This window comes from Phaseolus vulgaris, chromosome 7, assembly GCF_051622355.1.
Source record: "Phaseolus vulgaris cultivar YP4 chromosome 7, ASM5162235v1, whole genome shotgun sequence".
NCBI lineage: Eukaryota > Viridiplantae > Streptophyta > Magnoliopsida > Fabales > Fabaceae > Phaseolus > Phaseolus vulgaris.
The window spans coordinates 32,910,028-32,982,116 of record NC_143504.1 but is presented as its reverse complement, the minus strand read 5'-3'; the positions used below and the strand labels follow the sequence as shown (position 1 = coordinate 32,982,116).

At 35.9% G+C, this 72,089-nt stretch overlaps 3 protein-coding genes and 1 long non-coding RNA gene across 4 annotated transcripts; 2 read left to right on the top strand and 2 right to left on the bottom strand.

The window, feature by feature from the left end:
* The first annotated feature begins 11,481 nt into the window (after positions 1–11,481).
* On the top strand, positions 11,482–14,800 carry LOC137817282 (protein SIEVE ELEMENT OCCLUSION B). The gene is made up of 7 exons (XM_068620533.2): positions 11,482–11,829; positions 11,958–12,014; positions 12,114–12,529; positions 12,763–12,851; positions 12,946–13,094; positions 13,343–13,828; positions 14,000–14,800. Exons 1-7 carry the CDS (start codon positions 11,617–11,619, stop codon positions 14,582–14,584), a joined length of 1,995 nt encoding a protein of 664 aa, XP_068476634.2. The 5' UTR covers positions 11,482–11,616; the 3' UTR covers positions 14,585–14,800.
* Positions 14,801–27,487: 12,687 nt separating this feature from the next.
* Positions 27,488–30,985, bottom strand: LOC137817291 (uncharacterized). Its single transcript, XM_090304789.1, has 8 exons — positions 30,620–30,985; positions 29,275–29,474; positions 28,604–28,635; positions 28,429–28,502; positions 28,290–28,353; positions 28,054–28,131; positions 27,907–27,977; positions 27,488–27,825 (listed from the first exon to the last, which is right to left on the bottom strand). The coding sequence occupies exons 1-7, from the start codon at positions 30,983–30,985 to the stop codon at positions 27,940–27,942; spliced, it is 852 nt and encodes a 283-aa protein (XP_090160915.1). The 3' UTR covers positions 27,488–27,825; positions 27,907–27,939.
* A 6,768-nt stretch (positions 30,986–37,753) lies between these two features.
* LOC150025875 (uncharacterized) lies at positions 37,754–38,304 on the bottom strand. Its single transcript, XR_016522983.1, has 3 exons — positions 38,241–38,304; positions 38,069–38,164; positions 37,754–37,991 (listed from the first exon to the last, which is right to left on the bottom strand). It is a non-coding gene; the product is annotated as an uncharacterized LOC150025875 (long non-coding RNA).
* Positions 38,305–49,894: 11,590 nt separating this feature from the next.
* On the top strand, positions 49,895–53,318 carry LOC137817283 (protein SIEVE ELEMENT OCCLUSION B). The gene is made up of 7 exons (XM_068620534.2): positions 49,895–50,155; positions 50,358–50,435; positions 50,645–51,054; positions 51,411–51,499; positions 51,593–51,717; positions 51,861–52,343; positions 52,476–53,318. Exons 1-7 carry the CDS (start codon positions 49,979–49,981, stop codon positions 53,067–53,069), a joined length of 1,956 nt encoding a protein of 651 aa, XP_068476635.1. The 5' UTR covers positions 49,895–49,978; the 3' UTR covers positions 53,070–53,318.
* Positions 53,319–72,089: the final 18,771 nt, after the last annotated feature.

Below are 72,089 nucleotides of genomic sequence, written 5' to 3'. Positions count from 1 at the left end.
TAGAGAAGAAAAGAGATCAAGGCAGAAGCCTTGAAGAGAAAGGTGGAGTACAAGTACAACTCCAAGCTGAGACCTCGACAGTTCCAAGTCACTGATCTGGTGATGCGAAAAGCCCACCCATACCAGTTAGAAAACAAGTTATCTCCCAAGTGGACTGGTTCCTTCCGTGTGACAAAGGCCCTTGGGAATGGAGCATACAGGCTCAAGACTTTAGAAGGTGGAGCAATCTCTCGTACGTGTAACGCGACCAACCTTAAGTTTTATTTCAGTTAAGATTATTGCATTGTACATAGTTTTAGGGGACACTTTTTTTCCTTGTAAGGGTTTTTTTAATGAAGTCACCCAATAAAATTCCAGTTATTTAGTTAAAGAGAAATATTTTGTACAGTGCAGTAATGAACCTCTCCCTTAGTTTGTTACGCCAAGATTGGGAAGAGTATGGTTCTTCGTGACCCTCACTCTTGTGTGAGTTCACCAAGGTCGAGAAGAGTATGGTTCACTAGTTAAAATCCTCCCCTACCTTTGTACAGTTAGGGCGAGGTCAGCAAAACGAACCTCTCCTTTGGTTTGATACGCTAAGATTGGGAATAGTATGGTTCCTCATGAGCCTCCCTCTTGTGTGAGTTCACCAAGGCTGAGAATAGTATGGTTCACCAGAGAAATCCTCCTGTACCTTTGTACTGTTAGGGCGAGGTCAGGAAAATGAACCTCTCCTTTGGTTTGATACGCCAAGATTGGGAATAGCATGGTTCTTCGTGAGCCTCCCTCTTGTGTGAGTTCACCAAGGCTGAGAATAGTATGGTTCACCAGAGAAACCCTCCCTTGCCTCTATACAGCAAGGACGAGGTCAGTAAAACGAGCATCTCCCTTGGGTTAGAAACACCAAGACTAGGAATAACATGGTTCTTAGTGAGCCTCCCTCTTGTGTGGGAATGCCAAGGTCGAGAACCAAATAGTCATCAGTTACGATCCTCCCCTGCCTCTATACAGGTAGGGCGTCGATAGAAAGAAGGACCTCTTTCTTGTATTGTAAGGCAAGGCTAGTATGGGTTCTAGTTACATGTCTCTCTTATCCCTGTATGGAAACATTGAGCCCAACTAAGCGTAGACCTCCCTTGTCTTGTAATACAAGGTCGAGAACAGTATGGTTCCCAGTCAAAGGTCTCCTTTGTCTTGTAGGACAAGGTTGAGAGCGGTGCGGTACCTGGCTAAAGATCTCCCCTGACCTCATGAGTCAAGGTTGGAAGCAACATTTTCCTTACCTTCATTCGGCAAAGGTTAGGGCGAAGTGAGAACTTGGGTAAGCATTGTTTTTACGGAGATTAGAGTGAACGAGCAGTAAAGGAGTGTGCTACCTAAGTCATGAAGGCCCTAAGGCGTTGTTAGGCTAAGCAAGCTAGGCAAAGCAGTTAACAACGAAAGAGGAGCAAGTTAAGAACAAAGCATATTTCGTGAATAAAAAGGAATATATACAAGTTACTAAAATTGTTCACTAAGAACTTGAGTTACATCAAGGAGGGAGCTACTCCTAGGCGTCGACCAGCTGCCCATCAACGACTCTCTTGGTTAGGCTTGTTTGAGATAAGTCCACCCCAGGATGCACATAGGCAACTTGGGCCATGGCATTCTCAAACCCAACACATAAGCTCCAGCAGCGTCACTGGTGAGCTCCTCCTTGATCTCACTAAAGAGTTCATCCTTGCGGACTAGCTCTCCTTCTAGTTGGCCAAGACGCACCTCCTGCTGGGTCGCCCTTTCCTCCAGCCTGGCCATTTTAGCCTGCTACTCGTCCACCTTCTCCTACAAGTCGATGACCTCATTTCAAAGAGACAAAATCTTCTTATGAGCACTCAGGGTCTCCTGAGACTTCTCAAACAAGAGTCTTTATGTCTCCTTGTCAGTTTGGCAAAGGTCTGTCAGCTCCAGGTACAATGCGGTTTCACGCTGAGTGAGCTTTTTGATCTGGAGCGCGTCTTGACTTGCTACCTCCCTCAGCTTCAACATCTCATCCCTTAGTTCTTGCGCTTGGGTTGAGGCACGACCAGATGCGACGAGAAAATCCGCAAGACCCCTAGCTGCATGCCCTCGTAAGGGGTCTTCACCCTGGCTCTCCATCATTTCCCCGTCTTGAAGGTTTGAAGAATCTCCTGGAGAAAGGCGGGCAGCTCAGCAGCGGGAGGCGCGCCAGAATCGCCTCCAAGGGCATTCCCTCCCCCCCCCCCCCCCCCCCCCCGCCTTCGTGTACCACTAAGTCACGAGGAGAAGAGGCACTTGGGGGTTCTCTAAAGGAGGGGGCACAGCCATCTGAGACTGGGAGCGCTGGGACTGTGACATCAACGCCCCTATTCCTCTTGAAGATAAGGCCAAAGTTGGTGTTCTCGTTCTTAGACGCAACAACTTCAACCACACCTTTCTGCCTAAAGTTCAGAGGGGCAGGAGCAGAAGGGTTTGGGGCAGAAATAACCGCAACAGGAGCATCAACAGAGGCCACAACATTGGCATCAGATGGGCCACCACCAACTTTGAGTTTGGAGGTTGCCTCAGCTAGCATCCTTTTCTTCTCTACGTTTAGCATCATGTATGCACAAGAGAACAACAAGGCGTAAGAAAGCAAACCAACACAGTGTGCAAGTAAAAGTAGAAACAAGAAAGAATATCGATATAGCCCTTGAGATGTTTGGGGCTGTACTCAAGCTTGATCAGTTCAGCAGTGTTAAACATCACCCCAAGCTTGAAAAGAGCTGACACACCTCGCGATCGGGCTGGGTCAAGTCCTCGAGACTCCTAGACTTCTTGAGCCTCGTTTTCTCCACCCAGTAGAGTGGGAACCCATCCAGCAAGGTAGGATCATGCTTGCTGCAACATATCTTAAAGAACTTCCCTTTGAAACCCTTGTAAGACTGCTAGAAAAGGGTTATAAGGACTCTCCCTGCCACTCCATTGAAGCTTATCCACATCTTCTTTCCAGGACTCTTCGCCTCGAAGAAGTAGAGGAAAACATCCACGGATGGCGTATGGCCAAGGTGGTTGCAGAGAATGGTAAAGGTTGCACAAAGGCCCAGCTGTTAGGGTGCAGTTGGGCAGGGACCACGTTGATTTCAGTCAAAAGAGCGCGCTCAAACCCTGTGAATGAGAGGTGAAGCTTGAGCCGCTTGAAGACAGTCGCGTACATAAAGAAGAAAGGTTCATTGGGGCTTGCGCGGTCATCGACGCACACAGGCTCACCCTCCTTGCAAGGCAGAACCTTCACGTATATGTCGAGCTCCCTCCCAAATACACGAAACTTCTCATCAGCCTCGCCCTCCTTGTACGTTCTTATATCCTCAAAGGAGGTGATTTTAGAGGTCTCGGCTAAGAGGCTGTCAGGAGCCCAACGGTACAAGGATTGGTACTCAATGGAAAGAGGTGGGGTCGGGGTGGTTTTCGTTTGAGCCATCTTAAGAGAGGAAGCTAGAAAAGAAAAAGAGAAAAGGAAAAGAGAAAAAATGATGGTTTAGAGGACGAAGATGGTATGCCTCAGAAACCCAGAAAACAGAGAGTGCGCGAAAGCGAAAGAGCAGAGAACATAAAGTGCAGAAATATAAACAGTCCTAGAACAGTTATAGCATGTTATGTGCATCGAAATCATAAAACAGGGGTGATTAGGAAGTAAAAATCATACCTTTGAATAAGTTAGGGTTCGAAGGTAGAGGTGTTCGAAGAAGAAGAAAGATTGTTTCGAGAGTAAGAAATGCTCGAGAAATGTTAAGTGAAGTAATGAAACAGTGAAAGAAGCGAAGGGGTTTGAAGGGTTTAAACGTATACGAGGAAGCGCAAGCAACGACGAGCCTTAGCCGTTGATCTTGCCACGTGTACGCTGATAAAAAAGTATGGTGAGATGTCACTTTGGTGCATTGTTCACGTCCTATCACCCTCGTGCCACGTAGGTCGCCACGAGCAATCACTTAAAGCCTCTTCGCTGAAACAAGTTACAACTCAAGACTGGAGAGCTTGTGTACTGGCCAGACCTCGATCATCGACCTAAGAGAAAGACATTGGATATCAGTGGACTGATAACAATGGTGGGTCACATAAGTTGGGCCCCACAAATAGTATAAGTTAACATGAGTTAACACCCAGATACCAGGAAAAGACCTAAGTCACGAGAGGATCATGCATGGGGTGTGTATGGTACATTCGGGTACAACACAAGCAAGTGTTTCTTGGAGGCGCTAAGGCCCGTTAGGGTTAGGGTTTCCATGGAAAGACTGCATGCATGGCACGTGAATACTTATGGTACCCACAAAACAGATGATGTTGTAGCGCTGGTACGAGAGTAGGTACCTTGGTGGCTACACTGTTAGGCAGTAATGTGTGTAAAGCAATTTCAGTCTTAGAAACGGCATACCTTGCTAGGGTTCTTACCACCCTCTTTATAGGTTGTATCTAGGGTTACTTTTGTGATGCTCCCACGTCTCTTAGTGGGCTTAGGGTTCCTGGGAGAAGGTCCTTGCGCCGCTATTACACAATCTTAGCGTAATCTGGCGCATAGGACTTCCTTTTTCTGGAGTGCATACTTTTACTTTTGTTTCCAATCAAAAAAAATGTTGTTTTGGATTCAAATCATATGAAAACTTGCATTCTATGTTTGGAATTAAATCAACCACTAATCAAACAACTTCTAATTTGTTTTCAACACTTCACTGAATATGACCGAATGGAAAATGAAAGGAAGATAAGAACATAAACACAAAAAGACATGGCGTAATGGAAATGAAAGAAGAGATGAAGGATAAGAATGCTTATGGGGAATGGAATAGAGGAACACACCACTTGGAGTGTGTGGGATCTCCAAGATAAATGATGAGGGTCGCCACTTGAACAGCTCTCACTCTCACAAGATAAGACCAGAGTAAAGAGAACACAGGTCTCACTCACAATTTGTGCAGAGTTTCTTTTCTATTTCAAAATTCAATGTGTCATAGCATGAGGTAAGGCACCCTATTTATAGGAATGGGTGCCTTGGAAAACAAGATGGAGCAAGGGTAGAAAGGTCATGAATGAGGGGCGGCCTAGGGGTTTGACTTAGGTCAATGCCGCCCCTTAGTCCTAGCTAGTAGAAGCTAGGGCTACATTCCTTCCCTAAACGGCTAGGCATAAGCTAGAATGATAAGCACACCCCTATTAAAAATAATGACATTAAAGGATGATAAGCACACCTCTATTAAAAATAATGATAAGCACAATGCTAAAGGATACCTATTCTACTGAAATTAAAAATAATGACACCAATTGTTGCTCAGCACCCAAGGACTGTGCTCTACTCTTTGTGATCCTCTCGGGCAAGATAGATGCTGAGGCAGTGGCTAAAGAATCCTAACCTAGCCTTGTGTCTTGAGGCATGCTCCTAGTCATCCTCCTAGGAAGCTGGGCTTGGTCAATAGGCACACTCTCTCCTAGGTCCTCATCACTACCCTTGCTTCTTGTTTTCTAAGGCACTATCTCCTATAAATAGGGTGCCTTACTCCATGTATTTATCATGTTGAATTTGAATAGAAAAGTTACTCTACACAAATTGTGTGAGGTGATTGTGAGGCTTGTGTCCTCTTAGCATTAGGTCTCATCTTGAGTGATTTGAGAACTCTCAAGTGGCGACTCTCTACACTTATCTTGGAGGAAATCACACTCCAAGTGGCGTGTCCAACTCTCTTCATCACCATAAGCATTCTTACCTTCATCTTTTCTTTCATTTTCCATTACTCCATTTATCTTTATGTTCTTATGTTCTTATTTTCCTCCATTGTCAATTCAGTTTCCATCATGCTTGTATGTTTCATTCCATGTTCAATCAACATTTACTTGTATTTTCCTTTTGCCCTTTAGAAGTGAACCTTCACACTTACTTAACCACTTGGTTAAGTTTGTGTTCAGTGGGGATCTTCTTTGGGTTCTCACCATATAATTGCTAAAAATCTCAATTCTAAGTAAAGTGTCACCTAAAAAATGAACCAATTTAAAATCAACTCACATCACTGTTTGATGTAGATTCTTCCTTTGCCATCAAACACAGATTGGTTTTTGTAACTTCTGAAGATGAGGCAGAAGAAGACATGTCATTGTCTTGCCAAACAATTCCACTTGAGTCTTCATGAGCGCTTTCAAGAGTATCTCACATATCCTTTGCTGAAACACACTTTCAAACCCTGAAAAGCTCATTAGAATCAAGATCAGATGTAATAATACTTTTGGCAATACAATCAAGTTGGACCTTTTTACTTTCACTCCTAGTCCATTGAGACCAAGGTTTTTCAGAGAAAACTTTATGTTTTTCAAGCATAGGAATAAAAGGACCTTTTGTGATAGCATCCCAGATTTTTCTATCAATAGATTCAACAAAATAATTTCATTCTAATATTCCAGAGTTGACTGTTTACACCGTAGAACAGAGGTGCTCTATTAATAGAGACACCCTCCCCAAAGGGTAGTTTATCAGCCATGTAGAAAAAAAAAATTGAATCAAAACTTGAGTGACTTTCAAGCACCTAGCTCTTGATGCTAATTGTTAGAATTAAAGGCTTTATAAAAAATATTGGACAAGAATGAAGATTAATGCAGAATCATAGAAGAAACAATCAAATCAGCCAAGAAACAAAATTGTTTTAATTTAATTCAGTTTTGGATTAAGCTAAGAGTGGATTGACAAATTCTAATATACCCAGAACATATGCCCACAAGCAACAACCTAGTCTTCAAGCAATCTTCATGGATTTGAAGACATCAAAACTTTGAGTTCAATAACTCAGATTAGCTCCACCATCCCTTGGTGACTTTAACATCTTATCCCTGTTTTCTAACTCTTGTAAACTAACCTGAATCTTCAATATACCTTTTTATAATCCATAATTAAAGAGTTCTATTTAAATTTTAAATAAGATTAAGCTTTACTTAAACTACCTAAAATTTCAAAAATAAATTAATGAACTGAAAGTGTCAAAAGCGAAAGTCTTCTGACCTTCAAATTCACACTCCAAAGACAAAGAATAGCTTCTTCTATTAAAGAAAAGGCAACCCAAAGAATGATACAAACAAAAAGCAAAGCTTGAAGAGTAAAGATATATGCACATTTATTACTTTTAAATTTAGCATTTTCTTCTTCTCTTTCTTCTTCTTATCACTTTATTTTTCTGTAAATATCATTTGGGTGTCGTTTTATATCTTGGGTTTTTATACATATTTTTTTCCAAATAAGAATAATTCGTCTAAAAATGTAATTACACACCTCATAATTTGCCTCACATTCCTCAAGAATCCTAATCAGTGTAGGGTATTATCTAAAAGTCCCCATCATTCCAACATGTTTCTCGCTCATACTAGCCCGTTTCAGAAGCAACTAAGTGTTGTGTTTTTCGCCGCTAAACTGTGTATATAAATATGCATGCGTAAAGTGAAGATATTAATTGCTTAAAACTAAAGATATTTATTGAATTTTAAACAATGTAAAATATACTTTTATGTAACTTAAAATGATATTTTTTGTTTTTAAGTAATTGTAGGCCACTCCTAATAAAGATGTTAGATGGGTTAGTTTTATAAGCTATTACATAATTGTTTATTGTAATTTTTTAATTTTTTGCTTTTATTTTTTAATCATAATTTATGACAATGAGTATTTAAAAAAAAAACATCGTTAATATGAGAATAAAAAGAATCCATCGTCATAATAGAATACTGTGGCAGTTTCTCTTCAGTAATCCTTCTTCCAAGAACCATCAATAAATTCTAAACTATTCATACGACTGTAGCATTTATATGAATGAAACGAAGATTCTGAACTCAATTGAACTCAAACATATCTGTAATTGGAAAATAGTGGAAACAAACTTGAAGAACACAAATAATACAAAAGAGAAAACACATTTTTTATAGAATATTTCTATTGTTAAATCCCTATCTATATAGAAAAGGGTTCTTAATAAAGAAAAAAGAGCAAAGCTTCCTTAAAACGAATTCATTTCCTCTTTAACCTTTCTTATACTTTGAGACATTAGAGAATCAATGAATTTATATAATGCCAAAGCAAGCCTGACCTTAATCAAGAAAAAACAAAAAACAAAATATTCTACCAAAGTTTGAGGTTGTTGGCAATCTTATTTATTTATCCATACTTCCTACTAATAATTTGTAAATATAATTTTCCTTATTACCCTACTTATAGAGAAATTGTACTAAAATTTGATTAAGTGTATTAATTAGTGAATCAATTAGTATTTTTTTTTAAAGATATTTCCATTTACTTACTCTGAAGTCATAGATTATAGTTTCAATATAAATGGATGTGCCTCAGAATTACATTTTCAACTTATCAGTCTCATTGACTTATGTCTAAGGTTGGGGACTGTGAGGTTATGAACCGAATTCAATCATAGGATAAAAACGGTCTTGACACCAATTCCTACAAATAATGAAAAAATCTCTTTTATTTCTCGATTAGGAGCAATAATTTCGAGAATTGGCTGTATATGCGCAAGTGTAATCAATTTGAGAATATAACTAGAAATGAGACCTCATACAAGAAGAAAGAAAGAGAACATTACTCAATATAAAAAGAAAAGGGAGATCTGATAAAGAAATAAACCCAACAAGTGACTGAAAACCATTAGTTAAAGTTCTAGTTGGAAAACTTCTTATGACTATATAATTTAATTAAGTTGATTAAATAAATTTGTTAACAAACATTGTTAAAATTGAGTGAAACTAAAGTATGCTTATAAAAGAAAATTAAAAGATACAATTCAAATAAAAATACCATTATAAAAAATAATTAATCTTAAATGCAAATTTTCAAATTTCATAAATAATAACAAATTAAGTTTAAGCCTATTTGCTATACACTACTATATAATTTTTATTAATTAAATTCAAATTATTTTTTTATATATTTAATGTATATTTTTAAAGATTCATAAAAAGAAAAATATTGGGTAATACTTATAAATTTCTACGATCTCTTTTTCAAATTTCATTTAAATGTTAATTTATCATTATACTATATTCACTTAAAATATTTATATTTTTTTTCAAATTTTTCTCATGATTTTGTTTATTTTATCTTAAGTAATAAATGAAAACACAAATTTTCTTCCAATATGATTAACAAATATTTTTATTGAATATTACATGTATATATTTCATCATCACAAACATAAATTTTTTTATCGGCAAAAAAACTTGTATAAAATGAATACAAGACATGATAACGTACTCACACTTGTAACGGAATCTCTAATCTAAAACAAGTCTATTCTTCCTTACCTTACCTTTAATCTTTTAATCTTTTGTACTCACTCAACTGTTAAGAAAGTGGAAAAAATACGTGAGAGTGATTGAAAAATATTGACATACATTCATTTAAAACTATTTAAAAAAGTATTATTTAAATCAAGTTACTTTTAAAAAAATATAAGTAAAAGTTTTTAACAATTTGGGAATGTTGACTTTTCATAAAATATATTTTAGTCAGGAAAAAACGAAAATTATATATAATTAAGTTGTGAATTAAATAATTAAGTTTTTAACTCTTTCAAATAATAAAACCATTACTTTTTATTTTGTAAAATAAGTTAAATTTTGACTTTAAAAAGTTAATATTTTTTTTTTCATTTTAGAAAAATTAAAATAATATTTTTTCTTATTTTTTATTTTAAAGTTAATAAATAATGTTTATTAAAAAAATAATTACATTTTTAGTCCTAAATATTTTAAGTAGTTATTATTTTTAGTCTCTATATTAAAAAATATTTTAATCCTTTAAAATATATTTTTAGTTTCTAACTATTAAACTTAGAGAACTAAAGTAAGTTTTTCAAACGATTTTTAGTAATGTTTAAAAAATAAAATTACGTTTTACTATTTCTAAGGGACTAGTTTTTTTAATATGAGAAATTAAATAAAATGTTTATTCTAAATTATAGAAAATATAATATAATTAAATTGTAAAAAAAATTATATCCACATGATACTATTTTTTTTTTTTTATCAGCAATGAATAAATAAAATTAAAGGGATACTTCAGGGTATCCCAACCCATATACAGTAACCAGAAGTGGACTTCCTATATCATCCACAAAAGAAGCTCTCCTTTATGGTTAGAGCAGAACAACCTTAAAGTGAGAAAACCATACCCAAAACTATAACCAACAGGTTACTTCAAAGCAACACTCAACTTTACCGAAACTCCCAAGACCGAGGCCACCTACATTCACCTCGCTCCGCGACTACACACATATAGGGAACGCCGTTTCATCGATCGGCGATCATGTTGACAACGCCGCTTCATCGACCGGCGATCATGTTGACAACACCGCTTCATCGACCGGCGATCATGTTGACCTTTGCATACCTTCGACGACCACTGACTACGCACGCATGGAGATCGCCGTTTCATCGACCGGCGATCTCCAAAACCTGCGAACAGGGAATCAAGGTACCAAGAGTCACAACTTTATACCAAAGTACCAGGACTGCTCCATCAAGCTAGTCTAGGGCTTAAGCGCCGTTTGCGATCTTGACCTTCCACCACCTAGCAACAGGTCACCTTTCGTCAGATAGGGCCCTATCCACATAGTGGACATAGTTGACGTTGCCCAGACAAAGTTTTGTTATATTGCAGCTATTCAGAACTCCTTCTACTTTGGTCCCACCCCACATCATCAGCCCAAGCTCTTCGTAGGGGCATCGTCCAGCACCACCTTACACCTACCACCCCAAGAAAATCAGACTGGGCCACCCAAACCCCACTTAGCTTGGCTACTACAACCTCCTACTTATAGCTGGACAAGCAGGGGTTTGGATTTAACATCCAATCTGGAAGGGAGTACGAAAACCTATCCCCTTTGTGCTTCAACCACAGCCACGACCTTAGTTGGGCCTTATATAACACTTCTTCTACATCCACGTGATACTATTAACATGGGAGTAAACCTTTTATAATGCATAATTAAAGAGTTCTATTTAAGTTTTAAATAAGATTAAGCTTTACTTAAACTACCTAAAATTTCAAAAATAAATTATAATAAAATGAACTGAAAGTGTCAAAAGCGAAAGTCTTGTGACCTTCAAATTCACACTCCAAAGACAAAGAATAGCTTCTTCTATTAAAAATAAAAAAGGCAACCCAAAGAAAGATACAAACAAAAAGCAAAGCTTGAAGAGTAAAGATATATGCACATTTATTACTTTTAAATATAGCATTTTCTTCTTCTCTTTCTTCTTATCACATCTTAATATTTATAAAAAAGTTATATTTTATTTTTCTGTAAATATCATTTGGGTGTCGTTTTATATCTTGGGTTTTTATACATATTTTTTCCAAATAACAATAATTCATCTAAAAAAGTAATTACACACCTCATAATTTGCCTCACATTCCTCAAGAATCCTAATCAGTGTAGGGCATATCTAAAAGTCCCCATATCATTCCAACATGTTTCACGCTCATACCATATAGCCCGTTTCAGAAGCAACTAAGTGTTGTGTTTTTCCCCGCTAAACTATGTATATAAATATGGGGAGCAATAGCATCTTCATCACAAGACAAGGTACATAAACTTCCTCAGAAGATATAAATCAGTAATCACCATGGCATTGGCATTGCTCAACTCATCTGCAAGTGCCATCACTCCACAGCAGAAAGACAAGTTCCTCAACCCTTTTGAGCTACAAGACTCTCAGATCCGCTTCAACGTTTATCTCACTCACGTCAATGACGACAAAGAGTACGACGGGGATGTTCTTTTCAACCTTGTGTCAAACATTCTCAACTCCGCCTCAGCTCAAGTTTCAGCAACTGCAGTAATTAGCGTTCACAAATTTATCTATAATTCATCGTTGTTACACGCTAACCTTATCATGCATATGGCTTCATCATGTCTAAACAAATAACACATGTAATTATTTGACTGGGTGGTGTTATGCCACAGGTTTCTGCCACAAGTTTCAAACCAGACTTCCCTACACTGAAGCGGCTTTCTTGTCAGGTTATTAGCATATCATATTATGAGTTTACTTTATGGGTTTTTTTTTTTTTGTGGTGCTGATAATTGATTATGGTGGTAACTGGTATGAACAAGTAATAGATGATAAGCACACGTGGAACTCCAGAATGTGCACACCAAACAACACTCAAGATTCTTCAGCAACTGAGTGGGTTCTCGTGGGATGCGAAGGCGGTCATAGCTCTAGCTGCATTCTCTTTGGAATATGGGGAATTTTGGCGGCTTGATCGGGTTCAAATAGCAGATCAATTTGGGAACTCTTTGAAGCAGCTTAACCAAGTTCAAATTAGCCGAAAGGTCCTTTCAGACATGACTGATCTGGTGACAGTTTTAGGGGAAGTTCTTAACTACATCAATCTTTGGGCAAAATGGTCTTCTATGGATTACGACACAGAGGAAGTGCATTCATTGTTAGCTGCCATGCAAGAGATCCCTCTTGTTGTCTACTGGACAATTGCTTCCATTGTTGCTTCCGTTGGCAACCTCGTCGGTATATCGTAAGTTCTTTTCTAGTTATCTTGGGATTGCAAACTAATTTACATAATCTGGAATTAACAGAGAATGAAGTAAAAATGTGACTCTGCTAAAATATTTCTTATTTATATTTTCTGTATTACATAACTTTAAAACTCTCTTTAAAAATCTCGCCTTGTTTCACTTTAACAAGACACGGTGTCAACTGTAGCAGAATATAAAAATAATTGATTGTACTTAATTTTTTTGGTTTCAGGGAGCATAAATTATCAAACTTTAAAGAGAGGCTTAGTAAGGTTGTGATAAAGTTGAAGTCTCATATGGAAAATGGGAAATGGGAAATAGGTATACACGTGTTTAAGGGGCCTTCTGTTCTTCCAATCCTTTGGAATTTCATCTCAAATACTAATAGGATATTGTCTCCATTTATTTGTTGCAGGGAGGATTCAAGATTTCAAAATCCGTATCGATATTAGATATCCTAAAATTAAAGATGTTGTGGATCTGTTGGATATTCTGATTATTCCTGCTTCTGACGGCGGAACTTCCATACCCAAAATTTTTGAAGACGGCGTCCAAATTAAAAATGTTAGTGCTAAACCACACTTGCAGACTTAACTAGAGTAATAATTATTATTTTATCGATTTTGTTACTTGTTTTTCCTTTAATTTATTTTTGATATTTGAAATTTAGTCTTGAATTTAAAAAGTTCTAAAAAAAAGAGTTTTCATTTAAAATAAACAAATGCATCACCTTCTTGAAAATCCCCTTGAATACGTTAAATCTAAATGATTATGTCCTTTTCATTTTATTTTTTTTGTAATTTACCAAACAGGGTATTGAAGTGTTCAAGCAGAAATACGTGATGGTGTTCATTTCGGGCCTGGACAGCATTGGAGATGAGATTTTGCTTTTGAGTTCCATATATAGGAGATTGCAAGAGCACGCAGGAGAAGAAATAAAAGGTTTCAAGAAAGGTGATTTCAGGATTTTATGGATCCCCATGGTGGATGATTGGAACACCGATAAAATTAAGTGCGAGAAGTTTTATAATTTGAAGAAAAGCATGAAATGGCACGTGTTGGAGTACTTTGAAAAGTTACCAGGATACGAGATAATAGTGGAGAAACTTAAATACGATGGCAGACCCATTGTGACAGTGATCAACCCTCAAGGTCAGATAATGAATGAGAATGCATTGCAGATTATTTTCGAATGGGAGATCGAAGCGTTTCCTTTTAGGCAAATTGACGTTGATGATCTCAACAAAAAATGGAAATGGTTTTGGAATTTATTGGAGAAAACAGATGATAATGTAAAGGTAAGCGCAAATATGGAATTGCACGTAGCATTTGGAAAATTATTCTTACAAGAATCATTAATTGGAAGATACATCTAAATGTTGATAACCATGAATCAAATTGTTAAATTTGCATTTGGTTTACTTTATTATTTTCTTACTAATTTGTTACTTACTTAATATGTTTACCAGCTGTTGGGAAAGAATAATACAAGTTGCGTCTTCATATATGGAGGTAACGAAAGTTGGGTCCAAAACATGAAGAACGCAATTGGAAAAATTGAAAAGCATGAGATCAATAACGTGGACGTTAATATAGAGCGATATCAACTGGGGGAACATAACCCTGACCATGTACCCTCATTTTGGATTGGTCTTGATGGGAAGAAAAAGAATAAGGAGTGTAAGGGAAGAGTGGATTGTGAAATTCAGGAAATTGTGAGAACCTTGCTTTGCCTTAAACAAGATCCATCAGGGTGGGTTGTTCTTAGCAGAGGGCGTAACTTAAAGCTACTGGGTCATGCTGAGCCTATGTATCAAACTGTTGTTGAATTTGAGAAATGGAAAAACACAGTGCTCGAGAAAGAAACCTTTGATGTAGCCTTCAAAGAACATTATGATGTGGTGAAAGAAAGATATGCTAGTCGCCCATATGATCATACTTCAAGTGTTCTAGCAACCATAACTTGCCCAAATACCACTTGTGGACGCGTCATGGAGGTGACATCAATTAATTATAGGTGCTGCCATGGTAGTGCAAACAGTTGCAATTTCTGATTTCACCACAGGCCAACAACTATCTTCCAAAGTCTCCAATGCTTAAACATGGAGTTTCACTGTAACTTTCCTTGTTTACTTCATATGCTTGCATCAAGACAGATGCATTGTTCTCTAGCCACTTTGTTCGCCCTTCAATGGGTTAACTAAATAATGGCTTCTTTTTTGTGTGTGTGGTACTTCATTTCAAATTGAATAAAATTAGTATTTTCATTATATTTGGGAATTACAACCGACTTTCTTCTATTCTAGTTTGCATGTTATAATAAGCGTTATTACCTTAGTAAGAAAATTCAACTTATACATTCAAGTGTATAGGTGAAAGAAAGAGAGATAGAGAAAATGAAAAGAGGTAAAAAAAAAAACTAAAATGGAAAGATAAAATGAAATGAAACATGTGCATGATGTTTAAATTTCTTTTGAAGAAAGTCATTTGCCTGGTAACTATTATATTGAAGCTTAAAGTGAAAATAAAAATGTTTAGAGCTTGGTTTTCTTTCTTTTTATATCTACACATTTAGAGTCCTAGATCTATTCCATTTAATAAAAAAATTCTTACTTAGGTCATGGGATTTTTTAATGGAATATGTTCTAATTAAAGTCTTCAAGAAAATCTTTATATCTAAATGAGAAGAAGAATAACATTGTTATTATCAATAATAATAATCATAATATAACAATAAAATTTGTTTAATACAGTGGTTATATGTAATTTTTTCAGTAGTTGCAGTGACATATAGGCTACGTACGGTAGATGTTTTGTTGTATTGCTATTTGGTTGGTTATTGAGCACAATTTGTGTTGTGATTTGAGACTCTCTTGTAATCATAACTTTGATTATAGTGAAGTTTGATTGACTAGCTTGTGCCCGTGGTTTTTACTTCTAACATTGAGAAAGTTTTTCACATTAAAATTTATGTGTCTTCCTGAAGTGTCTTTTTTGTTGCTGTCAATATTTGTTATTGCTCCTCACATATTCTTGTAAGTTGGGGAAATTATTATCCGCTGCTTATTGCTCTTGTTGAGATATTATTTTTATTGTGTTGAATTTCCCATCAGAGTGGTATCAGAGCTCCTTGGTTGAAGTTATTTGACTGCTTGAATGATGGAGGAAAATACAAATAAGATGGTATGTTTTAACGACACTAACTATCACTTATGGAAGGGAAAAATGAAGGATTTGTTATTTGTGAAGAAATTGCATCTTCCTGTGTTTGCTACTGAAAAGCCAGAAGACAAGACTGGTGAGGAATGGAAGTTTGAGAATAAGTAGGTTTGTGGTTTTAATCGTCAGTATGTTGAAGACAATGTTTATAATCACATTGCTAATGAGAACATGCAAAATCATTGTGGAAGAAGCTTGAGACTTTGTATGCTTCTAGTACAGGAAATAATAAATTATATTTGTTGAATTCCTTGATGAATTTGAGGTACAAGGAGGGGATTTCTATTTCAGATCACTTAAATGACTTTCAAGGGCTCCGAGATCAATTGTCACAAATGGACATCAAATTTGATGATGAAGTGTTGGGATTATGGCTACTGAATACTCTACCAGATTCTTGGGAAACATTTCGAGTTTTAATTACAAACTCATCTCCTGATGGTGTCGTCTCCTTGAAAAATGTTAAGAGTAGTGTTCTTAATGAGGAGATGAGAAGGAAGGCTCATTGTACTTCATCTCATTCCGAGGTACTTGTCACTGAAAATAGGGAAAAAATTCAGAAAAAGGAACCGAAAGGGAGTAAACAGAACAGTAAAAGTAAATCCAAGTCTAGATACAAAAACGTGGAGTGTCTTGTCACAAAAAGAGGGCACATTCAGATAAACTGTTTTCTTTGGAAAAAGGAGAACAAGGATAAGAAAGGGAAGCAAAAGGAGAAACATCATGACAATGATGATCGTGTTACTACTGCTATTTGTGATGATGATCTTATTATTCTCCATGACCATGATTCAGTTAATCTTGTATCAGATGAGAGCATGCGGATAATTGAAAGTGGTGCTACATTGCATGTTACACTAAGGAAGAAGTTCTCCACATTTTACACTTTTGGTGATTTTGGAGTGTTGAAGATGGGTAATGATGGTGTGTCTAAGGTAATTGGTATTGGTGATGTTTGCTTACAAACCAATATGGGAATGCAGTTGTTGCTTAGAGGAGTCAAACATGCTCCAGATATCCGTTTTAATTTGATCTTTGTGCAGATGTTTGATGATAGCGGTTATGAAAATCACTTTGGTTCAGGAAAGTGGAAACTCTCCAGAGGTAATTTAATTGTGGCCAAAGGGGAGAGAATTAGTAAACTGTATTGGAAAAAAGCATTGGTTGCTAAAGAAAGTGTGAATGCCATGGATATGTATACTTCTTTGTGGCACCGAAGGCTTAGTCATATCAGTGAGAAGGGGCTAGATTGTTTAGCTAAAAAAGATGTGCTTCCGGGATTGAAGAGTGCAGAGTTGGAGAAATGTTCTCATTGCATGGCTGGTAAGCAGATCAGAGTATCCTTCAAGAAGCATCCTCCCTTAAAGAAGTCAGAGTTGCTTGAATTGGTGCATTTTGATGTTTGTGGCCCATTGAAGGTAAAGTCATTTACTGGTGCACTTTATTTTGTTACCTTTATTGATGATTGTTCCAAGAAGCTTTGGGTTTATGCTTTGAAGACAAATGACCGAGTTCTAGATAAATTCAAAGAATTTCATGTTTTGGTTGAGAGACAGTCAGGCAAGAAGTGAAATGCATTCGTACTGACAATGGTGGTATAAAATACTAAAGAGAGAAAGTTTCGCCCAACAAATTCTACCCACCACCGATGCTTTGTTCACCGTTGGATCGGGCTGAAATTTTGTCAGCAGTTTCATACTTTGTGTAAATTCAATATGACTGTTCGGATCTTGCAAAAGTTGTTTGAGCATAGAGAAATCCATCTCACACTGCAACAGCGTTCTCGGTGTTTCTATTGAGGACGAAAATTTTCGGATTACTTATGTTGTTTCGTCCACCGTTGGACCGACTGAAATTTGGTCAGTAGATTCATACCTCGTGGTGCTTCAATTGGACCGTTCCAATTGTTCAAAGGTCACCGGAACAATGACATATAGGCCACGTACGGTAGCTGCAGTTTTGTGAAGTTTTAGGTTTCTTGTTCTTTGTTTCATCTCTGTTGTATTGCTATTTGGCTGGTTATTGAACACAGTTTGTGTTGTGATTTGATAATCTCTTGTAACCATAACTTTAATCATAGTGAAATTTGATTGAATGGCTTGTGTCCGTGGTTTTTACTTCACACATTGAGAAGGTTTTCCACGTTAAAATTTATGTGTCTTTCTGAAGTGTGTTTTTTATTGTTGCCAATATTTGTTATTGTTCCTAAAAAATTCTTGCAAGTTGGGAAAATTATTATCCACTGCTTATTGTTGTTGTTGAGATATTATTTTTATTGTGTTGAATTTCCCATCATTTGATTTCCTTTAAAATAAGGGAAGAAACATTTTCGATTATATAGAAATCTCATAGATAGAGTTTACATTTGTGTAAGGTATGCATGACTAACTTTTATGAATATATGAGCAGAGAAAGACATTGTGTGTAGCATGAAATTGTCTAGTTGAATAGAATTGTTAGTATGAGTGCATAACACCTTCACATAAAAAGTGTTATAAAGGTTTTGATATATATTTTTTTTAAATGGGTTAGACACTCCAAATGATCTGTATAATTTAATTATTTTTTCTGAAAAAAAATATCTTTATCGTTATTTCTTGGCCTTAAATATTTGAAACCATGATTTGAGTGGTCCTAGTTTTTAAAAACATTTTATTAATGGCCAGAACAGTTGATTAAAAAGTAATAGATGTGTGAATTTTGATTGCTTGAGTGCTTTACATGTATCAATTGCTATGTCTCTAGTTAAAGAGATTAGTCTTATATCAATTCCTTTTAATGAAATAGTTATATATCTTCTCGATTTACCCTTTAGGGTACAACACCATCAACACCTTTTTACTCCCAAAATGTATCTTTTCAATAAATAATAAAATATGTATTAGAATAAAATATAATTAGATATTATATAATAAATGGTTTAATTTCTTGATATTGTGGATATTTTATATAAATATTTATTTTGTATGTCTAGAAATATCTATGTATACTTTATCAAATAAATTACCATTTAAGAATGTATTATTGTTTTTAACTATTGCATATGTTATTTTTTTCCCGCAATAATAGCTAATAAGACTGTTATAAAAGTAAGATTGAGCTTTTTATTTGTCAAATGAGTTGTTAGAATTGTATTTCAATTTTTTAAAAAATATTTGTAAAGGGATTAAAGACTAAGTCTTAGCGAAATTATAATTTTATGAAAAATGGATTGGGTGAATGAAAGAGTTTTTAGAATCCTTAACCTTTTCAATACTTGTGAATGAGAGTCCAACGACAGAATTCAAACTTAAGAAGCGATTAAGTCATGATGATATCCTTTCTCATTTCTTGTATCTAATAGTTGCAGAAGGTTTAGAGAGTGTGGTGAGACACAAAGAAAGAATTGGAGGACTAGAAGATGAAAATTCAATTCAAATATTTGCTTCAATTCTTAATTGCAATATCATAAATACTCTTTTTAAATATTTGTGTATAGGGGGAATTATAAAAGAGTCAATTTTTGGGATAAGATAGTGCAAAAAATTAAGAATAAGTTGGTAGGTTAGAAAGAGAAATATTTGTCCTTTACTAGAAGAATTTGCCTCTTGAAATAGGTTATCACATCACTTTCTATTTTTTTATGTCTTTGTTCAAAATCTCAACAATGATGATGAAAATAATTAAGAAAATTTAAAGAAATTTTCTTTGGGGTTGAGGAAGTGACGAATGAAAAATAACATGGATGTCTCACAGGATATGCAAACCAAGGCGCAAGATTTGACCGAGATGACCATTTCTTGTTGAAGATCCCACATCGACTAGGGATGAGGACAATTCATTGTATATAAGTGGGTGCAAACCTCACCTCATGAGCCGATTTTATGGAATTGAGTTAAGCTTAAAGTTCACTTTGTAATTTTCTTATGATCAAAATGTTGTTAAGAATGACAACACCGGAGTTGAACTGCTTAAGTTTCAATAGTACGTTCTCAGTTTGCACAGATAAGGTTTCAACCAGGCGATCCGGAAAACGACATTCTTTTATAAAATCCCCATTGATGATGATAATTTTGACATCTCTAAGGATGTCGAAGGTCAGCTTGTGTCGGTTGACGATATTCCTTTAAGTACTGGGGACAACAATGAGGTGGCTGAGCACTGAAGGGTTTCAGGGGGTGTTTATCTTTTCTTTGTAAATTTTTTTGTATTCCCTTGAAATTTTTTTGTATATCCCTAAAATTTTGTAAGTGTTGGTTTAGAAAAATTACTCAACCTTTCTTTTATATTGTTGCTTATTTAGTATGTGTTGCCCGTGGTCGTTTCTGTTGTGTGTTGAGTTCTTACCTTATCGTTGTTGTGCTCTACTAGACTTTTTTTTTTTTGCATTGGAATAGGTCGTACACATGTCGGTTTATGATTAGTTCGTGTTGATTTATGTTGGGAGCGTTTCGGTAGATGTCTGGATATATTTGTTGATGTCGAGTTTGGTGCATGTAGATTCAAGTCAGAAGCATATCGATTGATGCTTATACATCATTGTTGATGTTGAGTTTTGATGCGTGTTAGTTCACACCAAATCCATCTCGATTGATGCTTAGAAATCATGGCGGCATATCGGTTGATGCTTAAACATCATGGTTGACGTCGAGCTTTGGTGTGTGAAAGTCGATTGGATCTCAGTTGATGCTTAGAAATCATGGTTGATGTCGAGCTTTAGTATGTGTTTGTTCACGCCAAATGCATCTCGATTGTACGTAGACATCATGGTTGATGTCAATCTGTATGTGTTGGTTGATGCCTAATGCATATCGGTTGATGCTTAGGTATCATAGGGTATTCCTGAAAACCAAATTTTATTAGGTGTCTCATTAAAACCTTTTCAACTAAAAATCCTCCATAGGACAAAAAGGTTATGTGAGGAAAGTGTAGACCAACGAGTATGTGTTACTTTTATGAGAATATCAACTAAAATAAAATTTTACATGTGTGTCGTTCCAGGTTCACAGCACTGGCTTGTCGAACAAGTATTCCAATTGATATGCTCAATTTTTGGCTTCACTCTCAACCCGAAAGGGCCCCTACCAATTGAGAGTTTGCCTTCATTTTTTCTTGCATCACTTTGCATTCTCCAAACGAGGTCTCCTTAGTGAAAGACTCTCCACTTTACCTTCGAATTATATCGTTTTGGATGCTCTAACCATGCAAGATTCATCTCTAATTCGAGTGTTTTCTCTCAACTTGTGGAGTGGTCTAGGTTAGTGGCTAGGCTCTCGTTGTTTATGCCTAGGTCAAACATTTGTCTTCTTAAAGAGGGATGACCAATTTTCATTGTAACATCCCTATTTTAGTCACATTTAATAATGTAATATGCATGCAATATCTAATTATCATATAAACACACATACAAATATATATATATATGAATAATCCATACAGTATCTCAAAATATATATGTATCCCTATTCATAGGAATTTTAATATATACATGCATATAAAATAAAGAAATCAAAATAAAGTTGTAAAGATTCCATCTGTGATGACTTTATTTTGGCAAGTGTACCGACTCAAAAGTAATAAATTGTTCTTAAGAATTGATATCGAACTCACAAGGAACAGTTCTTTTAAAATCTCAAAGTATTGGATTCACTAATTATCAAAAGATGTCCAAAATTTTAATTGAAAGGTCCTTGGTATGATAAATTTATGTGAGAAATTAAATGAAAACAAAATAAGCGATTAAGATAACTCAATTGAGAAAACTAGCATTGTGATTAATCTTTCTCACTTGTCTGTATTTTCAATGAATAAAAGCATATAACATTCTAACTTGATTGACATTGATGCACATATAAAAATCATTCATATTGATTCTTCGCATATAAAATTATTAAGATTGTCTCCTAAATATTGATTCCTCACATATTTATAAAAATATTCTTATCATTACGAACAAATGTTATAAAGCCATTAATATTTAAATTATATTCCTAACATTCAAATATGTTAAGCATTATCATTTAGTTCAGATACTCAGGAGTACTTTCCAGTCAAATCTAAGAATCAAAATTATGAATAAAGATTCAAACTTTAAGAATAAAATGATAATACCAATATTAATCAAGAAAAAATGTTATAAATAAATATCACCTCAATACATAAGATTTTGAACATATTATTTTCAATCTCAAAGGGAAAACTTAGTCACTCATATTAGTCATTACAATCATTGAAAGCAGGAAAAGAATATCTAGAGTTTTGAGTTTTTTCCTTGATGACTGTCTCCTTTAGGGTTTCCTATCTTTGATCCCTGATAAGTGTCAAACTTCAATAATATTTCATATTCAAAATATAGGCACTTAGGAGTATTAATTGCTAAAATAAGTATAAAATAACTCATAATTTATGAATTTATACCATTTTACATATTTTGTGATTTATAATTGAATAGGAACGATTTATTCCCAAATTTGGTGTTAATTTCAGGATTCTAGGGGAGAATGGAGATGATTGGGCAGAAAGAAAATATACAAAGCCAAAAAGAGAAAGTTGGATTGTGTAAAAACTCAGGCCCAAAATGTGCAAAAGAACATCTCACCACCAGGGGAGCTCGCTCAAGCAAGCTATATCTCACTTGAGCGAGATATCGCTAGAGATAGTGGACCTTTTAATGTTTTATTCGCCGAAACAAGCCCATCAGCGCCACACAAGAAGTCACTTAACCCTAGAAAATTAGGTAAATATGGGGCTTGAGGCTCAACCCTAGGGTGCAAGATTGAGAGGAAAACATTATTAAGTGACTCGTAACTTAATTGGGAGAATAGAAGGTGTTAGGAGATGTATGGCTAATTCTACCTCGTGGATTTTGATAAGTGTCTAACTCTAGTAATATTTCATATTAAAATATAGGCACTTATGAGAATTTATTGCTAATTTACATATAAAATAATCCCTAATATATAAATTTATACCTTTTTACATTTTTTATGAGCTTTATTTGAATAAGAGCATTTTATTCTCAAATTTGGTGTTAATTACAGATTTTTAGGGAGGATTGAAGATTTGGACTAAAGGAGAATAATTTGAGCTAAAAAGAGAAAGCTGGAAGGTCCCATAATGGAAAAAGATACAAAGAAAGATTGAGTCTTTTTTATGTTTTCTCACTTAGCCCATTAGTGTGACACAGGAAGCGACCTAACCCTAGAAAACTAGAATAAATAGGGGGCTAGAGACTCAACCCTAGTGTGCTAGATAAGAGAAAAACATCATAGAGTGAATTGTAACCCAATTGGGAGAATAGAAGGTGCTAGAAATATGCGTGGCTAATTACCCTTTGGGATTCGGGGTAATCTGCTCAAACTCTTATGTATTGAGGTGATATCTTATATATTAATATTCAATTCTTGATTGATTATTGGTATTGTTGTGTTACTTTTAACTTTCCGTGACAAAATTGAGAATAGTAAATCTGACTGAGAGGTATTTTTAGGGTTCAGACCTAAACATCAATACTTAACATATTTGAGTGCTAGAGATAGACTTGAAATGTTAATTGCTATTAACATCTAATTGTGATTTCTAAGTTTTTTTTATAAATATGCGAGGAATCGATATTTAGGAAACACCTTAAGAATTTTATATGCGAGGAATCAATATAAATGATTTTTATACGGACATCAATATCAATTAAAAGAGCAATATATTATAATGCTAATCAAAATACAAAAGAGTGAGAAAGATGAAATTCAATCCCTAGAATCTTTGCCTTGTTTTCTTGTTAATCGTTGCCATCACAATAACTCTCAACAAACTTTTATTATTCTGTTTCATATTTAGCGAATCTTCTACTTGAATATTCAATTGTTCCTTGTGGGTTCTATATCCTTCCTTAGGGAAAAATTATTACTTCTAACAATGCGGTGTCCTTGCCATAAAAAGTCATCACCCCCTTCTCTTTTCTCTAAGGTTTCCTCGTGCCCTTATCTAACCTAATTTGATGTAGATTAAGTGATATCTTGGTTAGGCAAGATATTGCTTGCTCAAGTGAGATTCACAAGAATTAAAACCAGCTTCACTGGAGCAAACTTGCTTAAGCGAGTTTTAGTGAATTCTGAACGAGTCTTAGGTAAGCATGGGCGAGTCTTTGGCAAGTTTGCTCCAAAGAGAAAGTTTTACCTTTCAAGTGATCTTGCTAGGGTGAGTTTAGGCGAGTTCTGGGCAAGTTTACTCCCGAGAGCAAATTTGCCTCTGAAGTAATCTTGCTTAGGCGAGTATGGGCGACTTCTGGGTGAATTTTGAATTATTTCCCGAACTTTGTCTTTTCTCCCTGACTTTAACTTTTCTATTCCTCTTTTATCCCTTTATCTCAATCTTCCCCTAAATTCCTGAAATTAGCACAAACTTGAGAATAAATAGTTCTTATTCATATCATAATCCAAAAAATATGTAAATAAAATCAAATTCCTAAATTTAAAGTTGAATTATAACTTTATCAATAATTAAAATCCTTAAGTGGCTATCCTTTTGCATAAATATCACTAAATTATTGCACTTATCAATCTACTCATTGATAAGTAGATTGAGTCGGTACATCACCTGAAACATCACTTGTTCTCTATCACTTAAAACATCACCTGTTCTCATGTAAAAATAGACGATCATCATAGATAAGGAAAATATAACATAACACAAATTACAAGGTAAGTTAGATATATTTTAAAAACTTCCAATACAATTTTAAAACTTTAAATAACACATATATAACCTCACCAATTCTAATAAAGTTTTCACACAACAAACAAGTGTTTATCAAATTTCCACATTCATATTTCTCATGTTAGACTTTTACTGGCTCTCATACTCAAACACTTGACTCTACTTTCGGAAGACTCATGCATTGACTTAGACGCAAAGATCTACACTTATCATACTATCTCACTTTGAATCCACACAATTATGCACATATAAATCTCAATATCTCGAATCACTACGTATGGCAAGGTTAATTTATATGAATCTGATAGGCAGACTCACACGAACCTCCTTTGACTCTCATCACCTAAATAATTTTATCTATATGATTCCATTATATCAGTAGGGTCAGGATACCGCCTTTTAGATGTATCACTAGTCAATGCACGTCCTAAAAATATTACCATGATATTTGCTTTCCTGAAAATACTGTGTTTCGATTATAACTTCATAACTCACATATCAAATTATACAAAACTTAAACCATTTAATCATATAAAGGTTTATAAAGCAAACAACTCCACAATTATTTAAAATTCATATAACATATAACAACTAAAGGTTTTAAATTAACTATAAATTTTCATATCAAACTTGAACTTCATAAACAATTCAAACCACAAATATCTAGTTCAACATGGTAGGGGTACTCTCATCAATTTACTCTATCAATCTATATACCATCATTATATCTAACCAAATTTAAATCATTCAAAGTCAAACAATAACAAATTCAATAACTCATTCACTTCAAGATATACTTAAACTATATAATTTACATAAATCAACAAATTTTTCAAATTCAAACAAAACATCTTTCAATAAATCATCCATATCAAAATCAACAAATTCACATTTGATTTAAAACAATAAACTACATCACTAAAAAGTATTCAATCCTGCAAATAAAATTTGGAACTGGTGACCACGTCATCTCCACATCCAGATCCTCTAACCTAGGGTTCTATTGAAAACAAAAACTAGTTTCCCTTACCTGAGCTTTTGAGCAGGTACTCATAAAAATCTTCAAGTCTTACATAAGCTTAAGAATGACTTAACCTGCACCACAAAGTCCTAATAAAAAATATAACTACATCATTAGAATCTTGAGCTAATAGGGACTAATTTTGAAGCTAAAAACCTCACATACAACAACATCTTCCAAGATAGATTTAACATTTCACACTACAAAAAAAATCACTTTTAGCGACCACCAAATTTGGTGGCTAAAAGCACTATAATCGGTCGCTAAGCATATTTGCGACCGAAACAGTAACCAAATAAAAATGGAAGCGAAAACCTTAGTCGCAAAACATTTAGCAACCGAATTATAAATTGGTCGCAAATTTGTGACCGAAATTACGGTGACTAAATCGGTCGCAGAAAATTTGGTCACCAGAATTTAGAGACCAAATTAGCAACCAAATTTTAATAACAAAATCGGTGGTTAATTCGGTGGCTGATAGCGACCACCATTTTCGGTGGCTGATAGCGACCACCATTTTTAGTCGCTAATGGACTAAAATAATTAACTAAAAAAACTGGTGGTGACTAATTCGGTGGCTAAATAGAGACTCCAATAGCGACAAATTAATTTCGGTAGCTAAACTCTTTTTTTTTAATTACAGCGACCAAACATAAATTTGTGACTATTTTTATATGTATTATTATTAATACCTATTTAAAATGGTATTTTGACCTGTTTATAAACTTAAATAATTCAATTAAAATTGCAAATTCATTCTCGTAAAGCTTTAACCAACATTAATTATAATTTTCCACAAATATAATATTTCTATAAACTTAAATTATTCAAGAAAAGTATAAATTTATACATATTGAACTTTAATCTACACTAAATCAATTCATATCATAGGACCTAAGTAGAAATTAAGAGAGTTAACTTTTCCTACTTAAAATACCTTGTTAATAAGGAATCTAATTTTAAAAAAGTTAGCGAAGCTCACGGTTGAAATGGATGTTGTTAATCTAAGTTATCATAGACGTCAATAAAATGGGACATACTAATTATCCATTCAGGATCATGCCTACTTAGATTTACTTTGAATGTACTATTTCGTTTTAATTGGAAAATATTGTGACAAGAGACCAATTTATTTATCTAAATAGAATTTTATATAAGTTTAAGTTTTTTATAAAATCTCTAAACTTAGTTTATTTTCTAATGTGGTTTGACTTGATTGGATGGTTAGAGCATTTTATACCCTGTAAGTCTGATTTATGACCTTTTATATTTGATGGTTTTTTTATATATAATTTTATAAAAAATTATTCTCTGTGAATTATATTTGATGGTTAGAGCATTTCATACCCTGAAACCAATCTATAATTTTACCCTGTGAATTACTCTCTTTTTTCCCTGTAAATTAGTCCTACTAATTGAAAAATACATGGAATATAGAATGGGATAAAGTAAGAAAAACAATTCCTACAACATTGCCATATATTTATTAGTTTACACCAATGCAAATTAAGTGTTAGTAATCCAATTTTAAATACAATAAAACCAATCATATAAAATAGAAACCCATGTTGCAGCTTAAAACTAATGAAGCAGATCTTGAAGTAACAATAACAAATGCATTCAGCTACCTTAAATTCTACATATAGAGAACCAAAACATAGATAACTTGTCCCTTGTAACTTCAACACGATTTAAAAGAGGCTCCACATATATAACCTTGCCAATTTCGATCTTAGTACATTAACTAAAAAATGTATCAATTTAAGCAGTGAACAGAAAAAATAGATTGAGTACTTACCTGCCAATTACAATTTTTCAATATAACCCTTTGACCGCATAATATGACTCACCCCAAGCTTAATTAAGTAGTGTGCTTTAAGTAAATGACAACTGCATATATTAGGTGGATAAAAATAAGATTTAGGTAGACTTGGTGTTCCAATTTCACATGGACACAATTCTTTGTATAGAAAGATGAGATTATTTAATAGTGTAGGAAGCAAAAGCTTAATAAATAATGCAGATTATTTTATGAACAAAACAGAATCAAAGAAATCCAAACAGAGAGGACTTGTAGAGCAGGAATAGAAAACAATCACTCCATCACTCAATTTGCTCTTCCCACTTTTATCTTTCTCAACTTATTCAAATGTATATAAACCCCATTGGCTTAATGCTATAAATTGCATCATTCTCTCCTTGATTTTCTTTCTCTTTTAACTCCAAAAATCTCAGCATAATTCTCCTTCTATATGCACTCTTCATAATTCTCCTATCTGTTGAGTAATTATTACCTCCCAACCTTGAACTTTAGAAAATGTTCTTGCTTCAATCTCATTTCCAAAAACATAGTCCATATATCTGAATCCAAGAATGGACATCGTTAATAAAATCAATATGTAATTTTTTCTTTAATAAAATTAAAGAGAGAAGAATCCTTACGGTAGCACTTTCACCAGTGCATCCTTGAAGAACTCACAGATAAAGGGAGCGAAAAGGTTCATCATGAAGGTCTGCAAAACATGAATGTCGGCTATCTGGATTATTCAGGTATATGAGATAGAAAGGGACACTATATCAACTAGGTACCTAATGCCCAATTTTTTGGTTTGATCAAATGTTCTGACTTATAGCAATTTTGCAGCTGATAAGTTAGCAACGAGTGACCTGTATTATATGCAATCAAATAGGAGGCTTCAAATACTTGTTTTGCGATCAAATATATGTTAATCTGAAGTATACTATTTACAGAAAAAACATAAAATATAATTATTGATTTCTATAATAAGAAGAATAGAAACTCAAGGAAAGCTTGATCGTCTGACCTTTCACCACCAACCACACAAACAACACAAGTTCCCATAGGTGCAGTATTTCATAATAGTGAACCTGATTGTTGAATGAATAGAAAGTTAATTTCAGAAATGGAATTCTAAGTGACAAGATAATCAAAGATAAACTTACCTTTACACCATCAAGTGAACATCTCTTCTTCATTTCCTCCCCAAATTTGTCCTTTCCTATGCAGCCTATGTAACCTGTGGCATTAGGTACTTGAATCAATGTTACGAAGTGAAGGCAAATGATTAGCTACATAACTACTGCAGACTCAGCTCATTTCATAAAAGAAAGTGCATACCTGAGCAACCTGGATTGAATTCAAAGTAGCACCTACCAATGAGAAAATTTTAAAACTCGTCAAGATGAAATGTGCACTTTCATCTCTTTTCTTTCCCGCTCTTTTATTAAAGCTAGAATCTATGACTAGAAATCTAATAATTCGGATCGAGTGTATTACCTCCAGCAATGTACTCCACATTAGATTTGCTAGCCAATTTTTCATACCTAAGATGATTGCTATATGAAAATTTATAAGAAAAAAATCTTATCCTAAAAAGAAAATATCCTTCGATAAAATACTAGCCCAAAAAATAAATGTAGTAAGGAGAGAAAGCTAAAAATCTTTCTAGATCTAGAGGTTGAATATCTAACCAGTTATTACATCAAGTTCTTAATTTACAAATTTTCTAAAAATATGTACATTGAGTATTTAGTAAAAGAAATAGGTAAAACTTGTGATTTTCCTGAACAACATTCTAGCATAAAGCATTAGCAGAGGGAAAAACAGATAAGAAGTGGGAATAACGGTTTTATACATCCCAAGGACTAGAACCACATCATATTAATAATATGTATATGAAATTAAGAAAATGCACACTCAGGGCCAAAATAGCCAAAATAAGAGTAGGTTAATAGAATCAATCAATCCTAACCAAGAGAAAATCGAAGGAAAAATGAAAAAGAACGAACCGCAGAAGAGCAAAGAAGAAGACGACGACTACCGTGAGCTTGAGTAGCACGTGAATTGGAAGAAGGAATCGAAGAAGAACCAAACCATGGAAGCATTCGAAGAAGACTACCAGTGTGTGGGTGGATTTGGGATTTGGAATTTGAAAAATGCTTTGGAAGATTAAATTTGGGATATAGGGTTTTTGAGGTTTTGGATTTTGCTGGAACGCATTAAAAGGTTGGAAGGTGTTTAAAATTTCTAGAATAAAAGTTAATATTTTTTTAATAAAAGAAATTACACACGAGTTTTTCTTTTTTTTCACTTTAATAGAAGTTTAGTAACATTTTCTATTTTAATTATATTTATTAATTTGTATTGTCATAAAAAAGAGACACGTTTGCCTAAGAACATATATTTTTAAGTATGATGATTTAATTTTATATTTATATTTATAATCTATTATTTATAATAATTATTAATTAATTTTGAAATCTTCTTTATCATGTCACATTCAATCTTTTTTTTCATTTAAATAACTTAAATTATTATTATTATTATTATTAGTATAATAAATAATTACATTTCACATCTGAAAGAAAATTGGTGGTTAAAAAATAAACGCATTCGAGGGTATAATCGGTGGCTAAAAACTAAACATTATTCGGTGGCTGATTCAGTGACTGAAATAAACAATTACATTTAGCGACCAAAAGAAAATCAATGGCTTAAAAATAAACATATTTGGTGGCCGAAATAAGCAATTACATTTAGCGACTGAAAAAAATTGGTGACTAAAAAAGAAACATTTTCGGTCGCTAATTCGGTCACAAATATATTTTTCCCAATTTATTCAAAACAGTCACCACTTTAGCGACCAATGGTTTTGTCACTCTCATATTCGGTCGCTAATTCGGTCGCTAAACTAACTAACATCATTAACAATTCATTCAGTCGCTATTTCGGTCACACATTTGAGATTGAGGGTATTCAGTGGCTATTTCGGTCGCAAATTGCGACCACTCATTTTCGGTCGCTGAATTCGGTGACTAAATTGTTATTTTCTTGTAGTGTCAAAAACTAACTCTAAAGAAAAATGAGCAAAATTGGACTTACTCTGTTTAAGATTTTGATCGACCAATCTTGTAGTGATCGTCGCTAGGAGTCCAATGGAGAACTCCAATCATCAAACTCATGATCGAGGAGGTCAAAATGTTAGAGAGAGGTAGAGGAAAGGAAAAAGGGACTTTTAGAGAGCTGGTGATGCTTTACCTGGAACACTCCGGTAAGATGTCCAACTATTAACTCAGACTAACTTTGGAATTTTATCTTTTTCACCTTGATGCCTTAGGAAAGGCTCAATCCTACTATCAAAGCTCCGTACACAACTTGATTATTTGAGAATTTTGTAGCAAAGCAGAGCGACTGTTCCAACAACACTCCCCCGAGTCCTTCCAAGACAGCCCTTACACCGCTCCCCTTGGTGTTGGAGGGTCCGTCTACATGCAGAACCCATGAGTTGTTGGGATCCACTGATTTTGGACCTAAATCAACCACAAAATTTGTTAAGCACTGTGACTTGATGGGTCCTCTCGGATCGTACTTGATGTTGAATTCAAACAGCTCTACTGACCAGCTAATCATTCTTCCCATGAGGTTAGGTACAAAACTTGGTTTATTGGGAAATTTGTCTTTACTATAATTTAGTGGTTCTGAAAATATGGTCTCATCCATTGTGTCATGGAAACTAACATGAGAGCAATCTTCTAATATCTTGTTTCGGTTTCCTGTAGGGTTTGGTTGGTGAAGTTTATGGGTTGATGCTCTTCATCTATATCTTGTACAAAAGATGAACACACAACTTCATCTGATACTTAGAGGTAGACCAAGATGGGTAGGTTAGGTAACAAATTTTGGATCACCAGAGGGGAGGCTAAGAAATTCTTGATTTCGAAAAAACATTATTCGCATTGGATGTCCAGTATAACTTGGGAGCCTTTATCATTAAATGTACGATTGACTTCGTCTTGTCGACTAGTCTTGGTAGGAATCGTGACAAGGATGTTAGCTTCCTGATAAGTCTTTGCACTTCCTTGACATTCTTTGGGATATGCTTTTCAATTAAAGCTCAACATTTGTCCGGGTTTACTTTTATTCCTTTCCAATTCAATATGAAACCTAAGAACTTGTCACTTTGCAGCTAGACGGTGGTTGAGCCTCCATTATGTCGTTGAGAAAAGGGTGTTGACGGGTTCCTCCAACTATTTCTGAGTTGTGGGTCGAAGTGTTAGGTCTGGACTTGCTTTTCTGCTTTCATGCTTTAACGGTCGAGTCATGGGTAATGGAAAAGGCATCGGGGTTTCTTTGGGAGGAGTGTCCTAGTCAGACTCGTTCTCGAGTACATGTATCTCTTCGGCTATCTTTCTCCTTATTCTCCTATCTTAGGACTTAAATCTCTTCTTCATTCCTGCGTTTCAACTCGTCCATCTCGCTCTAGAAGGCCAAGAGTAGGGCTACATGATCACTTTCCATTGTTGGTCTTGGTTCACCAATCATATTCCTTGTAGTTGCCACACTAGTACAAAAATAAGAAAAGAGCGCTCTTTATTTAATGCGGCTCAGCGCTTAAACGCATTTGTAAAAAACGCGGTGGCATTTTTGAAATTATGTTTATTTACAAATGCGGCTATAAGGGAAAACCACATTTGTAAATCAAGCGTATTGATTTACATATGCGGTTATTGGTAAAGCCGCATTTGTAAATCAAAGCGTATTGATTTACAAATGCGGTTATTGGTAAAGCCACATTTGTAAATCAAAGCGTATTGATTTACAAATGCGGCTTTACCAATAACCGCATTTGTAAATCAATACGCTTGATTTACAAATGCGGTTTTCCCTGATAGCCGCATTTGTAAATGTTTTTTTACCCTAAATATTTGCAACGCGCCACAGATTAAACAGTTTATCTTCACCGCCTTTCCTTTTCACTGTTGTTGCTTCATTCCAGGTCGCGTTTGCATTGTTCCTGCTACATTTCCATTCGCGTTCTTCTCATCTTCATTCACATTTGGTAAGTTCTTTCGACCTCGTTTTTTGCTGCACCGATTCGTTTTCGTTTTCGTTTTCGTTTTCGTTTCTTACACTGTTACATTGACATCGCTTTGGGTTCTTGTTTGTTTTTCTCTCCTTCGTAGCTTCATTGAGCGCCACCGGTTCCGCTGCTGCCGCCACCGCTATCTGCTCCTTCTTTACTCTTCACCAACGAAGGCTTCTCACACAAGGTTGGTGGTTTTTTAATTTTTTTTAATGTTATGAATTTTTTTTTATGTATTATAATTTGTATTTTTGAATTTATATTATTCAGTATTTATTATAATTTGTACTTATATTATGTTAGTTTAGTTGTTAGTTTTGAATAGAATTATCATTGTTGTTTTGAGTCCGAAGGTGTTCGACCCTCGACAATAATACGTGCTGGTATTGAGTTCGGGGTGTTCGACCCTCGTCAAAAATGTTAGATAGAACCCTGATTCTGAATGACTATTGCAGAATATAATGGATCGAAATTGGATAAATTTTGTTCGTATAAGTGATGAGTACTAAAGAGGAGTAAAAGAATTTATACAATTTGCACAACATAACGCGATTAATTGTTTGAATGGAAGGATATTGGATGTTAATTTAATGAGGGAGCACCTGTTATGTGATGGGTTTCTTCGATCGTATACAACTTGGACATGTCATGGTGAATTATTAAATTTACCACGTGTTTTCGTAACTGAAGAATATGTGGGGTCCACCATGGATGAAGCAGTACACGATGATGTAGAAGATGATCGATTGGAAGACATGATTCGTGACGTAGGAGCTGAGTCTTTTGCAAAAGTGCATGGATATGGAAGTATGTCAAGCGATGCAGAGACTCCATTGTATCCTGGATCAACTAACTTCACACGATTGTCGGCGGTGTTAAGATTGATGAATTTGAAGGCAATAAATGGATGGACTCATAAAAGTTTCACAAAATTGCTTCAGTTGTTGAAGGATATGCTTCCAGAGGGAAATACTCTACCTAATCGTAATTATGAGGCCAAAAAGATTCTTTGTCCAATAGGTATGGAGTATAAAAAGATACATGCATGTCCTAATGATTGTATATTATACCGCAAAGAATTTGAATTGTTGAAAAGTTGTCCGAGGTGTGGGTTATCACGTTATAAGTTGAAACAAAAAGATGATGATACTATTGAAGATATAGAAAACCATGGACCCCCAATGAAGGTTATGTGGTATCTTCCCATCATTCCAAGGATGAAGCGTTTGTTTGCAAACCCAAACGATGCTAAGAATCTTAGATGGCATGTAGATGAGAGGAAATGTGATGGCATGTACCGACATCCAGCTGATTCTATTCAGTGGAAGAAATTTGATGATGAGTTTCCAGAGTTTGGTAAAGAATCAAGAAATATCCGACTTGGTTTAGCTACAAACGGAATGAATCCATTTGGTAATATGAGTACAAATCACAGTTCATGGCCTGTATTACTAGTTATTTACAACTTACCTCCTGAATTGTGCATGAAGCGAAAATACATGATGTTGTCTATGATGATATCCAGTCCGAAACAGCCAGGGAATGATATTGATGTTTATCTAAGTCCCCTAATTGAAGATTTGAAGTTAATGTGGGATCAGGGTGTTGAAGTATTTGACGGATTTGCTAATGAAACTTTCAAGCTTCATGCCATGTTATTTTGCACCATCAATGAATTTCCGGCATATGGTAAATTATCAGGTTATAGTGTTAAGGGTCATAAAGCATGTCCAATATGCGAAGAAGACACTGCTTCTCAACAATTGAAACATGGAAGGAAAACAATATATCTTCGGCATCGTAGGTTTCTTAGAAGTCATCATCCTTACCGGAGGTTGAAAAAAGCCTTTAATGGACACCAAGAGGGTAGTGGTCCACCAACTCCATTAACCGGTGTTGAGGTTTACGAAAGGGTAAATAACATAGACCACACCTTCGGTAAGTAAAAACAAAATCATCTGTGACAAATATTTGGAAGAAGAAATCAATCTTCTTTGATCTTCCGTACTGGTCGAGGTTAGAAGTCAGACATTGTATAGATGTAATGCATGTTGAGAAGAATGTGTGTGATAGCTTAATTGGTACACTTCTTAACATTAACGGGTAGACGAAGGATGGTCTAAATGCTCGTTTAGATTTGATTGAGATGAACATACGCGATGAGTTGGCACCCATAGGAATGGGTAAGCGTACATATTTGCCCCCAGCCTGTTACACAATGTCAAAAGATGAAAAAATTAGTTTTTGTCAATGTCTAAAGGGTGTGAAAGTGCCACAAGGACATTCCTCAAATGTGAAGAGCTTAGTGTCAATACAATATTTGAAGTTAATTGGGTTGAAGTCTCATGATTGTCACATATTGATGCAACAGTTGTTGCCAGTAGCTATCCATGGGATCTTACCAAAAAATGTTAGACATACCATAACCCGTTTGTGCTCATTCTTCTCTTCCATCTGTTGTAAAGTCATTGATCCCTCAAAACTAGATGAACTTCAAAATGAAATTGTTGTTATCTTGTGTGAATTGGAGATGTTTTTTCCTCCGTCTTTTTTTGACATTATGGTTCATCTAGTGGTGCATCTGGTAAGAGAGGTTAGATTGTGTGGACCAGTGTACTTAAGATGGATGTATCCTGTTGAGCGGTATATGAAAATTTTGAAAGGTTATGTGAAAAATCATTATCATCCAGAGGCTTCAATGATTGAAAGGTACATAGCTGAAGAAAGTATTGAATTTTTTTCAGAGTACATGACAAAAGCAAATCCAATAGGTGTTCCAGATAATTCATGGCACCACAGGCGTTCTACAAATAAATGTTTACGTGGTGTGAATATTGTAAGCAAATATCGATCAGAAGTCTTGCAAGCACATTTGTACATATTGAATAACACAGATTAAGTTATACCTTACATAGAAGCTCATAAAGCCATTGTGAAGGCAAATAACCCAAGACAAGCAGAGAAATGGGTCTTGATGGAACATAATAGAACTTTCATGCCTTGGTTTAAAGACGAGGTGTTCAAGGATTCAACGACATCAGAGACCTTGACCTGGTTGGCTGCTGGATTGAAGTTTGATGTCATCTCATGTACAGCGTACGAAGTGAATAATTGTATATTTTACACGAAGTCCATGGATGAAAATAGTACAGTTCAAAATTATGGTGTTACTCTTGAAGTCGAGTCAATGCAGTTTTCGACTTCGAAAGATACAAATCCAGTACTTGGATCAATGGCATACTATGGGTTTATAGAAGAGATATGGGAGATTGACTACACTAAGTTTTCCGTTCCAGTTTTCAAGTGTAAATGGGTTGACAATAAAAGTGGGTTTAAAATTGATGATTCAGGATTCACACTAGTGGACTTTCGAAAGATAGGGTATCGAGATGAGCCATTTATAATTGTTCAACAAGCATCTCAAGTTTTCTACGTGAAAGATCCTACGTCAGAACATTGGTATGTCGTTTTACACGGCAAAAAACAAGGGGAGACCATAGATGATATTGAAAATGGTGAGCCCTGTTCATTCACACCAATGATAATTAATAAAGATAATGATGTAATTGATGATGTACATGCAACCCGTAAAGACCACAGTGAAGGAATTTACATATGAACTTTCAACCCCCATGCAACATATAAATAAGCATTTTAGATTTAGATTTTTATGTATTATTTTTATAAGATTTTAATTCGATGCAGATTAACTAATGTTTGTTACCTAATTTTTTTAACAGAGACATGAATGACGATCAGACCCCATTCAGACCTCGATCCGGACGAGACAGCAGAGGACCTACTAGATTGAAGCGTCCCGCATTGAGACATGCTGCTGGTGAGAAGACACGTGTTGACATTGACGTCAACACTGGAGTGGCTTTTGGTCCTAAAGCAGATGAGTTTATGAGCTATCTTGAAGTTGTTTCTCGTGAGAGGCTCTCCATTCTGATTAATTCATGGGATTAGGTGTTAGAGGTCGACCGGAACATGATCTGGGAGGATGTTCTGGTAAGCTTTACATTTTGATATAATGCTTTTTAATATTCATTGATTAATTTTAATTTGCTGATGTTATTTTGCAGGCAAAATTTGAAATTCCTGATGTCACTTCGATCAAATATTATATCCAATATCGGACTCAAATTTCGTACCTTTAAGTCAAGACTGACTTCGAGATACATTTTTGGCGACCTTAAAGACGAAAATCCATGTTTAAAGTACAAACATATTGATGAAGAGACATGACGTCTTTTTAAAGAAAGCCGTCAAAATGAGGCTTGGATGGTAAGTGAAGTAACTTAACTTTTTTTGTTTATATAACATTAATAAGTTTATCTTATTTACTTCAGTTTGTTTATTTCAATTATGACAGGATCTTCGGAAGAAAGCTCAAGAGATAGCTTTGAAGAATGTTACCCCGCACGTTATGTCTCGTTCGGGGTATCAAAAACTTGAGCAAGCACTGATGTTGGAAAAGGAGAAATCTAAACAGGGGATGTTGTCTGAGAATGTGGAAACAGGGGTCACTTCTCCTCCATCACCACCTTTTCGCCATGTAAAATGGAAGAGGACCCAAATTAAAAAGTCGAGTGCACCAAGTTCTGAGTAATCCGGGGTTATCATTGAAAAAATTGTAAGTTATTTTCATTTATTTTAAAGCATTAATTAGATTAATGCTTGAAAATATGATTTTTGTGTACTCTTGCAAGATTCCTTGGAATCCGACGGTAAATTTGTTGCTGAAGGTCGTCACGATATCCTGGTTGAAGCAATTGGACGACCTGAGCACTCTGGTCGTGTTCGTGCAGCTGGACAGGGGGTCGGAATTAAACTATATTTTGGAGTTTCAGAACGACAGTCATCCTCCTCCTTCAAAGAGAACGAAACTCAAATGAAGACTAAGATACGTGAAGAATTAATGGAGGAGATGAGAAAGGAGACTAATTTGATGTGGCTAGAGATGAAAAAGGAGAATGATCGAATGCGACAAGAGTTTCTATCGCAACAACTTTGTGCTGAGCCGATTGAACCCCTTGTTAGTCCCACTCCCAAGAGCACAAAGGGGAGTTGTCACTAGTGCAGATAAGTTAAACAAATGCGGCTATTTTAAATTTACAAATGCGGTCATAGAACCGCATTTGATCAACACGTATTTGTAAATCTGGAATTTACAAATGCGGTCCTATGACCGCATTCATAAATCACATTTACAAATGCGGTCATTTTAGATAACCGCATTTGTATATTATTCTGAATTAGGGAGTGGGTTTGGGGTTTAGGATTTATGAATGCGGTCTTGGTAAAAACCGCATTCATAAATCACTATTTACAAATGCGGTCTTGGTAAATGACCGCATTTGTAAATAGTGTTTTTTTTTTTTTTGGTACATCCTGTTTTGTGCAGAAACCATATATTTAAATAACCTGCATAATGATTAAACCCAGCCAGACAAATACAAAAATGTAGTAACCAATTGAAATCATCAAAATGTACATTTACAAGTGATCAAATTACATATAATAAAACCACTAATGTTGTTTACTTATGCTAGAGTTATAAAAATTAATGAAGTATGTGGACCAAGAATCTCTAACATATGAAATGCCTTCCTCACTCATTGGTGTTTCTTCTGTGAATAACTGCATTGCAAAGTTGACATAAATTAGTTTCTAGATATATATATGTTCAAGAATTATAAAAATGATTTAACATATACCTCCTTCCAACCAGTTTTAACACCTAGTCTTATAATGGTAATCATCCATTGCATAATGTAATAGCCACACTCATAGCTTCCTGGTTGTTTATTACACTATATAATTCAATAAAAAGTAATATGTTAGTATATTGATAAACAATGATAATAGAGAAAGAAAAAAATTACAAACCTTTACTCTTATGTAGTTCAAATTATTTGAACTGGATCGACCTTTTAGGATGTTATATCCACGCCATGAACTGGTTAATACAAAAAACCTCGTTAGTAGATGGTTAATTAGTAACATATACAAAGTTAAGTTTATACTATACTTACGTATCAATGATATCCTTAAATTTTGTGGGCATCTTCTTGTGTAGGGAACAGAACCACACAGCAGTCTTATCAACCATTGATAAGACAAGTAACTGCCAATGATGCCTATATGATCATTGAAAAGAGTTAGTAAATATTTAAAACATGAAATAATAATAATTGATGACATATAATTAAACTTACTCATTAATGTAAGGGCATAAATAAATTTGTTTTCCCTCTTTTTCCAGGATGTTAGTGATGTATGCTTGAGTCTCAGTTGAGTTTGGTCCAACGGGATTAGTATATGCAGGATCTACGAATCCATACATATTTTCCTTCCCCTCAGTGATACAGACTCTATGCAAAAACCTACAAGTTTTTAGTTAAAGCATAATCAATAATAATTTAACATAAAGTAAATTGAATAATAGGTAAAGATACTTACATCATAAAAAATTGAATTATACTTATATTGAGCTCCTGGTTCCCAGATATAAATTCTGATAAATCTGTGTTGTAAATCATCAGTGGCAGTTCAGTGTTGATTTGAAAAAATGTATTATCCCACGGAACTAGAAAAGGATCATTGCCAATCTGACTAGCAATGAGACGTAGGGAAGCCATAGGATCGTCAACTGGAACCTCACGCTTCTTTTTCGGAGTTGGTGGCTGAAAAGGTTCCTACAAGATAAACAACATTTGTATTAAATTATATGTAATATATAAATATAAATAAAAAATAATATAATGAAACGAAATTATTACATGAGGTTCGGGCATAGATCAAATGAGCTCTCTGGGCCAGGCAACGAATGTCTGAAATGCATCGGCCACAGTGGTTACCTCATCTGAAGGTAGTGGAACACAAGCATAAGGAAATCGTACTTTCTCAACAGTTACCTTCGCCACATCAGGGGAGAGAGGAACGCTATGTAAGGTGGTGGCGTTTTTATAGACTTTTCCAAGTGCCACCACCCGAGGAAGTTTGCCGCCCACTACCAGTAGCTCACAATCCTCTGTCTGCCCATTGATATCATCCCCTGATGTTGGAGGAGCCGCACAACTCCCCTTTGTGCTCTTGGGAGTGGGACTAACAAGGGGTTCAATCGGCTCAGCATAAACTTGTTGCGATAGAAACTCTTGTCGCATTCGATCATTCTCCTTTTTCATCTCCAGCCACATCAAATCAGTCTCCTTTCTCATCTCCTCCATTATTTCTTCACGTAACTTAGTCTTCATTTGAGTTTCCTTCTTGGAGGAGGAGGATGGCTGTCGTTCTGAAACTCCAAAAAAAAGTTTAATTCCGACCCCTTGTCCAGCGGCACGAACACGACCAGAGTGTTCAGGTCGTCCAATTGCTTCAACCAGGATATCGTGACGACCTTCAGCAACAAATGTACCGTCGGATTCCAAGGAATCCTGCAAGAGTACACAAAAATCATATTTTCAATCATTAATATAATTAATGCTTTAAAAAAATTGAAAATAACAAAAATAACTTACAATTTTTTCGATTATAACCCCGGATTGCTCGGAACTTGGTGCACCGGACTTTTTAATTCGGGCCCTCTTCCATTTTTCATGGCGAAAAGGTGGTGGAGGAGAAGTGACCCCTGTTTCCACATTCTCAGAATACGTCCCCTGTTGAGATTTCTCCTTTTCCACCATCAGTGTTTGCTCAAGTTTTCTATACCCCGAACGAGACATAACGTGCGGGGTAAGATTCTTCAAAGCTATCTCTTGAGCTTTCTTCCGACGATCCTGTCATAATTGAAATAAACAAACTGAAGTAAATAAGATAAACTTATTAATGTTATATAAACAAAAAAGTTACTTCACTTACCATCCAAGCCTCATTTTCACGGCTTTCTCTAAAAAGATGCCATGTCTCTTCATCAATATGTTGGTACTTTAAACATGGATTTTCGTCTTTAAGGTCGCCAAAAATGTATCTCGATGTCAGTCTTGACTTAAAGGTACGAAATTTAAGTGCGATATTGGATAATATCTTTGATCGAAGCAGTTCCACATCAGGAATGTCAAAGTTTGCCTGGAAAATAACATCATCAAATTAAAATTAATTAATCAATATTAAAAAGCATTATATGATAACAATAATAATGTAAAGCTTACCAGAACATCCTCCCATAGCATGTTCCGATCAACCTCTGAAACCTCATCCCATGAATTAATCAAAATGGAGAGCCTCTCACGAGAAACAACTCCAAGATAGCTTAAACTCATCTGCCTTAGGACCAAAAGCCACTCCAGTGTTGACGTCAATGTCAACATGTGTCTTCTCACCAGCAGCACGTCTCAATGCAAGACGCTTCAATCTAGTAGGTCCTCTACTACCTCGCCCAGATCGAGGTCTGACTGGAGTCTGGTCGTCATCCATGTCTCTGTTAAAAAAATTAGGTAACAACCATTAGTTAATGTGCATCGAATTAAAATCATATAAAAATAATACATAAAATTATAAATTTTTATTTACATGTTGCATGTGGGTTGAATGTTTATATGTAAATTCCTTCACTGTGGTCTTTACGGGTTGCATGTACATCATCAAGTACATCGTCATCTTTATTAGTTATCATTGGTGTGAATGAACGAGTTTCGCCATATTCAATATCATCTATGGCTTCCCCTTGTTTTTTCCCGTGTAAAACGACATACCAATGTTCTGACGTAGGATCTTTCACATAGAAAACCTGAGATGCTTGTTGAACCATTATAAATGGCTCATCTCGATACCCTATCTTTCGAAAGTCCACTAGTGTGAATCCTGATTCATCAATTTTAACCCCACTTTTATTATCAACCCATTTACACTTGAAAATTGGAACGGAAAACTTAGTGTAGTCAATCTCCCATATCTCTTCTATAAACCCATAGTATGCCATTGATCCAAGTACTGGATTTGTATCTTTCGAAGTCGAAAACTGCATTGACTCGGCTTCAAGAGTAACACCAGAATTTTGAACTGTAATCTTTTCATCCAGGGACTTCGTGTAAAATATACAATTATTCACTTCGTACGCTGTACATGAAATGACATCAAACTTCAATCCAGCAGCCAACCAAGTCAAGGTCTCTGATGCCGTTGAATCCTTGAACACCTCATCTTTAAACCAAGGCATGAAAGTTCTATTATGTTCTATCAAGACCCATTTCTCTGCTTGTCTTGGGTTATTTGCCTTCACAATGGCTTTATGAGCTTCTATGTAAGGTACAACTTCATCTGTGTTATTCAATATGTACAAATGTGCTTGCAAGACTTCTGATCGAGATTTGCTTACAATATTCACACCACGTAAACATTTACTTGTAGAACGCCTGTGGTGCCATGAATTAGCTGGAACACCTATTGGATTTGCTTTTGTCATGTACTCTGAACAAAATTCAATACTTTCTTCAGCTATGTACCTTTCAATCATTGAAGCCTCTGGACGATAATGATTTTTCACATAACCTTTCAAAATTTTCATATACCGCTCAACAGGATACATCCATCTTAAGTACACTGGTCCACACAATCTAACCTCTCTTACCAGATGCACCACTAGATGAACCATGATGTCAAAAAAAGACGGAGGAAAAAACATTTCCAATTCACACAAGATAACAACAATTTCATTTTGAAGTTCATCTAGTTTTGAGGGATCAATGACTTTACAACAGATGGAAGAGAAGAATGAGCACAAACGGGTTATGGTGTGTCTAACATTTTTTGGTAAGATCCCACGGATAGCTACCGGCAACAATTGTTGTATCAAGATGTGACAATCATGAGACTTCAACCCAATTAACTTCAAATCTTGCATTGACACTAGACTCTTCACATTTGAGGAATGTCCTTATGGCACTTTCACACCCTTTAGACATTGACAAAAACTAATTTTTTCATCTTTTGACATTGTGTAACAGGTTGGGGGCAAATATGTACGCTTACCCATTTGTATGGGTGCCAACTCGCCGCGTATGTTCATCTCAATCAAATCTAAACGAGCATTTAGACCATCCTTCGTCTTCCCGTTAATGTTAAGAAGTGTACCAATTAAGCTATCACACACATTCTTCTCAACATGCATTACATCTATACAATGTCTGACTTCTAACCTCGACCAGTACGGAAGATCAAAGAAGATTGATTTCTTCTTCCAAATATTTGTCACAGATGACTTTTTTTTGGACTTGTCGAAGGTGTGGTCTATGTTATTTACCTTTTCGTAAACCTCAACACCGGTTAATGGAGTTGGTGGACCACTACCCTCTTGGTGTCCATTAAAGGCTTTTTTCAACCTCCGGTAAGGATGATGACTTCTAAGAAACCTCCGATGCCGAAGATATACTGTTTTCCTTCCATGTTTCAATTGTTGAGAAGCAGTGTCTTCTTCGCATATTGGACACGCTTTGTGACCCTTAACACTATAACCTGATAAGTTACCATATGCCGGAAAGTCATTGATGGTGCAAAATAACATGGCATGAAGCTTGAAAGTTTCATTAGCAAATCCGTCAAATACTTCGACACCCTGGTCCCACATTAACTTCAAATCTTCAATTAGGGGACTTAGATAAACATCAATATCATTCCCTGGTTGTTTCGGACCGGATATCATCATAGACAACATCATGTATTTTCGCTTCATGCACAATCCAGGAGGTAAGTTGTAAATAACTAGTAATACAGGCCATGAACTGTGATTTGTACTCATATTACCAAACGGATTCATTCCGTCTGTAGCTAAACCAAGTCGGATATTTCTTGATTCTTTACCAAATTCTGGAAAGTCATCATCAAATTTCTTCCATTGAATAGAATCAGCTGGATGTCGGTACATGCCATCGCATTTCCTCTCATCTGCATGCCATCTAAGATTCTTAGCATCGTCTGGGTTTGCAAACAAACGCTTCATCCTTGGAATGATGGGAAGATACCACATAACCTTCATTGGGGGTCCATGCTTTTCCATGTCATCAATAGAATCATCATCTTTTTGTTTCAACTTATAACGTGATAACCCACACCTCGGACAACTTTTCAACAATTCAAAATCTTTCCGGTATAATATACAATCATTAGGACATGCATGTATCTTTTTGTACTCCATACCCATTGGACAAAGAATCTTTTTGGCCTCGTAATTACGATTAGGTAGACTATTTCCCTCTGGAAGCATATCCTTCAACAGCTGGAGCAATTCCGTGAAGCTTTTATCAGTCCATCCGTTTATTGCCTTCAAATTCATCAATCTTAACACCGCCGACAACCGTGTGAAGTTAGTTGATCCAGGATACAAAGGAGTCTCTGCATCTTTTGACATACTTTCATATCCATGCGCTTTTGCAAAACACTCAGCTCCCACATCACGAATCATGTCCTCCAATCGATCATCATCTCCATCATCGTGTACTGCTTCATCCATGGTAGAACCCACATATTCTTCAGTTACGGAAACACGTGGTAAATTTAATAATTCACCATGCCATGTCCAAGTTGTATAAGATCGAAGAAACCCATCACATAGCAGGTGTTCCCTCATGATATTCACATCCAGTATCCTTCCATTCAAACAGTTAACGCACGGACACCTGATCTTTGCTCCATCATGACCACTAATAATCGCGTTACGCTGTGCAAATTGTATAAATTCATCTACTCCCCTTTCGTACTCATCACTTATACGAACAGCATTAATCCAACTTCGATCCATTATATATTCTGGAATATAGTTAGGATTTTCTAATAATTAGTATTCTCTTCAATCTCACACATTTGCCGAGGGTCGAACACCCCTGGACTCAATCCAAACACGATATTTCTATTCTAAAAGTAACAATAACTAACATAACATAAAACTTTTATTAAAATGTAATTAACAACTAACTAAATATTTCACTTCTAAAATTAAAATTCTAGAACAAAGTTTAATACACTATAGAATTATAATTCCATAAAGATTAATATCATATTCATTTTTATTTAAGTAAAAGTAGTTTAAAGTGACAATTATAAAAATAAATGATGCCAGGGAAAAAAAGAAAGATATGCAAAGAGAAAGTGCAAAAAATAAAAATAATTACAAAAATAGAATTTATATATAATATAAATTTAAGAAAATAGAAATTATATAATACAAAAATTCAAAATACACACAAATATATAAATTATTAGTTATTAGTTATATACATTCCAAGTTATATTAGTTATTAATTAAATATATATTATAATACAGAAAAATAAAAATTCAAAATATTAAATATGAATTCAAAATTTTAAATATAAATTCAAAATATTAAATAAATACAACACCAACCTTTAGGTTGATGGTGATCGGAGACGTAGGCGAAGGCGGTGGCGGAAGCAGTGGCGGTGACGGAAGCAGTGGCGGTGGCGGAGCAGAAAAAACCAGAGAACCAATAGAACAGTAACCACCTATATGCAGAAAACGAGTAAGGAAACGAAATGACAATGCCAAGGAAGTGAATAATGACAATGACAAAAACGAAAACGAAAACAAACGTTGAAGCAGAGAGAGCTGAAACTTACAATGCAAAGCGGAGACAGCTGAGAACGTTGAAACGAAGAGCGGAGAAGACGAAAGTGAAAGTGAAAACCAGTGGCGCGCTTCTATTTTTAGGGTAAAATTGATTTACAAATGCGGTTCTAGGGTAAGACCGCATTTGTAAATCAATTAAAATGAATTACAACTGCGGTCATAGTAAAGACCGCATTTGTAATTCATTCTGAATTGAATTACAACTGCGGTCATACTAAAGACCGCATTTGTAATTCAATTCAGAATGAATTACAAATGCGGTCTTTACTATGACCGCAGTTGTAATTCATTTTAATTGATTTGTAAATGCGGTCTTACCCTAGAACCGCATTTGTAAATCAATTTAATTACAAAAATGCCACCGCGTTTTTTACAAATGCGTTTAAACGCAAAGCCGCACTAAATAAATAGTCGTTGTTTTCAAATTTTGTACTAGTGTGTGCGGCTCCTCCAACATCAGGGGATGATATCAATGGGCAGACGAAGGATTGTGAGCTACTGGTAGTGGGCAACAAACTTCCTCGGGTGGTGGCCCTTGGAAAAGTCTATCAAGACACCACCACCTTACATAACATTCCTCTCTCCCCTGATGTGGCGAAGGTAACAGTTGAAAAAGTACGATTTCCTGATGCTCATGTTCCACTACCTTTCAGACATTCGTTTCTTGGCCCAGAGAGCTCATTCGATCTATGCCCGAACCTCATGTAATAATTTCATTTCATTATATTATTTTGTATTTATATTTATATATTACATATAATTTAATACAAATATTCTTTATCTTGTAGAAACCTTTTCGGCCACCAAGTCCGGAGAAGAAACGTGAGGTTCCAGTTGACGATCCTATAGCTTCATTAGGTCTCATTGCTAGTCAGATTGGCAATGAACCTTTTCCAGTTCTGTGGGGTGATACATTTTTTCAAATAAACACTGAACTGCCACTGATGATGTACAACACAGATTTATCAGAATTTATATATGGGAAACAGGAGCTTAATATATGTATAATTCCATTTTTTATGATGTAAGTATCTTTACCTATTATTCAATTTACTTTATGTTAAATTATTATTGATTATGCTTTAACTAAAAACTTGTAGGTTTTTGCATAGAGTCTGTATCACTGAGGGGAAGGAAAATATGTATGGATTCTTAAATCCTGCATATACTAATCCCGTTGGACCAAACTCATCTGAGACTCAAGCATACATCACTAACACCCTGGAAAAAGAGGGAAAACAATTTTATTTATGCCTTTATATTAATGAGTAAGTTTAATTATATGTCATCAATTATTATTATTTCATGTTTTAAATATTTACTAACTCTTTTCATTGATGATATAAGCATCATTGGCAGTTACTTGTCTTATCAATGGTTGATAAGACTGTTGTGTGGTTCTATTCCCTACACAAGAAGATTCCCACAAAATTTAAGGATATCATTGATACGTAAGTACATTATAAACTTAACTTTGTATATGTTACTAATTAACCATCTACTAACGAGGTTTTTTTTTATTAACCAGTTCATGGCGTGCATATAACATCCTAAAAGGTCGATCCAGTTCAAATAATTTGAACTAGATAAGAATAAAGGTTTGTAATTTTTTTCTTTCTCTATTATCATTGTTTATCAATATACTAACATATTACTTTTTATTGAATTATAGTGTAATAAACAACCAGGAAGCTATGAGTGTGGCTATATATTACATTATGCAATGGATGATTACCATTATAAGACTAGGTGTTAAAACTAGTTGGAAAGAGGTACTATATGTTAAATCATTTTTATAATTCTTGAACATACTTATATATATATATATCTAAAAACTAATTTATGTCAACTATATTTTGCAATGCAGTTATTCATAGAAGAAACACCAATGAATTCGGAAGGCATTTCATATGTTAGAGATTCTTGGTCCACATATTTCATAAATTTTTATAACTCTAGCATAGGTAATCAATAGTGGTTGTATTATATGTAATTTGATTACTTGTAAATGTACATTTTGATGCTCTCAATTTATATCTATATTTTTGTATTTGTCTAACTGGGTTTGATCATTATGCAGGTTAATTTATATGGTTTAGGGACAATACAAATTGCACTTTAAAAAAAAAACACTATTTACAAATGCGGTTATTTACCAAAGCCGCATTTGTAAATCAAAAAACAAGATTTACAAATGCGGCTATTACCAAAGTCGCATTTGTAAATGTGATTTACGAATGCAGCTATTACCAGAGCCGCATTCGTAAATCTTAAACCCCTAAACCCTCACCCCTCATGCAGAAGAATATACAAATGCGGTTATTTAAAATAACCGCATTTGTAAAGCTAATTTACAAATGCGGCTCTATAGCCGCATTTGTATCTCTCTGATTTACAAATGCGTGCTGATCAAATGCGGTTCTATAGCCGCATTTGTAAATGTAAAATAGCCGCATTTGTAAATGTAAAATAGCCGCATTTATTTTACATTTCTGCGCTAGTGCCATAAAGTCTTATGCATCTTCCTTGACCCCACGGTGGGGTCAATTGTTCTAGTATAGGTCGAGAAGGATACGTATTCAATGTCATGTGCGCTTTTCAGTCTTTCAGGTGTTGACTCCTAACAGCATTCGATCATCGGTATTCGAGATAGGAGATACCCACAAAAGGTGCTTCAACGCTCAAGTCAGTATTCGATGTTTGAGAATATTAAATACATACTTTTGCCTTATCTTGGAGCATGCATTTATAAGATTAGAGGAGACCTTTGCGCTGTGAACTTGGTTTGACAATAATTACTGAGTTAATCTTACTACTAAGAAGGAGTTTTGTACACATGGGTTTTGTACACATGGATTATGCTAATCGTACTATATTTAAGTAATGATTGTATCCCAAAATATACTCGATTATAATTTTGTGAAGGTCTCGATCATAGGTGCCGAGTCATCGACCGTGTATAGTACAATATCTATTACTTTTAGCTGAAAATTTGTATTCTAGAAAAAAAAAATTATATAGTTACATAACTATATAGGCGTAGTTAATTTTTCAAGTAATAAAAACAAATTTTACTTATGAAAGAAAATTTCATATGTATTTGTAGCGATTTTTTTATATATGTAAATATTTCTTACGGAAAAGTATTTTACAAGAAAACGTGTATATATTTTTTTGTTATAATTTTTAATAGAAAAATCTGGATGTAATAAATGATTATCTAAGATCGAGATTTCAAATTAAGGATTCAACGAGAACCATGGGTAGGGATTAGAGATTCAGTGATGGGGCATTTTGAACTTGGGTTCAGCTGAATATTTGATGTTTAATAAATTTCAGTGAAGGTAGAAGGAGGGAAAGTGAAGTTCTTCAAGAATGGTAAAAAATGTAGTCACAATAAATATTTTGAATTATTATCTTTAGAAAAATTAAATAATAATGTAATATAATCGGATTTTAACCGATGCTATATTTTGAAAGCAACGTTTTCTTGTAATGATATCTAAGTCTTGAAAAAGAAGATATCTTAGATATATATGTTACGTATATAGGTAATAAATTGGCATAGAAAGTGGGAAGTTAAAGAAACAGCTGGGGACTATAAATTGAGATTCAAGGATTTTGAAGAGCCTTGCTTTTTCCTTAAACCAGATTCCCAAAGATATGTTGCTCTCAACAAAGTGTAACATAAAGCATCTGGGCCAAGGCAAGCAAATGTATGAACTTGAGATATAAGAAAAGAAAAAGGACCTATGGTCACACTTTAAACTTCAAATGATTGAGGTGTATGTACAGATGGAGTGTATATACAAAGAATTCGTATTCAATAAACACGACCCTAATATAATTTTATAGCTAAAAGCCTTTTTGAAGTGATATATTCTTTTATAAGAATTACTAGAGTAATCTTAATAAATCGGCAAAAATAGATCATATTCTTCATGTGTCTATTATCTAAATATTTATCTGTTATATTATTTTAGACCCAATCAGGTGGTATAACGATCAAATTATAAATCAAATGGTTATAATTAAGAGTTTGATATTATGTTATAAAACAAATATTCTAAGTTTAAATTAACAGATAAATATATTTATATATACACATCCACATAGAATTCATACTTTATAATGTTGTATGATACATTTCTTGTAGATTTGACTCAAAAGGTATAATTCAGGAAAAAGGTGAAATCATAACTATTAAAGCGCATACGTAATAATTACGTTCGTACAAAAAGATACTATATATAATTTCAAATTTTTAATTGAAATACTATTATATTTTACCCGCAACATCTTTTAAAACTTAACTCCTTTTCTTCAGCTGTTTTTGCTTGTTATTATATTTAGCTCCCTTTGGTTCTCTAAATTCCAAAATATATAAAAAAAAGACTAGTTTCACCTTGCCATTATAATAAATTTCATGAACATGAATAATAAATAATGAAGCCATTCGACTTAATTTTTTTTCAATTAATAGTTAATATTGCATATTTTTAATCTAAAGTGTATTGTAGATGAAGATACAGATATATCATGTTAAGGCTTGAGTAAAGCTAATTAATGTTGATTATTTACATAAGTACTCCCATATGTTCACCCTCTAAGATTTCTGTCTAGAAGCATCTTTGTTGTTGAGTAAAATTACGTTAGTACTTTTTGTTCTTTCCTTGAAGCCGAAACATTTTTGTGATCCTATGTTGGAAGCGGCAGAAGATGATCTTTTTCTAAAGTTTTGCGAACTTGCAACAAATTGCCTATGATATCCTTTGTGATCTCACATGTCCCATATAGCCCATAAGGGGTACGTTATGAAAATCACACTAGAAGGCACATTTCACGCCTTGAAAGGCCCCAGCAGAAGCTACTTCGTATATTTTCTTTTTTCTAACTAATAAAGTAGTTATACCAAATGTACACTCTTGTGCCCTCTTCAGCTTATATATATAAGTGGAGGAGCCAACCAACCCCACAAGGCATCCTTTGCTTACAGAGCTGAGAAGTTCAAGAATACTTGCTTTGCTACCCTAAAACCTTATTCACCATGTCACTCTCCAATGGAGCTGATGCCACTTCCAACCAGCAGAAACCCCAGCTTCCCAACCCCTTTGATCTCACCGACTCTGAGATCCTCGAAAAAGTTTATGTCACCCACCTCCATGATGATGACAAGTGTGATGTCGATGTCCTTTTCGACGTAGTGTCCAGTGTTGTACTTAAGGTACTATATGTAATTCACCTTCTTTCATCCATTCATTTTCTCCAACAAGTGCAAATCTTCCTAGGTATTTCTCTTTCTATATATAGATTCATAGGTAATATCACCTTTTCAGTGTATATTAGCTATAAATTCGTACTACGCATGTTTAATTATCATTTAAATTTAATTAACATTATTTAATTGTTTATATCGTGAGTGACAGACAAGGTTAGCTGAAAGCAAAGCTTATCAGACCGTTTTCAAACCAGAATTTAGTACAATGAAGCTGATTTCCTGTCAGGTTATCTCATGGCACAATCATTATTATTATTATTCCTTACTTTATGTGTACATATATTATTAAACGATGCGTAGTCATGCTTTATTTTGCTTCATTCAAAAGGGGCGAGTTGGTTTGCATTATTTTATGATCTTGTGTTTGCAAAAGCACAATTTTAAATTCCTAGTTGAAAATTATTTTAAACAAGTGATACAATGATATGATAACAGATGATAACCACACCCCGTGGTGATCGTTATGTGCACCAAACGACAATGTGCATTCTTCATCACCTCAGAAGCTACTCGTGGGATTCGAAGGCACTAGTAACTCTAGCTGCTTTCGCTTTGGAGTATGGGAATCTTTTGCACCTCAGTGATGTTGTAACACCAGATAACCTACTTACAAACTCGTTGAAACAACTGAATCAAATTCAAACCAGAAAGGACCCTAAGACCATTTTGGTGGCATTGGTGATGAAAGTGCTTCAGGACATCCAAGAGTGGACACGATTGTCTTCTTTTGGTTATGACATAGTGGATGTGCCATCTTTGTCTGATGCCCTGCAAGAGGTCCCTGTTGTTGTATATTGGATAATTGCTTCCCTTATTGCTGCCACTGGCAACCTCGTTGGTGTATCGTAAGTTATCTTCTCAACAATCACTCATCATACAATTCGCTAGTGCATGTTCACGTGACAAAGGAAAAATTATTAATATATTTAAATTAAATTAAATTATACTTTAAATTTTATTATTTACATTACTTTTTAAAAGTATAAAAAATATTTTGGTTTTAGTTCTTTATGTAACTAACAATATACAATTTGTTATAAATAAATAATTACATGGAGGATAAAATATAAAACAAAAATGATATTTTTCCGGTTATTTAACCTTACAAACTACAAAAAGTTTTTAAAACATATTCCCATTATAAAACTAAATAATATATTATTATTAATAATAACTGAAATTCTTTAATAATTTATTTCAGGGACTATGTATTATCACATTTTGTGGAAAGGCTTTCTTCTGCTGCTTCTAGATTCAAGGAACATCTGAAATTGAGCGGAGAGCAAAAAGGTTGTGCTAAGCTTTCTATTTTGTTTAATTTTTGAAGCCAATGAGTATGACGAAAGATCAAATGCTAATAAAAGAAACATCTATTTGTTGCAGGTTATGCAGATGAATACTACAAGCGCAAGAAGGCATTTTCTAATCCCAAAGATGTTGTAGAACTCTTAAAGCTTCTGATCGGATCTAAGGTCCAAATATATGATGGCAGCATCAAAAGCAACAGGGTTAGTCTCTAAAGCATTTCGATCACTGTGTCAAGATATTCTTATGGAAAAAATTATCTAGCCTTGTTATTTCGCCAAATTGGGATCGTCTTAAAGACAAAAGTAATGATCATGTCTTTTCTTTTTTATATATGTTCAAACAGGATATTGATGTCTTCGACCAGAAATATGTCTTGTTGTTCATTTCAAGCCTCGACAAGATTGAAGATGAGATTTCACTTTTGAATTCAATCTATGACAGACTGCAGGAAAATCCAAGTGAAATAATAAAAAATTACAAGAAAGAGGATTTCAAGATTTTGTGGATTCCCATTGTGACTTTGTGGGACGACAAGCAAAGACTCAAATTCAATGCGTTGAAGGATACCATCAAATGGTACGCAGTGGAGTTCTTCACTGAGCTACCAGGCACTGACCTAATAAAAGAGAAATTTAATTACAGGGGTAAACCTATTATCCCAGTGCTCACCCCTCTTGCTGATACGTTGAATGAAGATGCTATGGACTTGATTTTTCAATGGGGGATCGACGCGTTCCCCTTTAGGAAAATTGATGGTATTGACCTTACTCTAAAATGGAAGTGGTTCTGGGATGCAACAAAGAAAGCAAATCTTGGAATACAGCAGGTAAACCCATTGTTCAGTGTTGTTATCTAATCACCTGAGTTAGATATAATAGTGAACTATTTTTTAGGGATAATCATAGAGATTGATATGAAATTGACCTAATTATGTACCTTTGTTTTGAACGTGAATTAGGTCACTGGGGACAGGTACATTTTCATCTATGGAGGTGCTGACAAAAAGTGGGTCCAAGACTTCGCAGTGGCAGTGGAGAAAACAAAAGGGCATGCAATTATCTTGAACACAGATACCATAATAGATCAGTATGAGTTGGGGAAGGATGACCCGAGGGTTGTTCCTCGTTTCTGGATCGAAATAGAAAGGAAGAGACTGAAGAAGCATAAGGATGCGGTGGACTGTGAGATTCAAAAAATTGTGAGGACCTTGCTTTGCCTTAAACAAGACCAGCAAGGATGGGCTATTCTCACGAAAGGGTCTAACGTGAGGGTTCTGGGTCACGGTGAGCCTATGCGTCAAACTTTGGTTGAGTTTGATGCATGGAAAGAGAAAGTGTTTCAAAAAGAAGGCTTTGACGTGGCCTTCGATGAATACTATAAGATTAAGCTTAACCAGATATACGCTCGTCAACAATGTGCTATTGTTAAAAATAATGCAGATGTCCTAGTGACTATAACATGTCCAAATCCCACATGTGCACGTGTGATGGAGGTGACTTCCGTTAATTACAAGTGCTGCCATCGCGATGCTCCAAACACTGGCAACATCTGAATGTGAATGGGAGGAGAAAGAGGTTGATTCTTAGCCTCCAAGAGTTTGCTATGGCAAAACTTTGTATTTGGATTTCTTTTTGCTGTGTCGAGTTACTACTATATATATGCATGTCTTTTGTGTCAAGACGAAAGCTATGTAGCCACTTGATTTGCCCATGATGAATGGGAAAATGAATAATGGCTTTGCTTCATCTGTGTCAATTGTCAACTACAAAATTCAATAAACTTAGTTTTGCATACTCATAAATTGCGCCGGTCTCTTTTCTCTTGCTCTTCCTTCACTTTTGTTTTTGCACCACATTTTTTAGCTTATGATATTGACGTATACTATTTCCTTAAAAAGTGTGAACATTAATGACTTTTTTTACTACTAATACTACAAACTCCTTTCAGCAAGAGTGGCCGAGTCCAACTGTCCCTCGTATCATTATTACATATTACTAATCTACTTTGATTCGGGACTCACATCTACAAGGCCTATTAGAAGGGTATCTAGGCTCACTTGGTTAAAGGACTACATCTAGAAGGACCTAATCCCTTTTTCTGTTAGGATTTTCTGTAATGCTTTTTTTTTTTAGTATGATGAGCACAAGTGTCTATTAAGACAAATGACTTTTGAAAGGATATTATATATCCCATGAGACTAGGAGAGGATTGTGTGAAATCTTGACTCTTGCCTTTACTTTTATCTTAAAGATTGTTTTTTTGTTGCCTCTGTTCCAGCTCTTTATTTTCTTGTTTTTTTTTTCTTTGTTCATCTTCATTTCATCACCATATCAATTTGGTGCTTTCATTGAATCTATCTACATGCCTCCCAAATCAACCAAAGAATCTCGTAAAAAAGATTGGGACTCCAAACAAGAGGTTATCAATCACACCCTCCATATCATCTTAACGTCTATACCACCACCATTACTTTCCCCCAATGAAACAAACGCTCTTCTACAACCTTCTCTGTTCCACACATACCCCTTGTCTCACCCCTAAATTCACAACCTACATCCTCCATCTTTGCCACAACAATGTCTTTTGCCCCCCCCCCCCACCTACCACGATTCCCACCCTACCCCGCCCCCCAAAAATCCAATTATCTTTCTTTGATGGATCTGATACGCTAGATTGGCCTTTTCAAGCTTACCAGTTTTTTCAATTTTACAATATTACTTGGGAATCTCGCTTACACATGACCGCTTTCTATATGCGCGGAGATGCTCATAGTTGGTTTAAATGGATGTACCAAAATCATCAATTAAGTGACTGGTTCTCATTCAGTCGTGCCTTAGAGCTCTGATTCGGCCCCTTAACTTACGCCAACCATTAAGCAGAATTGTTCAAACTCTGCCAAAATAGCACAGTCACTAAGTACCAAAAATCTTTTGAAAAATTGTGCAATCGAGTCTTGGGCCTCACACCCGAGATGATCCTCAATTGTTTCATTCCTGGTTTGGTCCCAGAAATCAAAAGAGAGACAATTGTTCTTCAACCTACCTCAATCACCCAAGCCATGGGCCTTGTGAAGCTCCTAGAATCTAAAATCCACGATTCAAGGAAATATTACTGCCACCCCATCATTCCACAACCATCCCCCTTTACCACCACCACGTCCCCCTATGCAACCCCTAACAACAACCACCTCACCCATATCTCTACCTATAAAAAAATTATCATCCATCCAATTACAAGAATGTAGAGCAATCGACTTATGTTGCAACTGTGATGAAATTTTTTTCCCTGGTCTTAAGTGTATCACCAAACGTTTCTTATTGCTACTTAATGAAGAAGCTACACTAGAAACCCACCTAGAAACCTTCCCTGCCTTAGATATTGTCTCTGACACTGAGTGTTAGAATATACGGCCTTAAACGAGAGGGGGGTGAATTGTTTAAGAGAGGTTTTTGAAAAAAATTTCAGGTTTAACAAAATTCTTTGTGTGAATCCAGAACAGGAATCAAGTTTGCCAAGAATTTAAGCAATAAAACAACAGAAAAACAATCGGTTGTTTCTTCGAAACAATTGGTTGTTTATATTAGTAAATCTTAAAACAAAATGTAAATGAGTTCAGAGTAAGAGAGAGATACACCAAAAATTTATACTGGTTCAATTTTAAGCCAAGAGCTACATCCAGTCCCCAGAATACCACTAGGTAATCCATTAAGCAACCAAATCAGATTACAAAACACAAACCACCAAAGTAGTGACCTTGAACCCTTCAAGAAACACACTACCTTTGGCAAAACATACCAAGAGTATTGATCTTGACCACCTCAAGAACACACAACACTCCTTGGCAACACAACACCAGAAATACAATAGGTTTAGAAAGGATTACTCTTGTTCACAGTACAAACTGAAATCAATACATTTGCAATCTTATTCCACTCTCTTTGAAAACCCAAAGCTTAATGTGAATGTTCAAATCTTAGAATCAACCTTGTCATAACTGAAAAACTCAAAATTGTTTCTCTTGCTTGTTTGAAAACATAAACAAACCATTTATATTTTCCAAAGATTGGTCAAAACAATTAATGAAGGAGCGTATTCAGTTGAAAAACATTTAAAGCAGATTCAACATTCAAAATTGAATTATGTTAGGATTTTCAAAGAAACAATCGGTTGAAACCACGAAACAACTGATTGTTTGGCTTGACAGTTAAGTCAACCAAACTAAAACAGTTTTCAACCTTTTCAAAACTCCTAAGAGTAAAACAACCGGTTGATTCGACAAAACAACAGGTTGTTTTTCACTTAGTTGGAAAAACACTTGATTTCAAAAAGGTTTTAAATCACATCAGTTTTAGATTCAACAAAGGAGTGGATCACATTCTATTCTACCTAGATCCCACCCAGAAACAACAGCAACATCAGCCTTTCATCAAAACATCTTGGATTTGGATTCTTCAAAGCACTTGATCACTCTTGATCAACATTGACAACCCTGATCCAGTACACCTATCTCTCCAAGCCTTGTCTGGAACCCCCTCGGCCCACACCTTCAAACTTCAGGGGTTTATTCATCATACACCCATTACCATTTTAATAGACACCGGAGTTCACACAATATCCTCCAACCTCGCCTAGCCCATCACCTCAACCTTTGCACCCTTCCTATTAATCCTTTTTCCATCATGGTTGGAAACGACGAGAAAATTCATTGCACACATCTCAGCCCTACAATTCTTGTTTCTATACAAAATCATTGTTTTTCCATCCCACTTTACCTCATTCCAATTGAAGGCGCAAATGTAGTCCTAGGAATGGACTGGTTACGCTGTCTCGGACCCCTACAAGCAGATTTCTCTACACCATAACTCTCTTTCCATCACCAAGGCACCATCATAACCCTAGTTGGAACCAACAAACTCTTAGACAAACACGCTTCTGTCACCAATATTTGTCACCTCCTACATACCAAAGCCACAACATCACTTCATTTGCTTACTTTCCAACCAGATCCCTTACCATGCTCAAACCCTTCCCCAAAAAATATACACCCCAAGATTCAAAACCTCCACCACACATACCATTCAGTTTTCTCACCTCCTCACAGTTTACCTCCCCACTGCCCCTATAACCATCACATTCCCTTGATCCCAAACTCCACCCCCATAAATATCAAACCCTACCATTAGCTGTTGAACCAAGTGGCACTAGTGCAGAAACATAAAACAAATGCGGCTATTTCGAATTTATAAATGCGGCTTTATAGCCGCATTTTATCAACACGCACTTGTAAATCAAGAAATATAAATGCGACTATATAGCCGCATTTATAAATACCATTTACAAGTGCGGTTATTTGCTTTAACCGCACTTGTATATGCCAAATCATTAAAAAAAATTAAAAATTTTAAAACATCGTCAATCTTGTGTGAAGCCAACGTTGATGAAGAGTCACGGGAGCGCCAACAACGGTGGCGGCTGCAGAAGCGACGGCGGACAGGGAAGCTGCAACGGAGCAAACCAAAAAATCCACAAGAAACCATGAAGACAATGAAATAGTACTGAGCAATGCGAACCAAACAATGTAAGAAAAACGAATGTCAGCCAACGAAACAGTGCTTCGAGACCACCAATGCAAGGAAAAAAACATATATAAGAAAAACGAAAAACATTTATGCATATATTTGTGAAGATGAAGAGGAAGAAAGAGAGTTCAAGAAACTTACATTGCACAAATGGAATGCAGATGCAACAGAAAGAGACGAACTCAGAGTGCGAACGCGAAACGAAGGCAAAGACGAGAAATAAAGTTTGAAATTGTATGTGGCGCGCTTCAAAATTTAGGGTAAAAAAGGATTTACGAATGCGGCTAAAGGTAAAACCGCATTCGTAAATCAAAGAATTTTGATTTACGAATGCGGTTATTTGAATAGCCGCATTCGTAAATCAAGCGCTTTGATTTACAAGTGCAGTTATACAAATAGCCGCATTTGTAAATCAAAATAATTTCAAAAATGCCACCGTGTTTTTTACGAAAGCGAGTAGCGCAAAAGCCGCACTAAATAAAGCGTATCCTTTTCTTCTTTTTGCACTAGTATGGTGTTCAAGCTTTGAAGAATCCAAACCCTTTGAAGGATGATGAAGCCTTTGTTGTGCTTGGTGTTGCTATGCTGGTTTAGTATAGTTCTGGGGTAGTTTGAGTATTGTAATCCACCCCTTGATCGAATCTAAAGCATAAGCATCTCAATCTTTGTGAAAGTAAAATGTTTTCAAACTAAGTTAAAACAACCGATTGTTTTGTCGAAACAACCGATTGTTTATACTTAGATGTTTTGAGAAAAAGATTGAAAACTGTTTTTAAAATGGTTGAACTGTTAAGAACCAAAACAACCGATTGATTTGAAAAAACAACCGATTGTTTGTTTTGGGACCATAACAGAAAAACTATTTTATCTTTGACTGAGCTTTAAATGATTTAACTGCTTACGCTCCAGTCATTAAATGCTTTGACCAATCTTTTAATGCAATTTAAGAGTTTGTTAAGATTTGATAACAAACTACATCTTTGAATAAATTCAGAAAAACAGATTTGACAATTAATCTTTGACAAGTTTTTGCTAAGAGTTTTTGAGTTTTTCAAAGAAGCTGAGATTGCTGAAAGTTTGTGATTGATCAAAGTTGTGGAATAGGATTCTGCTTGTATTGATTTCAGATTATCTTCTGTAACAAGTTTAATCCTTGTACTCTGTGAAACAAGTTTCGTTTCTATGTTTGCTGAGATTGGCTGTGTGTTCTTGAGGGGATCAAGATCAACAATCTTAGTGCTGGTGTGTTGGCCAAGGAGAGTGTGTGTCTTGAGGTGTTCAAGGTCATTCTCTTGGTTGTTGTGTAAGTTATCAAGTTGTGATTGCTTAGTGGATTTCCTCAGGGTTTCTGAGAAGACCGGATATAGCTCTGGGTTTGGAGTGAACCAGTGTAAACATCTGTGTACAATCTCTCTATCCCTATCTCTTTAAATTCAGTTTTGTTTGTTATTTACTGGTACAACCGATTGTTTCTGTGAAACAACCGATTGTTTTTCTGGTACTGCTGTTTTGTTTGTTGTTTTTGGTAAACTGAATTTCTTATCAATTGTTTCCTGAGATAAATTCATTCTTGTTTCCAAAGTTTGCGAAAATCTTCTTTAAACAATTCACCCCCCTCTAGTTTAAAGCCATCCATTCTAACACTAGCCCCACACCACAAACACACTATGACTTTGTTGATTCAAGAAATGTTGTATGAGGGCATCATACGCCTAAGTACCAGCCCTTTCTCCTCCCCAGTCATACTTGTACCGCCCTGGCGGTCGGGTGTGATGACGTGGCATCCTGCTACAGTATAAGCGTGTTGACAAGGCGCCAGGTTGGCAGAAGGGAAGGAAGTCGGGGGGCTCGTGTAGTCACCAGTTGTTATATTGGCGTGTTCCGATCACCAGCTTACCAGAGTCGGCGATCGCCAGGTTCAAGTATGAAGTCGCCAGATGTGGATTCAGGCGACCTAGTCATTGGAGATCGCCAGAGCAAGCACATCGCCAAAGATGAAGGAGAAGCAGATTATGAAGGCGGCCGGCGAAACCACAGGGAAGGTGTATGAAGGCCCCTAACTCGCCAGTTCCAGTAGAGATCGCACTCCCAAGTTAGCTATGCACTGGGCAGTACCATGCATAAGTAACTTAGCCAAAATGAGAGTAGAAGCAGCGCCAAGTCAGGAAGCCTCCAGATGATGGCACGTGTACAGTTGGATGCGAGCCACGTGTCCAAGTCTGTAACTGCCAGGAGAGAGAAAGCCACCAGGTATATAAGGGTCCTTAACGAACTTTCTGAGGTACACACGTTCAGTTTATACACTTTACGCTTGCGAGTTAGAGCTGACTGTGAGAGAGGATTTGCACGGTTCTTGTTCTCTTAGTATTTGGTGATACCGTCACTGACTTGAGCGTTGGAGTGCGATCGGCCGCAGCGGCGCCGCTCTGTTTCTTTGCAGGTTCTTAAGGTAGATCCCGAAGAGGAACGGAGGTTCGAAGCGGTGCACACGTCGATCCCTTGACGAGGCAGTTTCCAGCGTTCCGGTCAACAGGCAGGATTAATACTCATTAAAAAAAGATGGATCATGGAGATTTTGTGTGGATTACAGGGCTTTAAATGTTATCACAATGAAGGATAGATTTCCCATTCCCACGATTGAGGAACTCTTAGATGAATTAACTGAGGCACGAGTGTTCACTAAGCTTGACCTACGATCTGGCTATCACCAAATACGTGTACACCCAACAAACTGCCACAAGACAGCTTTTCGGACCTTTGATGGTCATTATGAGTTTTTAGTTATGCCATTTGGCTTATTTAATGTTCCATCTACCTTTCAAGCTGCAATGAATGACCTCCTCCGACCATACCTAAGGCGTTTTGTACTAGTTTTCTTTGATGACATCTTAATCTACCATACATCCATGACAGACCACATTCAACATCTCACTATTGTTCTCCAATTACATCAGACTCATCAATTTTTTTGTTAAGGAATCAAAATGCAATTTTGCAACCCTTACCGTCGCCTATTTGGGCCATATCATTCAAGCTATTCTACAGTGGCCCGAGCCCAAATCATTCACTATGTTGCGTGCATTTTTTGGCATTACAAGGTTTTACTGGAAATTCATCCGCGATTATGCCACACTTGCCTCTCCACTCACGGATTTACTCAAATTGAAAGTTTTTACATGGAATCACAATGCCAACACAACCTTTCTACAGTTCAAAAATATCCTAACTACACCCCCTCTCTTGCACCTTCTTGACTTCACCATCCCTTTTTTAGTAGAAACAGACGCTTCCAATTTCACCATCAGAGCCGTTTTATCTCAAGTTGGGCACCCTATTGCCTTCTTCAGTAAGAAGCTTTGTCCACAAAAACAAAACAGTTCAGTATATCTTAAAGAGATGCTAGCAATTACTTAATCTGTTAAGAAATGGATACACTATCTCATTAGCAATCACTTTCAAATTATCACAGACCAGCAAAGTTTAAGGGGATTACTTACCAGCGCTTGCCATACATTGGAGCAACAAAAATGGGCTTCACGACTTATTGGGTACAATTTTGATATCCTTTATCGACTCGGACGTCACAACCAAGCTGCCGATTTCCTTTCGAGGCCACCATCCTCAGTTTTTTTAGCCATCTCCTCCCCAGTAACAGAGATCATCACAAAATTAAAAAATACTATCAGACAACAGCTGGACAGCAAGAAAAAACCAAACTGATAGGTATTCCCAACTCAAATTTCAATTTTCATAATGACTTACTGTACCATGGTCAGAGACTTTACATTCCATCAACAACCAATCTCCGCCCATCCATTCTTCACGAGTTTCATGAAACCCCATCCATAGGGCATTCTGGTCTCAAAGCCACTCTAGCTCGTTTAGTTGCCTCTTTCTATTGGCCAGGTATGTACAGGGACACCAAAACGTTCATCACAGAGTGCCTTCCCTGGAAACAGAACAAACCCATCAACAAGAAACCCCTAGGATTATTACAACCCATACCCCCCAACCAGAATCTGGGATGAACTAACAACTGATTTTATCACTCACTTACCATCATCGTTCGACCATACAATTATTTGGGTGGTCTGTGACCGACTTTCAAAATCAGCTCATTTCATAGCCCTTCTCACGTCCTTCACCGCCTCCCAACTAGCCAACCATTTTTCTGTGGAGATCTGCAGGTTGCATGGCATTCCAAAATCCATAATCTCAGACCGAGACCCGCTCTTCCTCAGTAACTTCTGGAAGGAGCTTCTTTACCTACAAGGAAAAAAAAATTAAAATTTAGTACAACTTATCATCCTCAGACCGAGGTTATCAACAAAAGTTTAGAGATATACCTTCGCTGTTTCACCAGTGACAATCCGCGAAGTTGGTACAAATACTTGCACCTCGCCGAGTTTTGGTACAATTCTTCTTACCATTCGACCATCAAAACAACCTCGTTGCAAGCGCTCTATGGAAGACCACCACCATTAATCCCAGATTATGTATCTGGCACTGCATCGGAACCCAATCTTGACACCACCCATCAAGAGCGAACGCAAATTCTGCACCAGTTGAAGACCAATTTGGCGTTGTCGCAACAACGCACGACCAAAACAGCAAACACCGGACGACGTCATCATTTCTTCACCGACGGCGATTGGGTACTCCTTCGTCGACAGGCTTACCGCCAAACATCCCTCACCGGCTACCCTCAGCACAAGCTTACACTAGCGCATAAATGCTAATCAAATGCGACTATTTTACATTTACAAATACGGCTATTTTACATTTACAAATGCGGCTATAGAGCCGCATTTAATCAGCACGCATTCGTAAATCAGAGAAATACAGATGCGGCTATAGAGCCGCATTTGTAAATGCGATTTACGAATGCGGTTATTTCAAATAGCCGCATTTGTATATTCTTCTGAATGAGCTGAGGGTTTTAGGGGTTTAAGATTTACGAATGCGGCTCTGGTGATAGCCGCATTCGTAAATCACATTTACAAATGCGGTTATTTACCAAAGCCGCATTTGTAAATCTTGTTTTTTGATTTACAAATGCGGCTTTGTAAATAACCGCATTTGTAAATAGTGTTTTTTTTAAGTGCAATTTGTATTGTCCCTAAACCTTATAAATTAACCTGCATAATGATCAAACCCAGCCAGACAAATACATAAATATAGAGATAAATTGAGAGAATCAAAATGTACATTTACAATAGTAATCAAACATAATAAAACCTACACTATTGATTAACTATGGTAGAGTTATAAAAATTTATGAAATATTTGGACCAAGAATCTCTGACATATGAAATGCCTTCCAAATTCATTGGTGTTTCGTCCGTGAATAACTGCATAGTTGACACAAATTAGTTTTTAGATATATATATGTTCAAGAATTATAAAAATGATTTAACATATCATGTTATTACCCTGAAGTATCCCCTTTAATTTACTTAATTCTTTGCTGATCAAAAACAAAAAAAATCATGTTATTACCTCTTTCCAACCAGTTTTAACACCTAGTCTGATAATGGTAATCATCCATTGCATAATGTAATAGCCACACTTATAGCTTCCTGGTTGTTTATTACACTATAATTCAATAAAAAGTAATATGTTAGTATATTGATAAACAATGATAATAGAGAAAGAAAAAAATTACAAACCTTTATTCTTATGTAGTTCAAATTATTTGAACTGAATTAACCTTTTTGGATGTTATATCCACGCCATGAACTGGTTAATACAAAAAAACCTCGTTAGTAGATGGTTAATTAGTAACATATACAAAGTTAAGTTTATAATGTACTTACGTATCAATGATATCCTTAAATTTTGTGGGAATCTTCTTGTGTAGGAAACAGAACCACACAGTAGTCTTATCAACCATTGATATGACAAGTAACTGCCAATGATGCCTATATCATCCATGGAAAGAGTTAGTAAATATTTAAAACATGAAATAGTAATAATTGATGACATATAATTAAACTTACTCATTAATATAAGGGTATAAATAAATTTTTTTTCCCTCTTTTTCCAGGGTGTTAGTGATGTATGCTTGAGTCTCAGATGACTTTGGTCCAACGGGATTAGTATATGCAGGAGCTAAGAATCCATACATATTTTCCTTCCCCTCAGTGATACAGACTCTATGCAAAAACCTAAATTTTTTTAGTTAAAGCATAATCAATAATAATTTAACATAAAGTAAATTGAATAATAGGTAAATATACATACATCATAAAAAATTGAATTATACTTATATTAAGCTCCTGATTCCCAGATATAAATTCTGATAAATCTATGTTGTACATCATCAGTAGCAGTTCAGTGTTTATTTGAAAAAATGTATCATCCCACGGAACTGGAAAAGGTTCATTGCCAATCTGACTAGTAATGAGACCTAATGAAGCTATAGGATTGTCAATTGGAACCTCACGCTTCTTCTCCAGACTTGGTGGCCGAAAAGGTTTCTACGAGATAAAGAACATTTGTATTAAATTATATGTAATATATAAATATAAATAAAAAATAATATAATGAAATGAAGTTATTACATGAGGTTCGGGCATAAATCAAATGAGGTCTCTGGGCCAAGCAACGAATGTCTGAAATGCATCGGCCATAGTGGTTACCTCATCTGAAGGTAGTGGAACACGAGCATCAGGAAATCGTACTTTTTCAACTGTTACCTTCGCCACATCAGGGGAGAGAGGAACGTTATGTAAGGTGGTGGCGTCTTGATAGACTTTTCCAAGGGCCACCACTCGAGGAAGTTTGCTGCCCACTACCAGTAGCTCACAATCCTTCGTCTGCCCATTGATATCATCCCCTGATGTTGGAGGAGCCGCACAACTCCCCTTTGTGCTCTTGGGAACGGGACTAACAAGGGGTTCAATCGGCTTAGCACAAAGTTGTTGCGATAGAAACTCTTGTCGCATTCAATCATTCTTCTTTTTGGTCTCTAGCCACATCAAATCAGTCTCCTTTCTCATCTCCTCCATTAATTCTTCACGTATCCTAGTCTTCCTTTGAGTTTCGTTCTCTTTGGAGGAGGATGATAGCTGTCGTTCTGAAATTCCAAAATATAGTTTAATTCCGACCCCTTGTCCAGCTGCACGAACACGACCACAGTGCTCAAGTCGTCCAATTGCTTCAACCAGGATATCGTGACGACCTTCAACAACAAATTTACCGTCGGATTCCAAGGAATTCTGCAAGAGTACACAAAAATCATATTTTAAAGCATTAATATAATTAATGCTTTAAAATAAAAGAAAATAAAAAAAAAATAACTTAGAATTTTTTCGATGATAACCCCGGATTGCTCAGAACTTGGTGCGCCCGACTTTTTAATTCGGGCCCTCTTCCATTTTACATGGCGAAAAGGTGGTGATGGAGGAGAAGTGACCCCTGTTTCCACATTCTCAAACAACGTCCCCTGTTTAGATTGCTCCTTTTCCACCATCAGTGTTTGCTCAAGTTTTCGATACCCCGAACGAGACATAACGTGTGGGGTAACATTCTTCAAAGCTATCTCTTGAGCTTTCTTCCGACGATCCTGTCATAATTGAAATAAACAAACTGAAGTAAATAAGATAAACTTATTAATGTTATATAAACAAAAAAAGTGAAGTTACTTCACTTACCATCCAAGCCTCATTTTGACGGCTTTCTTTAAAAAGACGCCATGTCTCTTCATCAATATGTTTGTACTTTAAACATGGATTTTCATCTTTAAAGTCGTCAAAAACGTATCTTAAAGTCAGTCTTTACCTAAAGGTACAAAATTTAAGTCCGATATTGGATATAATCTTTGATCGAAGCGGTTCCACATCAGGAATTTCAAAGTTTTCCTGCAAAATAAGATCAACAAATTAAAATTAATCAATAAATATTAAAAAGCATTATATCAAAATGTAAAGCTTACCAGAACATCCTCCTAGATCATGTTCCGGTCGACCTCTAACACCTCATCCCATGAATTAATCAGAATGGAGAGTCTCTCACGAGAAACAACTCCAAGATAACTCATAAACTCATATGCTTTAGGACCAAAAGCCACTCCAATGTTGACGTCAATGTCAACACGTGTCTTATCACCAGCAGCACGTCTCAATGCGAGACGCTTCAATCTAGTAGGTCCTCTGCTGCCTCGTCTGCATCGAGGTCTGAGTGGGGTCTGATCGTCATCCATGTCTCTGTTAATAAAAGTAGGTAACAAACATTAATTAATTTGCATCGAATTAAAATCTTATAAAAATAATACATAAAATTCTAAATCTAAATTACAGGTTGCATGTGGGTTGAAAGTTCATATGTAAATTCCTTCACCGTGGTCTTTACGGGTTGCATGTACATCATCAAGTACATCGTCATCTTTATTAATTATCATTGGTATGAATGAACGGGGGTCACCATTTTCAATATCATCTATGGCCTCCCCTTGTTTTTTGTTGTGTAAAACGACATACCAATGTTCTGACGTAGGATCTTTCACGTAGAAAACTTGAGATGTTTCTTGAACCATTATAAATGGCTCATCTCGATACCCTATCTTTCGAAAGTTCACTAGTGTGAATCCTGAATCATCAATTTTAACCCCACTTTTATTGTCAACCCATTTACACTTGAAAACTGGAACGAAAAACTTAGTGTAGTCAACCTCCCATATCTCTTCTATAAACCCATAGTATGCCATTGATCCAAGTACTGGATTTGTATCTTTCGAAGTCGAAAACTGCATTGACTCGACTTCAAGAGTAACACCAGAATTTTGAATTGTACTCTTTTCATCCGTGGACTTCGTGTAAAATATACAATTATTCACTTCGTACGCTGTACATGAGATGACATCAAACTTCAATCCAGCAGCCAACCAGGTCAAGGTCTCTGATGCCGTTGAATCCTTGAACACCTCGTCTTTAAACCAAGGCATGAAAGTTCTATTATGTTCCATCAAGACCCATTTCTCTACTTGTCTTGGGTTATTTGCTTTCACAATGGCTTTATAAGCTTCTATGTAAGGTATAACTTCATCTGTGTTATTCAATATGTACAAATGTGCTTGCAAGACTTCTGATCGAGATTTGCTTACAATATTCACACCACGTAAACATTTACTTGTAGAACGCCTGTGGTGCCATGAATTAGCTAGAACACCTATTGGATTTGCTTTTGTCATGTACTCTGAACAAAATTCAATACTTTTTTCAGCTATGTACCTTTCAATCATTGAAGCCTCTGGACGATAATGATTTTTCACATAACCTTTCAAAATTTTCATATACCGCTCAACAGGATACATCCATCTTAAGTACACTGGTCCACACAATCTAACCTCTCTTACCAGATGCATCACTAGATGAACCATGATGTCAAAAAAAGACGAAGGAAAAAACATCTCCAATTCACACAAGATAACAACAATTTCATTTTGAAGTTCATCTAGTTTTGAGGGATCAATGACTTTACAGCAAATGGAAGAGAAGAATGAGCACAAACGGGTTATGGTATGTCTAACATTTTTTGATAAGATCCCACGGATAGCTACCGGCAACTTGTTGCATCAAGATGTGACAACCATGAGACTTCAACCCAATTAACTTCAAATCTTGCATTGACACTAGGCTCTTCACATTGGAGGAATGTCCTTGTGGCACTTTCACACCCTTTAGACATTGACAAAAACTAATTTTTTCATCTTTTGGCATTGTGTAACAGGCTGGGGGAAAATATGTATGCTTACTCATTTCTATGGGTGCCAACTCACCGCGTATGTTCATCTCAATGAAATTTAAACGAGCATTTAGACCATCCTTCATCTTCCCGTTAATGTTAAGAAGTGTACCAATTAAGCTATCACACACATTCTTCTCAACATGCATTAAATCTATACAATGTCTGACTTCTAACTTCAACCAGTACGGAAGATCAAAGAAGATTGATTTCTTCTTCCAAATATTTGTCACAGATGACTTTTTGTTTTACTTACCGAAGGTGTGGTCTATGTTATTTACCTTTTCGTAAACCTTGATGTGATTCCAATAGCACAATATGAATGATTCTTGACATTCTTAGGAATCATTTTGAGTTGGATATGAAATAGGCACTTTATCATAGAATTGGATCAAGGTTCTATGAACAAGAACTCACCAAGACTAGTACCAAAACCCAAACTCATATGGAAGTTCCATGTATTGTCAAATTGAACCGATTAAAATGGAACAAAAGGCAAGATTACCGAATAGAAATTCTGGAAACTTAAAAGCACCGAACCAAAATCAAACAAAAGAAGAGCAGCCAGCTGAAAATTGAAAAAGCCGAACCAAAAAAGGCAAGAACACAAGCTAAGACATGAACATAAAAAGAGAAGGAAGGAAGGAGAAGAGAAAGCTCATGAAGATGGAGGAATGGTTGGATGATCACGCCACTTAGAGGATGGTGACTCCAAGATGAGTGTGCAAGCCACCACTTGAGGTAACCATTAAACTCTCAAGATAAGACTGGTGAGCAAGGCACAAAGCTCTCCAATGCTCTCTCAAAAATTGAGTATAGTTTCTCTAATCAAAATTCAAATCTGAAAAATACAAAGGCAACACCTTAATTTATAGCCTAGAGGTGCTGAAATGCAAAGCTAAATGAATTCAAAATTCCCCCCAAAAACAAATGAAAGTAGCGCCAACTATAGTCATGAGGAAGGTGTGACCTTCTCTCTCACTTTGGCACCTCCCTATTACTCCTACACCTATCTACTAACGCACCCCCCCTAAAACTCCTAATCTAAAGACCTAAAGATGCTTTAACAAAAGAGGTTTCTAATGTTTCCCTCTAAGCACCTTCAAACAAAGAAATTACAAAAAGAGAAAATAAACGTCCATTAGCTCCTAAAGCTTTGAACATGCTTCTTGTTAGCCTTTGAGGTGGGCTTTGACCTCCATGGGCGTCCTCCATTTGAGCCTCAACCTCTTCTTGCTCTTGATGATTGGCCTCCATGTCCACTTGAGCTTGATCTCCATCAAACCTCAACACCGGTTAATGGAGTTGGTGGACCATTACCCTCTTGGTGTCCATTAAAGGCTTTTTTCAACCTCCGGTAAGGATGATGACTTCTAAGAAACCTCCGATGCCGAAGATATACTGTTTTCCTTCCATGTTTCAATTGTTGAGAAGCAGTGTCTTCTTCGTATATTGGACATGCTTTATGACCCTTAACACTATAACTTGATAAGTTACCATATGCCGGAAAGTCATTGATGGTGCAAAATAACATGGCATGAAGCTTGAAAGTTTCATTAGCAAATCCGTCAAATACTTCAACACCCTGATCCCACATTAACTTCAAATCTTCAATTAGGGGACTTAGATAAACATCAATATCATTCCCTGGCTGTTTCGGACTGGATATCATCATAGACAACATCATGTATTTTCGCTTCATGCACAATTCAGGAGGTAAGTTGTAAATAACTAGTAATACAGGCCATGAACTGTGATTTGTACTCATATTACCAAATGGATTCATTCCGTCTGTAGCTAAACCAAGTTGGATATTTCTTGATTCTTTACCAAACTCTGGAAACTCATCATCAAATTTCTTCCACTGAATAGAATCAGCTGGATGTCGGTACATGCCATCACATTTCCTCTCATCTACATGCCATCTAAGATTCTTAGCATCGTTTGGGTTTGCAAACAAACGCTTCATCCTTGGAATGATGGGAAGATACCACATAACCTTCATTGGGGGTCCATGGTTTTCTATATCTTCAATAGTATCATCATCTTTTTGTTTCAACTTATAACGTGATAACCCACGCCTCGGACAACTTTTCAACAATTCAAATTCTTTGCGGTATAATATACAATCATTAGGACATGCATGTATCTTTTTATACTCCATACCTATTGGACAAAGAATCTTTTTGGCCTCATAATTACGATTAGGTAGATTATTTCCCTCTGGAAGCATATCCTTCAACAACTGAAGCAATTCTATGAAGCTTTTATCAGTCCATCCATTTATTGCCTTCAAATTCATCAATCTTAACACCGCCGACAACCGTGTGAAGTTAGTTGATCCAGGATACAATGGAGTCTCTGCATCGCTTGACATACTTCCATATCCATGCACTTTTGCAAAAGACTCAGCTCCTACATCACGAATCATGTCCTCCAATCGATCATCTTCTACATCATCGTGTACTGCTTCATCCATGGTGGACCCCACATATTCATCAGTTACGGAAACACGTGGTAAATTTAATAATTCACCATGCCACGTCCAAGTTGTATACGATCGAAGAAACCCATCACATAACAGGTGCTCCCTCATTAAATTAACATCCAATATCCTTCCATTCAAACAATTAACGCACGAACACCTGATCTTTGCTCCATCATGACCACTATTAACCGCGTTACGTTGTGCAAATTGTATAAATTCTTCTACTCCTCTTTCCTACTCATCACTTATACGAACATAATTTATCCAATTTCGATCCATTATATTTTGCAATAGTCATTAAGAATCAGGGTTCTATCCAACATTTTTGCCGAGGGTCGAACACCCCGAACTCAATACCAGCACGTATTATTGCCGATGGTCGAACACCCTCGGACTCAAAACAACAACGATAATTCTATTCAAAACTAACAACTAAACTAACATAATATAAGTACAAATTATAATAAACACTGAATAATATAATTTAAAAAATACAAATTATAATACATAAAAAAAATAAAATTCATAACATTAAAAAAAATCAAAAAATTTTAAAAAGCCACCAACCTTGTGCGAGAAGCCTTCGTTGGTGAAGAGTAAAGAAGGAGCGGAAGCGGTGGCGCTCAATGAAGCTACGAAGGAGAGAAAAAACAAACAAGAACCCAAAGCGAAGTCAATGTAACAATGTAAGAAACCAAAATGAATGAATCGGTGCAATACAAAACGAAAACGAAAAAATGAGGTCGAAAGAACTTACCAAATGTGAATGAAGATGAGAAGAACGTAAACGGGAACGTAACAGGAACAGTGCAAACGCGACCTGGAACGAAGCAGCAACAGTGAAAAGGAAAGGCGGTGAAGAGAAAGAAATTGTTTAAACTGTGGCGCGTTTCAAATATTAGGATAAAAAAACATTTACAAATGCGGCTATTAGGGAAAACCGCATTTGTAAATCAAGTGTATTGATTTACAAATGCGGTTATTGGTAAAGCCGCATTTGTAAATCAAAGCGTATTGATTTACAAATGCGCTTCTTGGTAAATCAATACGCTTTCATTTACAAATGAGGCTTTACCAATAACCGCATTTGTAAATCAATACGCTTGATTTACAAATGCGGTTTTCCCTGATAGCCGCATTTGTAAATCAACATAATTTCAAAAATGCCATCGCGTTTTTTACGAATGCGTTGAGCCGCATTAAATAAAGAGCGCTCTTTTCTTATTTTTGTACTATTACCCGAAAATTCTATGGCTCATACCCTATCACAAAACGCGTTGATGAAGTGGCTTATGAACTTGCTCTCCCACCGAATTCCAAGATTCACCTAGTATTTCACATATCTCTCCTCAAACCATATCATGGACCAAAACCCCGTCAGCCCCACCACCCGCACAACCAGGAAAGAAGCCTGTCCCTCTCCCACTTTTCCAAAACAAACCACAAAATAATCTTAAGTGAAACTTCACTTCCACCCATAAACTCACCTAACATTGCACTGAAGTCACCTACAAAAGCCACGTGTCCCCCATCAATGGCTCACATTAAATCCCTTCACCTACCACCCACTTATACTTCATGTGGTCATTCACTTTCCTAACTACCCCACCTAACCATCTACCTTCACAATTAAATTCACCTAACCCACTACCCATTCAATCAGAATATGCCACACCACCTTCATCAATGTCTCACACTCTGCCACGTCACCCACACTCTGCAGCAGCTTCACGTGACTCTGCATAGCATTTAATACAAATAGTTGGCAAGCATCCACTAACACCCTTCCAAATCCCTTCCCATTCCAAACCTTTACCTCTGGGATTCCCATTCTATTCCGCAACCCAATCTTAATCCCCCTAACCAACACACACTCCCATTCCAAATTTAGTCACACCCTCTCACGTCCACACCACAAAAATTACTTTCACACCCAACGGGGCCCAATCTTTTTGCCCGCAAACCCCAACATCAACTCTCAATCATAACCCAACAATAGCCACACTACCCCGTTTTACCTTCCGCACCCAAAGCCCCTATCCAACCACTTTATCCACCACATCGCCTTCACCAGGTTAATCCATCCAAAACCTTGACGACAAAGTTACTCTGTAGAGGTCGACTATTGATACCGGAATCACATCTACAAGGCCCATTAGAAGGGTATCTAGACCCTCTTGGTTAAAGGACTACATCTAGAAGGACCTATTTCCTTTTTGTCTTTTGTGAGGATTGAATTCCTTTTTCTGTTAGGATTTTTTGTTATGCTTTTTGACTATGATCAACACAACTGTCTATTAGGACAAATGACTTTTGAAAGGATTTTGTATATGCCATGAGACTAGGAGATGGTTATGCGTGAAATCTTGGCTCTTGCCTTTTCTTTTATCTTAAAGATTGTTTTTTGGTTGCCTCTTTTACAACTCTTTATTTTCTTGTTTTTTATTTCTTTGTTCATCTTCATTTCATCACCGTATCATACTTTTTTTCTTTCTTGTTTCCTTGTAAAAAAGATCTATTTTAGGTTAATTACATGAAGCGTTTGTTAGAATATATGGCCTTAAACGAGAGGGGGGTGAATTGTTTAAGAGAAATTTTTGCAAACTTTGAAGGTATAATGAAAATCAATGCTGAATTATAGAGAAAAGAATGAAGGAAAGAAATACCCAAAACTGTTTTAAGATGATATCAGAAAAACAATTGGTTGTTTTGTCGAAACAATCATTTGTTTTTATCAGCAGTTAAGAAAAACAACTTAAAA

Excerpts from the sequence above, each read along its gene's own strand:
- LOC137817282 (XM_068620533.2), top strand. The coding sequence starts at position 11,617 with ATGGCATTGGCATTGCTCAACTCATCTGCAAGTGCCATCACTCCACAG. Across the intron at positions 11,830-11,957 it reads CTCAAGTTTCAGCAACTGCA|GTTTCTGCCACAAGTTTCAA; the intron begins GTAATTAGCGTT and ends GTTATGCCACAG. Across the intron at positions 13,095-13,342 it reads ACGGCGTCCAAATTAAAAAT|GGTATTGAAGTGTTCAAGCA; the intron begins GTTAGTGCTAAA and ends TTTACCAAACAG.
- LOC137817291 (XM_090304789.1), bottom strand. The coding sequence starts at position 30,985 with ATGGATGAGACCATATTTTCAGAACCACTAAATTATAGTAAAGACAAA. Across the intron at positions 28,503-28,603 it reads ATTCAATCCAGGTTGCTCAG|GTTACATAGGCTGCATAGGA; the intron begins GTATGCACTTTC and ends CTAATGCCACAG. Across the intron at positions 27,978-28,053 it reads ACCAAAAAATTGGGCATTAG|ACCTTCATGATGAACCTTTT; the intron begins GTACCTAGTTGA and ends CATGTTTTGCAG.
- LOC137817283 (XM_068620534.2), top strand. The coding sequence starts at position 49,979 with ATGTCACTCTCCAATGGAGCTGATGCCACTTCCAACCAGCAGAAACCC. Across the intron at positions 50,156-50,357 it reads TGTCCAGTGTTGTACTTAAG|ACAAGGTTAGCTGAAAGCAA; the intron begins GTACTATATGTA and ends CGTGAGTGACAG. Across the intron at positions 50,436-50,644 it reads TGAAGCTGATTTCCTGTCAG|ATGATAACCACACCCCGTGG; the intron begins GTTATCTCATGG and ends ATATGATAACAG.